Source organism: Lissotriton helveticus, chromosome 6, assembly GCF_964261635.1.
Source record: "Lissotriton helveticus chromosome 6, aLisHel1.1, whole genome shotgun sequence".
NCBI classification, from domain to species: domain Eukaryota; kingdom Metazoa; phylum Chordata; class Amphibia; order Caudata; family Salamandridae; genus Lissotriton; species Lissotriton helveticus.
This window is the reverse complement of record NC_136067.1, coordinates 960293303-960365391: the sequence shown is the minus strand read 5'-3', so window position 1 is coordinate 960365391 and position 72089 is coordinate 960293303.

The window sequence follows — 72089 nt, the reverse complement described above, 5'->3', positions numbered from 1 at the left end:
CTCTCTCTTTTTCTGAGCACCAATATGTACCAATGTTGATTAATCTCATATTCTTATGGTCTGATTAACTCCATTTCGGTGATGCAAATGAAATCACAAGAAATCATCTGTTTTTGCAGTGACATCTGAATTATTTAATATATTTGAATTTAGTTCCACATACGTGAATTTGTAATCATTTTTCCACTGTGACCTTCATTTTGTACCATTGTTCACCTAGGTCCAGTGGTCCTATGGGTTGACCCATTTATAATACTCTCCTCCTGCCCTCTGGCACATTTGGACCCGAGCAGGTGGGAAAAATAGGTGTAGCAAACACAAGGAGATGATGGTCGGAGCACGGAAACTTTTCAGACACTCACCCTCAGTCACCGATCTGGGTACAGGCCAACCCAAGCTGCCAAGCCAGGTCTTCCCTGGACCGGAAACAAGCATCCTAGGACCGGTTTTGGGGTTTCGCCCCTCATCAGCTAGGCTAGTTTGAATCTAGTGGCAAAGTGAGCAAGGGACCCACGTCAGGGTATACCCTGACAACTTAGGGCAAACAAAGCAAGCACAAGGAGATGATGAACGGAGTGCAGAAACTTTTCAGACACTCAGCCCACTCACAGATCTGGGTTTAATCCATCATCGTTCTTTCGCTCACTTCTCCATTCCAGTTAAGACCCAGACGTATGCAATCAGTCTTAACCCTGACTGGGAGTGGAGGCTGAAACATTTCAGCACTCCATCCATCATCATGTTGTGTTTGCTATGTTCACCCTAAGAGGCCAAGGGTATGCACAGAAGTGGGTCCCTTGCTCGCTGTACCACTGAATTCAAGCTCGCCTGGCTGATGAGGGGTAAGTAACACCTTGATGCTTGTTTCCAGTCCAGGGAGGACTTGGCCTGGCAGTTCAGGCTGGATAATTCCCATGAGGAACAGGGTCAAGACTGATTTGCTTATGGCTGGGTCCAAACTGGGATGGCATTGTGAGCAAAAGAACGATGGATTAAACCCAGATTTGTTACTAGGGGTGAGTGGTTGAAAAGTTTCAGCACTCCGACCATCATCTTGCTGTGTTTGGGAAAATTTGGCATTCAGGAGTTGTGCACCCCAGAAGGCTAGCCTCACCCATAGGGTGGGCTACCTGGTCTGTACAGCTAAAAAAAGGTTTCTGCCATTTTTTTTAGAAGCGGTATAATTGAGAGTTCTAGCTAGAAAAGGTGATAAACGACACTGGGATGTGGTCACCTCAAGGGCAGATTAGCTGCTGGGACTAGTAACCCATTTGTCACTTGCACCCACACTCATAACATCCCAAATCTAGGATTTAAGTGCTATCTCTAAAACCAGAACCTCAGTTCTGATCTGACGTGCAACAAAGGAAAAACCAGAGACCTGTATCTACGACAATAAGATCCCCAGAAAGTCAAGGCACAACTGTGACTCATCCCGGACCAAGAACCGGTTCTCCCAGACATAGTCAAAGGCAAGATCAGACTCCCCTGGACTAGTGGTGCTAGTCTCCTGCACACAGCAGGTAAAAGTAACGTACAGGGAAATAAACAATCCCTGGCCATCTGGCCCTATGAGGCCCAAAGTAGATGGTACAGTGTATTGTGGGAACTGGAGTCCTGAACTCCAGCAAGTTTCAAGTGGCTACTATTTTGGCCTAGACCTCTGGACGTCAAAAAAATCTTTCTTCTGAGCTTACAGCTTCCAAGGCTTGTTGATGGCCCTTCCAGCAACCATTACCTTTACTCAACACTGCATCTCAAAGGAACCCCCACAAAACCTTCATCCAACGTCAGCAGTGGCTTTGTTGTCAAAGTTTTACACCAGTTTCCTCACCAGCACAGGGTAAGTGATAAAACTAGCTTCCCCACAGCACCAGCTTCAGCACCAAGGGCAGCCAGGACAACTGTGCGCTCAGGCTTCTCAAACCAGTTCAAATTGAACTGATTGACGTGGCTTTGTCCCGGGACCCGCATGACCTTTACACTCCTTAGGTTCCACGCAACTCAACCAGCAAGTGACCGATGGTCACGAGTGCTTTTTCCCATTGACCCTACTGATAATGGTTTGCAGCACTGTTTTGCACTGATTGATATTTGCTTCTAAAGTGAATAACTTTGATTATACTCATCCGATAGTCTTCATTTAGGTGTATACATTTATATGCAAATTTGCTTTATTGTTAGAAATTGGTGTCAGATTTTTTGAAATTGTGTCAATTACTTGTTGGCCATGATGGCACTCTGAAATGGGTAACACATGTTTCTCTAGTGAAGCCTGACTGCTAGTTGCCACTCTACCAGGACTGAGCTAAGGATTTATGATTGTGAATCCAAGGACCATCTTTGGAGCATATTAGAGTATTGCATAGGGAAGCCTAACCAGCATCACTACATACTTTCCTACACTCAAAAAGATTGAATTCTATCAAATTGTTGGTCTACTCAATGTGGTTCGTTCGTTAAATTGCACTGATGTGGTCATCCTCTCTCAAAGCTCAGGCACATACGCATCAAAATAGGAAGAAGTACAGCCTAATCAATGGGTAGACTCTGTTCTCTTAACTATCTTCGCTAACTCTTGTACTTATTTTCACATTCTAAGGGAAGAGGCTGGCCCGAAAATAGAAATAGCAATTTCTGAATCGGACTGGGTCAGGCACTTCTCGAGAGTATATGAGGGTGAGGGACAAGTAGGATTTGTGACGCCTGTTTTTGACTACTCCCCCTCTAGAAATTTGCATTTCACTCTCGAGGAGGTTTAAAAATCTCTGTAAAAGCCAGTGTGGCAAGGCACCTGGCCCCCATGGTGTTCCCATAGATATATTTAAAACCATCTCTTCTCTGTGGGCGCCCCTTCTGGTCCAGGTGCTTAACGCCAGTTGTGTTACAGATTTCTTGCCCACTTGGGTGGAATCTGTAATAGTTCTTATTTACAAAAAGGGGAATAGACACGATCCGGGCTGCTACAGGCCCATTTCCCTTTTGGATTCTTTTACAAAAATAGCAGGCAGAGTAATTTTGGATCGGCTTTTAGAGTGGGCAGAGGAAAACTCTGTTCTCTCTGACCTTCAGTATGGCTTCCATCCTGGTCTGGGGACAGTGGAACAGGGATTGAATCTTTTAATGCTGGTCGGGAAATACACGAGGGCAAAACAGGGTAACTTGTTTTTGGCCTTCGTTGATCTCTCGGCCGCTTTTGATTGTGTGGTCCATTCTAAGCTGTGGATACTATTAGAACAACTTGGGGTTGAAGATAACATTATTTATTATCTTAAACGTTTTTACTGCGGCTTCAGCCCGCGTTCGCTTTGGCCTAAAGGGAGAACGCACTGAAAAAATTCCAATTAGGAGTGGGGTCAGGCAGGGCTGTGTCCTGGCCCCCTTCCTTTTTAATTTGTATATAAATGGATTGGAAGAAGTTATGTGCAAAGATAGTTTGAATCCTCCATATGTAGGTGGCCGCCCAATCCCAGCGCTTTTGTACGCGGACGACGCTGTTCTTATGTCGCGTACTCAAGTGGGTTTACAGCGTGTGGTTGACAGCTTTTCCCGCTTTATGAATGAGCTGGGCCTAAAAGTTAATACATCAAAAAAATTTACTATGTATTGTGGTAGGCAATGTAAACCTAAGAGGCTCATATTTATAGCAGGACAGAAGCTTGAATTCGCCAAGCAGTTTTCTTACCTTGGGATACTCTTCGCACAGAATGAGATGTGGTCGCAAGCTGTGTCTGCAAAAAAACTTGAACTGATCCGATCGACTGCTGCTCTCAAAATCTTTTCAAATAAATTAGGGACTAGACCAACTGTAGAACTAATTAAAAACTATCAAGCTAAGTGTGTGGCTGGTGCTACATATGGTAGTGGGGTTTGGGGCTTTGCAAACCCCGCTCCCATCCAGATGGCTGAAAATTAATTTTTAAAGTATATCCTGGCGCTCCCTAAAAGCTCTCCTAATTATAACTGCCATGCAGAACTGGGTCTTGCTTACATATCCGACTTAATTAAACTAGAGCCTGTGCTACTATGGCACAGGCTCTGGAGGCAAGAAGCAACACACCTAAATAGAGATGTTCTGACAGACATTTTAAAATTAGAGGGAGCCATAAGGATACCATGGGTGAACTATGTTCATAACTTTTTAAAGGATATTGGGAGAGAGGATTATTTTTTGAATCCTACGAATGTTTCAGCTATCTCACGGAAAGATTTGAAGAGGCAGGGCCTAGCTTTTCTGGACTCTCAAAAAATTGCAATGGAGGTCCTAAAACCTTCTGTTCTGCAGCACCAAATGGTTTTAACGACTTTTAACATTCAGCCCTATCTAATTTATGTATCCAATAATTATGAGCGCTTTTTACTTTCACGCTTTAGATTTGGTATTTTTCACAGATTAGTTTGTTTTCCTATGGTTAATAATTGGATGCATGATTTACCTCCCTGCCCCTGTGATAATATTTCACCCCAGAGTACTATCCATGTCTTTCTTTTTTGTAAATTCTATGATGTTTTATTACCATTTTTAAGAGAATTAGGACACCGTCAATGCCGCGTGGCTATGATCAATATCCAATGTCTTGACAATCATCTATGAGTAGCAACAACAACACTGTATTTAAAAAATGTGATGCGCAGTAGGAAAGCATGATTATCTAAAAGCACTCTAAATCTACATTTTTCGAGTTTGAATCGCTTGAAATTGATGAATTCCTGTATTGTAAATGTGTATCTTTTAATATTGTAATGAAATGTGCTTCTTTTTATTTGTACTTTTAAGATTGCTTCTAACAATCGAATAAAGATATTTTGATTGATTGATATTTTCACATCTCCACCAATGATAGTGCAAATAGCAGCATCTCACAAGTGATGGAGAGGGTACATCAAATTCGGGCATGGTTTTCTGATGAGTTCAGTGCATGTGAAGTATGAGCAGGAGACGCTCAACATGACAAAGGAAACAGTCATTCCCTATGCTGCACAGGCATCTTCACCATGATTGCTGACCCCAGTGACATATCCAAATACATCATGTTCTATCAGCATTAATAATCCACCTCTATCCTCTCCATGGTAGCAGTCTCCAAGCGCAGGGAAGCTTCTGGGCAGCTTTGCGCTCTACAAATCACTTAAATAAAAATAAAGTTAAAATAAATCGGGGTATAACCAGCTACAGAATTAAACACAAAACAGCTTTGAAAGTGCCTTATTACAAACCATAAGAGTGATGGGCACATGTGATGCTTAACTGTGAATAGATAAAGTTCATTGTTGTCATTTGCTGCATGCTCCACAACATTGCCTTGAACTTTTTGGTTGCATGCTAAGATAACATGATGCTGAGTAGCAGAGTTAAGATGATAAAGAAACAACACATCACAGGTATCTAGGAGAGGTGTGTTATTCACAGAGGAGTGAAATAATTCACAACTACTTTTAGGGACCTATTCACAAAATTAAGTTTACACGTGCATATTCACTCATGTGTAAATGTACTCTTCTACCTAGGATGACATTTACACTTTCTAGCTATTCATCATTTCCAGTGTATATATACATCTAAGTGCCTGGTTATAAGTAGCTTGGTTAATTGTGATAGGCATGGTAAATTATGTTATGACACATATCTAAATTATGAGTTCATTAGAAAACACTGAGGCCAGTAATTTCTACAAGGTTAATATTGACAAGTTGTACCTGCTGACTTTACTGGGAAAGGCACAGAAATACTAGGACACTGTGCAGTAAGCAACAAAATCTGCATGATAAGCCCCATTTCCCGGGATTGGTGTCAGTACAACGCGTTGTATTACAACGCATTCCGTTACAACGCAGATTTTACAACGCGGGATCCATTACAACGGATGTCATTACAATGCATGGCATTACATCGCAGATGCTATTACAACGCATGGCATTACATCGTAAGTATAGGTAAGTTGAATTTTTTGTTAAAAATGTTATTTAGTTTATTGTAAATAATTTTTTTTAAATAATTTAATTAAAAGACATTTAAAAATTGTCATTAATTTAATTTAATAAAATAATATCTATTTAATAAATGTAAATATAATAAAAATTGTAATTAATTTAATTTAATTAAAAAAAGTAATTAGTTTAATGTACATATTTTTTATAATGAAATTAAATTAAATTAATAATATTAATTTATTTAATTTAATTAATTTAATAAAAAATGTTATTAATGTAAAATAATTAATTTAATTTATTAAATATATTTCAATTAATTTTAAAATGGTAAATATAATTTAATTATCCCTAAACCCAAACCCTGCCCTAAAACCTAAAAACACCCCTGTACCCCAAAACCCAAACCCTGCCCTAAAACCTAAAAACACCCCTGTACCCCAAAACCCAAACCCTGCCCTAAGACCTAAAAACACCCCTGTACCCCAAAACCCAAACCCTGCCCTAAAACCTAAAAACACCCCTGTACCCCAAAACCCAAACCCTGCCCTAAAACCTAAAAACACCCCTGTACCCCAAAACCCAAACCCTGCCCTAAAACCTAAAAACACCCCTGTACCCCAAAACCCAAACCCTACCCTAAAACCTAAAAACACCCCTGTACCCCAAAACCCAAACCCTGCCCTAAAACCTAAAAACACCCCTGTACCCCAAAACCCAAACCCTGCCCTAAAACCTAAAAACACCCCTGTACCCCAAAACCCAAACCTGCCCTAAAACCTAAAAACATCCCTGTACCCCAAAACCCAAACCCTACCCTAAAACCTAAAAACACCCCTGTACCCCAAAACCCAAACCCTGCCCTAAAACCTAAAAACACCCCTGTACCCCAAAACCCAAACCCTACCCTAAAACCTAAAAACACCCCTGTACCCCAAAACCCAAACCCTGCCCTAAAACCTAAAAACACCCCTGTACCCCAAAACCCAAACCCTGCCCTAAAACCTAAAAACACCCCTGTACCCCAAAACCCAAACCCTACCCTAAAACCTAAAAACATCCCTGTACCCCAAAACCCAAACCCTGCCCTAAAACCTAAAAACACCCCTGTACCCCAAAACCCAAACCCTACCCTAAAACCTAAAAACACCCCTGTACCCCAAAACCCAAACCCTGCCCTAAAACCTAAAAACACCCCTGTACCCCAAAACCCAAACCCTGCCCTAAAACCTAAAAACACCCCTGTACCCCAAAACCCAAACCCTGCCCTAAAACCTAAAAACACCCCTGTACCCCAAAACCCAAACCCTGCCCTAAAACCTAAAAACACCCCTGTACCCCAAAACCCAAACCCTACCCTAAAACCTAAAAACACCCCTGTACCCCAAAACCCAAACCCTACCCTAAAACCTAAAAACACCCCTGTACCCCAAAACCCAAACCCTGCCCTAAAACCTATAAATACCCAAACACCCCAAAACATATACCTCAGTACCCCAAAACATATACTCCTATACTCATACTTATTTAAAAAATCACTTAAATTAATATATTTAATTTATAATATTTAAAAACAAAAATAAATATTTTTTTTATAATTAATAATATTTAAATCAATTAAATAATATTAAATGAAATTTAAAAAAAATTAAATACTTACCAATACTTACGATGTAATAGTATGCGTTGTAATAGCATCTGCGATGTAATGCCATGCATTGTAATGACATCCGATGTAATGGATCCCGCGTTGTAAAATCTGCGTTGTAACGGAATGCTACGTAAAAGTTGCGTTGTAGGTGTAACATACCATTTCCCGTGATGGCAAAGTGTAATTGGAGTGTTTATAGCATCCGATAAATATTGATCTCTCACGGTATAGTTATCTATCGAATGCTATAAAGATCCAATATCAGGTCCATGTATAGAGAAAAATAATAAACGTTAATCTCTCTGTAAAAAAATATATACATATATATTGATGTAAAATAAAAATGCAAATGAAATTAAAATCATTATTATTAAACTAGAATTAATAAAATAAAATATTGCAGCACATTACCATGTCAAATTAAATGAGCCTTAAATAACTTCATAATTAAAAAATATTAATTTAATTCGTACATATTATTTTTAAACAAAATGAATAAAACATTTAAAAACCTGCTCTCATTAGCATTTCATTGTTTAATTATTATGTAGTAAATTTGAGTACATGCATGTTCTACTTAATGTAAAAGAATTATACATATTTATTAGTTTAAATGATTATTTAAAACAATAAGCTAATTATTATTTTATTAATTTCGCTTTACATGTAATATAAATTTTTTTTTCTTCAGAACAATATTTTATTTGGTTTTGGTAGTTGACAAAATACACAATATAGAACACCACTCCCTAAGGATCAGGGCGGCAGTGTGCTTATAACAGTATCATTTGAAAACAGTCAGTCAACAATTCCCCAGGGTCCCACCCTCCACTAACCCACCCGGTTCCCTCCCTCCACCCCACACGGTGTCTACATTGTCCAACAAGAGGAGCCTAGCAATCACAATTACTGCGTGTGAACCCATTCACCCATAGTCAGTAAGGGCGCAATCCGCGTCGGAGGCCCGGGGTGCCGGGGGGTCCAGCAGGAGGCCCCTGTAGTCCGCCCATTTCTTCCATACTTTAAAATGTTTTGTGGGACACCCCCTGGCCTCAAATATCGGACGTTCGAGTCCCATGTTATAGTCCAAGCCCCGTTTCCAAACCTCCAGCAATGGGGCCCTAGGAGCCTTCCAATCCCGGGCAATATCTCTTTTGGCCACTATGAGGCCCAATAGAAGCAAATGTCGTTTATATACATTCCCCCCCACTTGTTCCATAACATGGAGGAGGCCCAACTTCGGCGAGCGGGGAAGTTCCCAGCCCAGTACCTCCTCCAGGCAGTCCCACACTCCGGTCCAGAATCTCCGCAGTCGTACACACTCCCACACTGTATGAATAAAGGAGCCTATTGCACTGCCACACCTCAGGCACTCCGGGGAGGCAATCAGTCCCGCCCTCCACAGTCGTTCCCTCGTGTAATACGCCCTATGCAGATACTTAAATTGAATAAAGCGCAAGCGCACCGCAATCGCTGCTCCCCTAGGGGCCTCCAGGGCTTCCCTCCAATCCTCCTCTTCCAAACTCCCCAACTCTCCCTCCCAGACCAAACGCAATTTATCGAGGGAAGGGGAACAATGGGTGACCAACGTCTGGTATATGCTAGATATTTTTTTGGTTTCTAGGTCCCCCATGAATAGCTTAGCCTCCAGGGGGCTGAACTCCGGTAGAGTAGTCAAGTCCGCTATGCTGAGGGTCAGGGCGTGCCGGAGCTGCAGGTAACGACAAAATTGAGATTGGGGCATATCGTATTCATTCCGCAGAGCCTGAAAAGACTTGAGGACCGAGCCCTTCATGACGTGGCCCAGCGCCGAAACACCAATAGCGTCCCAGCCATCGAAGCCTCGCAAGGAAGCCAGGGCCGGCAATCTCCCATTGTGCCACAGCAGGGTCTCCCCCGTCAGCCTGTTCCACCATCCCATACGTCGGAGTGCATCACGCCACACCCGGAAAACTGTCTGAGTAACCGCCGGGAGTCTTTTCAGGAGGGCCGCCGAGTACAAGATTGTGTGGAGCGTGTGCGGGTCCATCAGGTATCTCTCCAATGCATAGGTCGGGTCGCCACGATCCCCGTACCACCATTCATTAAGGATCAGCAAATGCGACGCTTGGTAGTAAGACTGGACATCGGACGAGGCCAGCCCCCCACAATAGGTCGAGAGGAAGCAGGTGCGGAATGCCACCCTCACCGCACCCCCGGTCCACAAGAACCGACCCAAAGCCGAGTTCACCTGTCTGAACCATTGCGGTGAAATAGGGTAAGGATGATTTTGAAGTTGGTACAGGATACGGGGTAGTGCGACCATCTTAAAGATGGCCGAGCGTCCGTAAACATTCAGGGGCATCCTGGACCATATTTGCATATCAGACCGTATTCTATCCCACACGGGCAGCACATTGCGGGCCCACGAGACTCCCAGCACATCAGTTAAAAAGACTCCAAGATATTTAAGGCCTCCTGCCGCCTCCTGGAGGGCCGAAGCCCAAGTACCTAGGATTCCCCCGTCTCCCAAGACCCATAATTTCGATTTCTGTACATTAAGCGTGAGACCGGACACATCGCCAAAGATACGCATTATATCCAGGACCCTGGGACCGGATCTGTTCAGGTCCGTAAGAAAGAAAAGAACATCATTGGCATACAGCACGATTCTGTCTGACGGGCCCCCTACCCATTCCACTCCACGCAACTGTGCATCCATCCTCACCCAAGCCACCAGTACCGTTGGGTAACAATAAACATCTGTTATTCAGCGCCAAGATACCTCTGGGTGAACGTGCGCTTTACAAATACGCATGTTATGTCTAAGTTAAATCGTATTCTCGGCTTCATATGTTTTAAAAAGAGCTTCAAATGTGCTGGGTACCAAGCCTGCAAAAGTGCTATTGTGCATTGTGATGTCTCTAAGGCTGCTTTGAAGTTCCTATTGAAAGTATGCAGTGCAGATTCTTCCCTGAAAGTCTCTGCTTTTAATATATGTTTTAGAGCTGAGATCCGCATGTAAAGGATTAAAAGCGCACCTTATAATATTAGAGCTGTCTCTAGCATATGTGCTTGTTAAAGAGAGCTTGAGGCGTATGGCTTGTGCTGAGACAGATGGGGAGACTTCCACTAGTTTCCTTAAAATAATCCCTTCTTCCACTTTTATTGGTTACCAAGTTTTAATCTGTATATATTCCAGAGCATAAAATAGAATAGGTGGGATTTTCTCGCTGTAAACCTCTAACAGGGATTTAAAATGTCTCTTCCTGGTCGAGGAATATTCAAAGTCAAAGTCAAGTTTGTTCAAATGATCAGTCTTTTAAAACCATTACACCGTATAATTTCATTTACATTATTTAAAGCATCCTATATGTAAAAAAATAACAATTATTAAAAAGAATAACAATATTTGTTCATTGTTCTACACTTCATAAAATCAAGACCTGATTATATTGTCCATGGAGAGCTGCAACCCTAACATCGTCCTCATCTTTAAGACCATAAACATCTTAACCCCTTGTGTGCACATGATGGCCGTGAGCCATCACGCGTCACGTGGGCGTGTAAGGAGGACGGGCCCCGGCCGTCCGAACCCCACCCACTCATTATTTCCCCAGCACCGCTGCGGAATTTGCACCGCGGTCAAGAAGTTAAAACTGTATATTAATTATTTGATTTTCTTCTGCAATTCTTCCTAATTCCTTTGGGTACACATTTATGAATTTCCCCTCCTGCAGACCAGCGAAATCGAAGACCCACCTAACCAGGTGGTTACAGCTTCCCTGCATGTTCCTATGTTCAACTTAATGAATATTTCTTTTAAAAGTATCTTTCTTTCTTTTAATAACTTCGGGCATGCATGGAGAATATGTGCTAGGGATTCATGCTTGTAGTTGCACAATCTGCAGTCTTGATTTGATGCTGGTCTTTTCAGGAAGGGATCAAATCCTTTGTTTCGCACATGCCAAAATGTAAATTCATGAATTGGTTCTTTAAAATTGTTTAGTAATGTGCTGATAAATAAACCTGAGATTTCCTGGTGCCATATGAATTTATCACTGTCCAGGCATGACGTCTTTGTAATAAGCTGTTTTCATCTGTTATGTTAGACAGGATTTTTGTTGACAGATTTAATGCTTTGTTAAGGGCATGTTTCCCCATACCTGTGTTCCATATTTCTTGAGCGCAAAGATCCTCAATAACCTGTGCATAGTAACAGCCCAGGGAACCTTGTATTTTCTTCTCTCTTTGATCTTCTATTTCTTTCCAGCACAAATTCTCAATCGTGTCGGTTGTGGCTGCTCTAAGCCTTCCGCATAGTTTAATAAAAGCACTTTTACTCTAGTATATTTGATTGGTCAAACCAAACTCTAATCAGACTTGAGCTGGTGGTGCTGCTTGCTGAATGAGGAATACATTTTTATAAACCTTCGTATGGATGCTGTTTAGGATTGGGATTTCGCGATCCCTCATAATTTCACTATCATATGTGACAGAAGACATTAACTGTGCCAACATATAATAGATGGCTGTAAAATGGACAGCTTAGTTTCTTTTTTAGTAATTTGAAGCTGTGTATGAGATTTTGGGCTTTACCCCTCATTGCTAGAAACTGATGCTTATAGCCCAGCTTTCTCTCGATTTTAAACCCAGATATTTGTATGAGTCTAGGAATAAAATCTCTTCAAAGCCCCAACATGGGAGCCGGCCTTTCGTCCCAGGTGTTGAAAATGAGAAGCATTTTTAAAATTATATGAGAATATTTGGGCAAAGTAAATGTACTCTTTCACTTCCTCAATTGGTTTACCTCCCAATAACCAAGTAAAAGGAGAACATTTACTTCTTTCTCTAAAAGGTAAAATTTTAGTTATGAGATAATGGGGACCAAGAAATGTTATTTTGCATATCCATTTAATTTAGTTAAGTTACTTTGTAATCCAATTGGGTTGGGATAAAAAATAATGATATAAACTGCATAAATTAGGCTATAGATGTCACTTTGTGCTAGTTTTGGGGAGAAATTATTAATTTAGGAAAAGTATCCCGGTAGGTCACTTATATAAATGGAGAATAACAAGGGGGCGAGGAGGCATCCTTATTTCAAACCATTCATCGTGGGGATTGGTCTGGTTCAGCCCCTATCTCCCCCCATTTTTAATTCCACACCATGTTGCTGTATGCAAAGATATGATTATTTTGAGTAAATCATGTAGGATCCTTAAACTCTTTAGCTTTTCCCATAGCCTTGGCCTGTCCACGCTATCAAAAGCAGTTGAAAAATCAATAAAGGTGCAATAAACTATTTGTGATTTTTGCACTACTTACTTATCGAGAACAGTCTGTAGGATAGCAATGTTGTTCGTAATTTAATGTTTTTGGTCGGAAACCAGCATGTGTCATAGGGATCACGTTGTTCGACAATGTCCAGTCTTTTAGATGCTCAATACTTTGTTCTCCCCTTTTCTTCATTGCAAAGTCTAGCCCTTTTGAATTTGATCAACATATGTATAAATATCTGACCATCTCTAAAATCAACATAATTCTGTTGGTTTCCTAAACAAGCAATAATTTGTCCTCCTCCTCTCTCTACAACGACGTTAAGTACTCCTCTCTCCTTGCATGCTTCAATCTCCTACCTTCTGAAATTGATCAGCATCTGAATTTCTAACCATTCTTTCGCAACCCAGCTTGTTGGACACTATTCTCTACAAAAGTGCTGCACATGCCTAATGTCTCTTGACACTCGTTGAACTATTAGCCTTTTAGAGATGGTGCCTGGTCTTGATTTAAACTCATACACTTTAGATGAGTCGGACCACTTAGCACTTATTCTGATTCCTGTTGTTACCTGTAGTGAGCCACTCGGGCTTTCCTCTACAATGTTACCATTTTCTCATGCATGCCTACACCCTCAGGGCGGGCCCGCCCTGAAGGGATAAATAAACCTGGGAGAGACCGCTCGGGGTCTTCCCGCCTCAGTAACATAACTGACTCTTGTGTCCTTATTTGAGTAGCGTGTCTGGGGCCTCGTCGGGACACGCCCGACTTCTACACTGGCAACGAGGCCGGTACGACACCACGCGTGCCTGCCCTCAACGGAGAGCGCGGTGCCCACCCGCGACTGACCTGCTCCGGTGACGCTACGTCCATCCTAAAAGGAAAGGAAGTGTTGCGGTGCCCACCCGCCGTGTCCTGCCTGCCGCCTGCGTCGTCATTTGCAGGCCTGCCGGTCCGAGCCTGTCCACACGCCTCCCTCCTGCTGGAGCGCGTTCAGCTGGCGGAGTTCCCGGCGAGGCCCAATGCCAGGGTAAGCGCGACGCGCACGTCCCCCCGCGCTGCCAAACATCCCTCCCCCCCGGTGCCTGCCTGCACGCCTGGCACCTCCCGTGGCATCCAACGCCACGCGGCAGCTGCGAGGAGCCCAGGGGAGCCTGATACCTACTCGAAGGCCCCGAAGCACGGCTGTCCGCTGCGGCGCCTGTCTGTTTCCCTGACGGCCCCTGGAGGAAGGTCACGCACGTGCAGGGAAGTGAAAGAAGGCGGGCCGGCAAGGTGGCTGCACCTCCACCTAATAAGGAACAAGCTTGGGCCATATCAAGCATTGGCAAATCAAAAAAAAAAAAACACTTTCTGAAAAATGCTGGACAATAACAGTAACTGAAGGACAATTAATCAAGCACTGATAAATGCAAGCGTTGGCACAGTCAGGCACAGATCAGCTTCGCACCCCTCCAGTTGGGAGTCCTACAGAAGCATCAGAGGGAACAGAGACCCTACACGCCCACAGTAGGCACGTGGCAGAGCAACAGAGCTACGTGCAGATATCCCATCAGCACGATCAAGCCACAGACACAAGCAAAGCCAGGGCGACACCTGAGCAAATCACAACGCCGCGATGAGCAACCCCGCCCCTGGAGCAGCGGCGGCGGCGCAGCAGGGAGCAGGAGACGACCGTAATCCCGCGCCAAGACCCCCGCCCCCGGCAAGCGCTCACACAGCCGTGGCACCACCGCCTCCATTCAGTGAATCCACCGATCAGGCAACAGCGGCCCCCAGATGGAAAGCCTGCATCGGGAGGCTCAACCACTACTTCAAAGGGACCCGTGAAACCGACGGAACGGTCAAGAGGTCACTCCTCATCTACTACGGGGGAGAAGAAATCTACGATCTATTTGAGACACTCCCGAACACAGGAGAAGAGGACGACTATGATGCGGCAGTCGCTGCGCTCAACGCGCATTTTGACCCACAGCTCAACAATGACTTTGAAAAGTTCAAGTTCAAAAGAGCGTGGCAAACTGAATCAGAATCCGTCGACATGTTCTATGCACGGCTCCGCCGGCTGGCGAGCACGTGTCCCTTCACTGAGCCAAGGGAAGAGATCAGAGACCAGATCATCGTGGGATGCCGCTTCAAGCTACTGAGGAAACTGATTATCAGGCAACCCGCAATCTCCCTCGACGAGATCCTGGTCCTGGCCCGATCCCACGAACTGTCAGACGCCCGAGCGGAAGTGATGGAAGCGGCCCTACACACCCCGGTAGCCACGCCGTCGTCAGCAAGGCTACTACCGATCAAAGAAGAAAAGGTGGAAGCCATCCAAAGAAGGCCCACGACGACGCGCCCAGCACCAAAGTCCACGCCAAAGAACCAGTGTGGATACTGCGGGGAAAATCACCCGGCCGAGGCCACCTGCGGGGCAAAAGGGAAGACATGCTCCCGCTGCGGAAGGCCAAACCACTACGCAAGGGTGTGCCGTGGAGGACGTTTTCGAACGACGACGCCCAGATCCAGAGGCCTGCCACAGCGCGTCCGCCAGATATCACTAGACGAACTGGCGCCACCGCCCGACGATCAGGCACAGGGAAGACGTCCAATGTACGAGGACGAGGATGACGAGGAAGTATTTGTCATCTTATATGTCAGCCGGGCCGGAACCAAGCAACGGCCACCGCCCATGTGCTCAGTCACCATAGAAGGCACCGACGTTCAGGCTCTAATAGACACTGGGTCGTCAGTAAATGTGATGGACTCAGAACAGTATGAAAAACTATCCCAAAGACCACCCCTCGCGCCCTCGAGTGCAAGAATTTACACATATGGAGGAACTGACCCCATGCCGTTGCGAGGCGTAATTCAAACTACCATCGTGAGCGGGAAACATCCACAGAGGCGAGGTTCCATGTGACAGAAGGCAATAAAGGAACCTTGCTCAGCTGCCACACCGCCGAAGATCTGGAGCTCGTCTTCTTCGCAAACCAGGTGCACGAGTCACACGCTGAGGCTCTACTCGGAGAATTTCCAGAGCTCTTCCAAGGTCTAGGCAAGCTCAAAGGAAAGAAATTCAGACTCCACATCGACACATCAGTACGACCTGTAGCCCTCCGGGCCCGGCGCGTGCCTTTCAACCTCCGACCGCAAGTGGAAGAAGAACTCAGGAAGCTGGAGGAACTCGGAGTAATAGAGAAGGTGTCCGGGCCCACCCCCTGGGTATCTCCCCTGGTCGTGGCACCTAAGCCCAAGCAACCCGGAGCGATTTGACTGTGTGTCGACATGAGGCTACCCAACATGGCGTTGAAGCGGGAACGACCATGGATGACATCGTGGCTGACCTAAACGGGGCGAAGTGGTTTTCCAAGCTCGATCTGAACGCAGGCTATCATCAGCTAGAATTGGAGCCGGAAAGTCGATACATAACCACCTTCTCGACACACGTGGGACTACGCCGCTACCGACGACTCAGCTTCGAGGTGTTCTTTGCCGCCGAGGTTTTCCAGAACGCTATTCGTGAGGTGCTGTCGGGGATGTGTGGCGTTATAAACCTCAGCGATGACATTCTGGTGTATTCGGACACGCTTGAGGAGCATCATGCACACCTGAGGGCGACCCTACAACGGCTGGTGGAGTGCGGTTTGACCCTGCACAAATCAAAATGCTCATTCTATCAAGAAAGCATCGACTTCTTCGGATACACGTTCACCCGAGAAGGACTCAAGTTAGACCCGAAGAAAGAGGAGGCTATCCGGGCAGCAAGCACTCCTCGGAACCCCACCGAAGTGAGGAGTTTTCTGGGCATGGCCACCTACTGCGGCCGGTTCATCCCTAATCTGGCGGCAATGTCGGAGCCCCTGCGGGCACTCACGCGCCAAGGCCGGAAGTGGGAGTGGTCGGTGGCGGCAAATAAGGCCTTCCAAGACATCAAGACCAACCTGCTCGACAAGACGGTGATGGCCTACTTCCAACCACAGCGCAAAACAGAACTCGTCGTTGACGCGAGTCCGGTTGGACTCGGAGCGGTGTTACTGCAGGATCATGGCTCTGAGGTGTGGAAACCCGTCGCCTACGCCAGCAAGGCACTGACTGACACAGAGACGCGCTATGCGCAGATCGAACGTGAAGCATTAGCCATCAAATGGGCGTGTCAGCATTTTCATCTGTAACTGTGTGGACAAGAGTTTGCCGTGGTCACCGACCACAAGCCAGTGCTGCCATTATTTGCCGGCTCAACCCGACTAGCTCTCCCGCGCATCGAGCGATGGGCGGTACAGCTGCAAGGCTACAACTTCAAGGTCGTTTTCCGTCCAGCGGCACACAATCCAGCAGACTATCTGTCCCGGCACCCTGGGACCGACGTGTCGGCCCGCTCGCCGGATGTCGTTCACAATGTGGAGGCCTTCGTCAACATGATCACGCAGTCCGCCTCTCCCAAAGCAATGACGCTGACGGAAATAGGTCAGGCCACCCAGGAAGACGCCATCCTGTCCAGGGTCAGAGAAGCGCTAGAAGGCAACAGCTGGGCTCACTTCATGGATGGAGCCCGAACACTCCGGCTGGAAGTCAGTCACGCTCGACAACAGTTATGGCAGGTGAGGCATGAGCTCAGCATGGGGGAAGAAGAAGTCATCTGGAGGGGTCACCTGATCATGGTACCCGAAAGCCTCCAGAAGAGGATTCTTGCACTGGCCCACGTGGGACACCAAGGAATGGCTAAGACCAAAGCGCGGTTGAGGAACAAAGTCTGGTTTCCAGCCATGGATGCGATGGTGGACGAGATGGTGAGGTCATGTCATGCCTGCACGATCACCGGAGGAGACCCTGCGTCAGCACCGGTGATCACGGAGGAACCGTGCAATACCCCGTGGACACACCTGAGCGTGGATTTTAGCAGCTTCCCTGACGGCCGTCACATGATGGTAATCGTCGATTCATTCTCAAAATTCCCAATTGTGGAAGTCATCGCATCGACAGCATTCACGCAGGTGAAAACAGTTCTGTACCGGGTCTTTGCACTAATGGGCCTGCCGGCGGAAGTCAAGTCAGACAACGGACCCTCTTTTCAAGGGGGGGAGTTTCAAGAGTACCTGGACAACCTTGCCATACGCCACAGAAAGATCACCCCGCTGTGGCCCCAAGCCAACGGGGAGGTGGAGAGGCTAATGAGAACCCTTAACCGGGTGCTGCTCATCGCCATAGACAACGGAGAAAACACGGAGACGGCTCTTGATCAGTTTCTAGGGGCGTATCGCCAAACTCCTCACAGCACCACGAAATGTGCTCCCGCCCACCTGCTATTCAAAAGGGCCCCTCGAGACAGCATACCAGCGGGGCCAGCGTGGACTCCTACACCAAGGAACGATGAGGTAATCCAAGCAAGGAGAGAGACAACCAATCGGAAGGCGAGTGATGCCCGTCGTGCGCAGAGCTCAACGATTGCAGTAGGGGACTCGGTGGGGATCAAAGACCGACACCCCGGGTGGAAGTTTCGAACACCCTATGAACCGGAAGTTTGGACTGTGGAAAGAGTCAAGGGGACGATGGTGACGGCACGGAGAGGAAGTCAACTGGTCACCCGCAACGTCTTCAGCTTCAAAAGAGCCCAAGAAACGGAAGCTGATCCTGGAGCTGGGGCATCTCAAGATCTGACGCCAAGGGCAGACTCCTTGGAATCGTCGCCGGTGTGGAGCCCGGCGGCCGAAGGACATCCACCGTTGAGTCCCGGAGTGTGGGCGAGCCCAAGCACAACCTGTCCAAACCGGGACGGCGAGGAGGCGCCCGAAAATCCAACTGGGTGTGAGTCATCTCCAAGCCGCCGTAACCAACGCTACTGCCTCCGGCCCAACCCTGGCCCCAGCCAGAGACTCCGAGACTTTGCATGTGCATCCCCGTGAAGACTGCCAAGGTGTCGGACTAAAATGAAGGAGGGATGTAGAGAGCCACTCGGGCTCTCCTCTACAATGTTACAATTTTCTCATGCATGCCTACACCCTCAGGGCGGGCCCGCCCGGAAGGGATAAATAAACCTGCGGGAGACCGCTCGGGGTCTTCCCGCCTAAGTAACATAACTGACTCCTGTGTCCTTATTTGAGTAGCGCGTCTGGGGCCTAGTCGGGACATGCCCGACTTCTACATTACCATAGGTAAATGAGTCATCATCAGCTAGGGGATCCCCACGGTCAGATTACTAATTTTTTGAGCCACACGCATTACGTTTTTTCACACACTTCATACATATTATTAATCTCCGTCATGACCAACATGCTCAAATTTATCTCATTGCCCCATGCCCCTGGATACGATATCTTCCGTGCAGTATTTCTCTGACCTACATGAAAGAGTAGCCAGAAGTGCTGCTTGCTAGCACGTTTGGCATAGAGTGAACTGTCTAGTTTCCCTTTAACAGGAAGTGACACGCACACTACTGTGAGCGACGTTCACCTGGGACAACGGCCGACATATAGGAGCAGCAATACTTGGACATAGACGACCGTACGCACAAGTAAGTTACATGATGCTGGGTGTACTAGTTAACCATTAGGTAGTTTGCATTCATATAATGGCGGACACGTTAAGGCTCTACCTTGTAGGGACACACGTGTGCTTTTATCGGCATGTGTGTTACTGCTAATTTAACTGGGTATACCTAAGCTTGTTATGGGACGCAGGGGTAACGTTTGGTGTTTTTCGTCTACAGAATTGCAGACACGATAAAGTCATACCTCATGGGGCACACTTAAGTTCTGGACAGCATGCACTTTACTGCAATAGAGCACGGGTAAAACATAAGCTTATTATGTCACTTCTTTTATGGTCTGTGGTCATTCCGAGCACGAGTAGAGGCATGGCAATACGCGTTTTTACCTCTAATGCTAGAATAGGGATGTCTCATAGACTTCGTGTTACATGAACCATTAACATGTTTGACTAGCAATTGGGCTTTTCAAGTCCTGTCTTCGTTTCTTTCAAACTTGGCTTTTTGACATTTCATACTTGTTTACATGATAGGCATGACTTCTCCTCTTGAATACCTCCACGCCAGATTAGCAGAGTGATACGCTATATCCTGCTTTCCATTTACTCAGAATAGCTCTCATCAGCTTTTCTTGAAACCACAAGTTCACATCTATTTCTCCTTTATTCATATGTACTTTTACTGAATACACTGGAGGCTTACTAGGGCCCCAGGAATTACTTCTTCGCCCTTTGGAGGCATTATATTTTTACATTAAACTAAGGATATAAGGGTACAGACTACTAGCTCAAGGTATGCTCTCCTTAGTTCTTTCCAGCAATAACATTTGTGACAGGGTGATGGTAGAGCACTTCTCTCAACCTTTATCACGTTATGCTTGATCTTATTGCTGAGCAGCCTTGCTCACCTCACCTTTCATCCTTCCGCACAGCCTGGACCACATTTTCTAACCGAGCTCAGTGTGTGTGGCAGTGAGTTTATACATAGCCTATACCATCTTTATTTGCATACATGCCTTCTTTTCTGGAGAAAACGTTTACCAAGAGAGACGTTTTACAAGCATACCTACAGCTGGATACTTGACATTAACATGTAAATCTTTGTTTCCTTATTTTTGGTAAGCATTTGGCTTGGAGTATCTTGAATACAATATTGCTCTATAGGTGTTTATTCTATTTTGGGGCTCCGCTCTTTTGGTGTTCTTTAGGCTTTTTTTGTCTTGATTTTATGACCAATGGATTATGAATAATGATTTTATCTAGCTGAACTGCTTTAACAACACTCCTCTCTGACCTTTCAGAAAATAATACGTGACAGGGATGGTTCCTCCTCTGCAGTAACTTCCACTTCATGCTTCTCTTTCGGACTCTGACTGTCCAAATTCACTCTTTTCTTCACTCTAATGCTCTTGTCTTTGTGAATAAGAATTTTAAGTTTTCTAATTTGTGGTTTCTAAACAAGTTTCATGTTGTATGAAATTACAGCCCTGAAGAAGCCCTTGTGAAGGGTGAAACACGTTGGCTGTTTCCACATGTTTACAAAGGATTTCTTGAAAAATAAAGACTTGCAACAGAAACCTACAAAGCCTGCTAAATGTACTTTCCTTTAAGTGTACTGTATTTTTGCTGAACCTGTGTATTGCCTCTCATCAGCTTTCTCTTCAGTCTTTTAGTTGGTCCAATATGCATGCTGCGAAGATCTTGCCAGTGGCGTTCAAAGGGCGATTTGTCTATAATTAATAGGATTTGATCTGGAGCCTTTTTTTAAGAGGGGGATCACAATGCTCCCTTGCCAGGATTTTGGTATATGCCCAGTCTCGAACGAGTACTGAAAAAGATTAATTAAGAATTTACACCAGTCTTCCGGGTTTGATTGAAGAACTTTGATCGGAATATTATCTGAGCCCATTGCTGCGGATGATGTGGCGGATTATAATAAAAGCGTCAATCTGTGTAGCTGAAATAGTTAATGTGCCCAGTTCAGATTTACCCTTTTGATCGGGGCACTGGCTAGAAGAGGCTTGTATTTGATTGTTAGGTTTATATAGATTTAGAATATGTTCCTCCCATTTAGATGGTGGAACTGGCAACACTTGAGTTGAATTTCTTATCCCCATTTGAGCAGATACTATGTTTCAGTATGTCTTAATGTTTCCACTTTTTACTGCAATATGAATATCTACCAAGTTTTTGTCTTTTTGGGTATTCTTTTCTTTTGCTTTACTTTGTTGACAAACTATTTTTAACTTTCCTATTTATTTTTGTCTTATGACACAGAAAGATAGGAATTGCATTCTGGTCAGTTTATTTAAGTGTACTGACTGGTGATCTTTTAGCTTTCCATTGTGGAGAGTTTTGCCTTTATCTTTACTAATTGTATTTGCCTGAAGGTTGGCAACTATTAAATGCACTGTATTTTCATATCTGGTTATGGGGTCACATTTTTCACTTATTGAGTTTGACATGAAGGAAGAAATTGCAATGTTCATTTTATTGATTGCTTTTGAGTTCCAGTGAATCCTGCCTGATTTTTGGTTTGTGTGTGCCCAACCATTTAGGAATTTAAGAGGCCATGGAGAGGAAGAGTGTGTTAGAATTTCGATTCCCAAAGTAAAATGTACATGATCGCTTATGTATGTGTGCTGTATAATTAGAGTCAGAACTTTCATGAACAGCTCTGTCCTGCAGATTACATAGTCTAAAATAGATGAACTGCAATTACCTGTTCTAGTGAATGCTGCCAGGATATCTCCTTCTACTATTCCATTGAGGACAATGCCATTAATTCCTGCGATGTGGGATAGTAGCTGTTTACCCCGTTTATCTGCTCTTATCTTGGCTGGGACTATGGGCATTGGAACTGAATATGCTTCCTCTTGTTCTGACATCCCTCCGTTGTTCAACAGTGCATTTGAGATTGTTGCATTGAAGTCCCCGGTGATAATCATAGGAGGAAAGCCCAACTCCAAAGTTTGGTCAACTTGCGCGAAATACTTTTCCTAAAGGGAGTCATTTGAAGAGCCGGGAGGAGTGTATATATTGAAGAGTAACAGATCTGAAGCAGACTCTGTGCTTTTGTTTCCATTCTTTATGTTAACGCACTGCACGTTCAACAGGGAGAGCTCTATTTCTTCATGGTCCCAATCAAATTCTTCATTTAGCAGGATTGCAAGTCCGCCTCTTGTGTGGCCCCTTCTTGAGGCCTCTGCTGCGTTGAAAAGCACTAAATAATCTTTTTTAGAGAAAGGAGCCATGGACCATGTTTCTTGCAGCAGCACTATAGGTGGAGTGCTTTCCAAGATGAAGGCCAACGTTTTCTGTGGTTGTTGCGGCTATGTTCCATGATACTATTGGTAGGGTACTGCTAAAAGGGAAGTTTTCGGTCTTTGCCTGGTTTGTTGCATTTAAGGCGCCTGCCACCCATGCCCAAGTGTTCTCGTCAGGTTGAGGGGTCTTTTTAGTATTGGAACAATTCCAGATTTGGCTCACTCATCTTTAAATGAGATCATTAGGGGGCCATTTGCTGTGTTCCTATTGGTTGCATTGCCTTTGAGTTGCTGGTGTAGTGTTCGTGGAGGTCGTCGAAATCTTTAATTTCAGATATATCGAAGCCATTTTTGCGGAGAATGCCTCGCTTTAAAAAATATTATAGATGGTATTATGTTGGACTAGAACTCGACAATTGCTACTGAAGTAGAGTGTTTGTTTGGGAAGGAGACTAGTTTTATTTTTTGCAGTGGTAAGTGAATGAAGAGAACAGATTTTACGTAACAATTCAACTATTCTCCCATGATTTAGTTGTTGCAAGGAAATTAATCTGTTAGTTCCAGAGCCGTTGATACTGATTGTTCTCCGTAGTCTTGTGATTCCTGATATGCTCAGTGTTTTACAATATCCTAAAATACAGGTTTTATAGGGTTCATTGTAAAACCTGATGCAAGAGTTTTCAAAACGGTGTGGTCTTGTATTTCAGAAGGAGCAGGCCTCTGAGTTATGTATTGGGTTGCGTTAGAGTCTTTAGAGTCACAGCTGGTATTTTCTTCTTCCTTCTCTTTAAAGCATGATTGTGGAAACGCCACTTTTCTCTATATTCTTTGCTTAACCCGTTTCTTCTTATTGGTTTTTGCGTGCGCTTTTTTCCCTTTTATTTGTCTGCAATTTTGTAGATACTATTTGTTTTCTTTGAGTTAAAAAATATACCCCCTCTAGGGCTTTTAATCCTTTTGCGGAGGGGGGTTGGGGGCCACCTTTTTGGGCCTTTTGTACAAGAGTTTATTCTATTTGATTTGCTTGAATTAAAGAAGATACTCCCTCTGAGACTTTTTTTTTTTAGGGCGGGTTGAAGCTTCCTTTTTTAATCTTTTGTGCGAAAATTGGAAACATCCAAGTAGACTTGTTAGATTTCTGTTTGATGAAAAAACCCTCCATTTAAGTTGCTTTCTGCTTTTTGTGAGTAGAAGAAGTACTAGGCGTTGGAGAAATATAGTGGAACTTATCTTTTCTGCCCTGAGGGCTCTCAGAGCTGGCTGGTAGAATTTGAGCATCTTGAAGAAGTTGTTTTTTCCTTTTTTGTAACCACAAGGTGTTGTAATATCCCTGTTTGTGTTTCTAATATCTGGTCCGTATTGTCCATATGCTTTTCTAAAAATAATAGTATAGATTCCATTATTCTCCGCAGTGATAGGATGGTACTTGAGATGAGATCTTGCCTATTTGGTTATTGTCGCATAATGAATGATGGGAATTCAGACGATTGTGAAAGACTTTGTGCCAGATCAGTAAGATTGATTGGTGTACTAGAGAGCAAGTGCAATGATTTTTTTAGAGGTTCACCATGGTCAGAATAATGAGATGGGAGATGATCAATGTCCGGGAGAGTGAAATCTGTGGCTAACATTTGTGGGGCCGATATTTGTAGAGGATAGTCCGGTTGTTCTATTGCGATGATCTTGGAGGGATGCTCTCGGATCAGCATAGGATCTGTGGTCTCCTCTGGGACCGTCGGCTCTATGCCTTTTCGATGTTCTATAGTCTGCTTACTTTTAGGCCCCATTTCCTTTTCTGGGTCAGTGAAGGCCTTTCGATATCTACATGCCAATGTCTGACTTATCAGTGCTTTTAGTCAACTCTCGGTTGCCTCCCTGCACAGTTGAGGCAGATGAATCCCTGGTTTTCAGCGTTGTAAAAAAGCTTGTAATTGGAGGTTCCCCTACTGTAGCTCCTATGAGTGTTGCCCTGTGGATGCTTTTTATTGATACTTGCGTTGTACCCAGTTTTTTCATATATACAGTTCGAGACCATACATTTTTGTAAACCATGCCATTTTGGCATTTAGCTGGCACTTAATTGGGTAAGTAAATACCTAATTATGTTCTATTTTTGACTTTCTTTTAGTGAGCTTTCCTTCTGTAACTTAATGTAGAATTTTATTTTGTGTGACCGTAAGACCACTTTGATAACAATATATAATGCTTTGTTGAGGAGAAGGCGAACTGTGGCTTAGTGAGCCGTGGCACTGATTGCCCTATGCTTTTAACAGGAGTTGTTCTAGTCCTACTACAGTGGTTAATAAGGGTGACAATGACGATGATGTAGGATAGGTAATTACTTCATCTGGTAGCTCTGTTAATTGTTGACCTTTACTTTTTGTTGCGTGTCGACAAAGTCCTCGATTTCACAGTAGTGCAAGTGGGATCCCCCAGGCAGACCGCAAACTGCACCTGGACCTTGTCAGGCCGCCTTCGGGATCTCTCTTAGCAGGAGCTGGATACAATTTCCGCACTTGTGGGACTTAGAAATAGTCCTGGAGTGTCCTGAAGTATGTCTGAAGCAGAAAGGCCTTGGGGGAAGGACCAATAAGAGGGACTTCAGAAGGAAATGTGGCCCCCCGCCAAGCCGTCAGCTGTCAGGGCACTGGAGTCACTGGAGGTAATCTCGGAGAATGGTTTGCTGGTTGGGTAGTGAGATGCCGTAAGAAAGGCTCAATACTAAGGAGGTCGAGATGCATGCTCACCCACCGATGTTAGCTTCAGGGAAATGGTGACCAGTAACCAACTTCCCTGCGCCCTTCAGTGCCCGCTCTGCGCCACCGCTACCTCTTCTATCACCCGTGGACAGCTCAGAAAGCCACCCCCACTCCGTAGGTCGCTGACAAAGCCGCTACAGCTAGAACCAACTAGTTGGGGGTGGAGCAAAGGCGGGGGGTGAGGCGGAGGGGCAATAGGTAAATGTTAAAAGCTATTAAAATGTGTTAAGAGGTGGGCCATTGAGAATAACAGGATCCTACCAGTCTAAGCGTAGAACGTAGAACCGCTTCGAACATAGACTTCAATGTCAATCAAGTGCCTCTGGAAACCTCCACGAGCTGAATTAGATGACCGCTGGAACCCTCCTCAGGCTAAGTCTAAAGACCCCCTGACCCCTGGGTCAAGTGAGGGGGAGGGGAGCTCCAGGCACAGGGGGGAGGATTGACAAGCTGCTGCAATGTGACCTGAGCAGCACCCACCTCACCGGTTGCACCAGTCTAAAACTGGCCGCCTGCGCGAGTTTGGGCGGGTTCGAGATGGATACAAATATGGATGGCTGTCTCGGCTGGCTGGTTTCTGCGTGAAGGGGGCGGTGTGAGGTATGAGACCTCGCTGGACTGTTACAACCCCTCTGGAGAGGTGAGGACAAAGGCTTTCCACCCGCTTCGCCTCGCACAGCATCTTGCTCGTCTCACTCGGCTCTCAGCTCACAGCTCTATCCTCAATCATCAGGTGCAGCGGTTTCCATGTTGGGGGTTCATTCATCCATAGTGTTTTTGTCACAATCATCTTGTAGTCAAACCAATAAAGCAAAGCCCTCCAGTACAATGTGAAACACTTTTTTTTTTTTTTTTTTTTTTTTTTTTTGGGGTTCAAAACTGCTTTATTGGAGAAAACAGAGTATTGTACACAGCTCGATCCGCCTACAACCCGGAGGCCAGCAGCAAAAAATCATGAACAGTACACAGCCCAGAAGCCGGCATCCCGGGGGCCCGGCGGCGTATAGGAAAACATACAAGACGCTGGTTCTGCAGCCTGGGGCGTAGGACAAGCAAGGATGAGCAGCAGTTGAACAGGGCGTTGTAGCAGAGAGATGAAGTCCCTCTCCTTTTTTTGTTTTTTGTCGTCAAACAGGAACCAAAACTTCCCAACTTAGGTAACAACTATGAGGCTGTAGAAGACTGTGCGAAAGTTCCAATGAAGGGTGGTGTAGCAAGGCGGGTCAGGCAGGCCGCAGCCCATGGGGGAGCTAATGTCCAGGACTGCAACCCAGTGAAGCAGAGGTCTGTAAAAGGGCATCCTATAGAAGCATGAATTATAACGGGGTGTCACTCAGCAGTAGTGTGAGGCGTGCTGTGGAAGCAGAAAAAAAAAAAGGGATATGCATGTACAATCATGAGGGGGGTGTGGGTCAGGCCAAGAGAGAGCGGCCCAGGTCATTCAGGACGCTGCAGGGGCATGAGAGTGCATGGGGACAAGGAAAGTCAGACGAAGCAGGAGGTATTGACAGGTTGCGTTCCAAGAAGGACGTCAGCGCATTGAGGAGGGGGAGGCAGATCATCCGATCGTGCATCGTCATCCGAGCGCGCGAGCAGGTAGTGCATCAGAGGTTCCCAAATATCCTTGGGCCTACAAGAAGGGGGTATCAATTCAGCAAAAGTAGTGTGCTGGTCTTGGCAATAAGTCAAGTCTGTAAGCCAATCCTTAAATTTGGGCGCCCTTCCTCTGCCCCAGCGACAAGCCACCCGTCTCTTGGCTAAGAGCAAGGCGGTGTCAACAAATTTCCTGCATCCTCTAGGCAAGTGCACTGTGTATCCGAGGATAGCGATCAAGGGGTCAGCGGGCATCGTCTCACCCACCATCTCCGCGATAGCCTCCACAACCAGCTGCCAGTAATGAGCAACCTGGGGACAGTCCCATGCCAGGTGTAGGAAATCAGCATGGTCGGCATGGCAGCGTTCACATCTGTCGCTGTCAGCCAGCCCAAACCTATACTTCCGAGCCGGAGTATAGTATAGCCGCTGAAGGAATTTGTAGTGAATAATTTTCAATCTGCTGCTAGCGGAGACGCGAGCGGTGAGCGTGCAACAGTAGTTCCACTGCTCATCGGTGATATCGAGGGCAAGTTCAGCAGCCCATCGCAGCCGAGCATTGGAGACCGGTTCCGGAGCCGCGCTTCGGATTTGGCGGTAAAGACCAGAGACCAAGTGGGTCCCGTCTTGTGATCCCAACAGGAAATGCAGTGGCGCTAGGGTCTCAGGTTCATTGGGATAGTCAGGTAAGATGTCCCGCATCCCCGCACGCAGCCGAATATAGTAAAAGAGTTCAAGGGTGGTGTGTTCCTGTGCCCTAAAGAACAGTTCCTTAGTCTTGAAACTACTCTCATGGAACAGGTCGCCCCAGCGGGCGATGAGTAACCTATCACATAATTGACGGAAACCTCGTTCCGACAAGAGAGATAATTGCGGGTGATAAGTAAGCGGTAATTTGGGAGAGTAGGGCATCGGACACGACAGGTGTCTAGCGATGCGACGCCACGCATCTAATGTGCAGGAAACTGAGGTATGCGCAGTGGTGATGGATGTCTCAGGACAGTGTAGCAGTCCGTTGAGTGGTATGGGGTGCACAATCCAGTCCTCCACCGCTATGTGTGGCATGAAAGGAGTTGGAGCCATCCAATGGTAGGCAAAGTGTGCCTGTGCACATTGGTAGTAAGTTTCAAAATTAGGGATGTCAAAACCTCCTCTATCGTAGGGAAGGGTCAACGTCGACCATTTTAAGCGGGGGGACTTGCCGCCCCAGAAAAGTCTGCGCAGCTCCGCACGGAGCGTCCTGAAGAAAAAGGCACCAGGGTAGTAGGGGATATTGAGGAATAGATATAGGAAGCGGGGCAATACCACCATTTTTATAAGTGAGGCTCTTCCCGCCATGGAGAGTGGTAGCGTGATCCACCTGTCCACCGAAGCCGTTAATTTGGTCACGGCTACTCCATAATTGGCACGGAGCGTCTCATCTTTATCGCGAGATATGCGAATTCCCAAATACCTAAGATCATCACTACACCACTCCAGTGGGTAATCGAGAGGGAAGGCATGCACCGCATCCGTGAGGGGGAAAAACTGCGATTTAGCCCAATTGATGTGGACACCCGACACCCCTCCGAACAATATGAATTCTCGAAGCAGGGGATTGAGATGCGTCTCGGGATGTTTAACATAGAGCGTGATATCATCAGCATAAAGTGAGACATCTATTTGCCGCTGCAGGCAGTGTACTGCCCCCGCTCGGTGTAACTGCCGTATACGACAGGCGAGTGGTTCGACCGCGATGGCAAATAGCAGGGGAGAGAGCGGGCATCCCTGACGGGTGCCTCTGGTGAGTGCAATTGGTTGTGACAGGCGGCCATTGATTAGTACCCTCGCCGTCGGGTCCGTATACAAAAGTCGAACCCAAGAGAGAAATAATTTGGGGAAACCCATGCTGGCTAAAACCGAAAACAGGTATGGCCACTCGATCGAGTCGAATGCCTTAGTGGCATCTAGGAACACGGCAGCGATAGGGGTGTCGGGGTGGACCGTGCGAAGCAAGGTAAAAAGGGTGCGAAGATTGTGGGACGTAGATCTCCCTGCCACGAAGCCAGACTGATCAGGCAGGACAATCCGGGTCATGAGCAGCGACAACCGGGTAGCTAAGACTTTGGCCAGTATCTTAACATCGCAGTTCAGAAGGGACAGTGGACGGTACGAGTCGCAAGCGGCAGGGTTTTTATCCGGTTTCAGAAGGGAGGTGATCGCCACTTCACGCATAGAGCAGGGAAGTATCCCATCGGCCAGTGATTCCGTGAAGACCTCACTGAGCACCGGTGCCATTATGTCAACATAGGTTTTATAAAATTCGGCCGGTAAGCCATCGAGCCCCGGCGCCTTGCCATTCTGAAGGGACATGATGGCCTCACGGATCTCATCCAGCTCGAAGGGAGCCGCAAGAAACTCCCTGTCCCCATCGCTAAGCCAGCACAGCGCCACATCATTAAGGTAGGTAGCATATGAAGTGTGTACCTGTGCCGTAGAAGTATAAAGTGAAGAGTAGTGTGCTGTGAAAGTGGATAGTATCTCTGCCGGGTCCCTGACAGCCGTGCCGGTGTCATCAATAAGCTCCAGTATAGTGTTGTGCACCCGTGGTGGTCGTGTGAGTGCAGCAAGCACTTTTCCGGGCCTATCCCCCTCACAATATCTCCGGGCCACCCAGTGTTTGCCCCGGTACTTCACCTCCCTGGCCGCCTCTTCTTCAAATTTTGACAGTGTCTCTCTAAAGGTGGCGTGTAAGTGAGGGTCAGAATCTGTGATCATGCGGTGTTCCAGAGTCCGCAGTTCGCGTTCCAGTGTAGAAATGGACTGAAGGATATCACGCAGCACCCCATGACTTTTGGAGATGCAAAAACCCCTGATGGTGACCTTAAAAGCTTCCCAGATGTGCTCAACTGACTCTACCGAACCCTTATTTCTAGGGAAGAAATCTGCTATCTCCTCCCCCAGTTCAGTGCAGAAAACATTGTCCAAGAGTATATCAGGACGCAGTCTCCACTGAGGTGGTGGATTGTCCCATCCGGGAATGTTGAATTGCATAGACACAGGACAGTGATCGGAAAAGGTTCTAGGAAGGTGCTCTACTCTCAGCAACTCTGCAGCAGCTTCTCTGTTAACTAGGAAGTAGTCAAGTCGCGCCCATGTCCCTGTGTGAGAGGTAAAGTGTGTCCCTTCCCGCCCCTGAGAATGCAGATGTCTCCAGGCATCCAAGAGACCACCCTCTTCCATGATTCCCTCTAGCGTCTCCCTGGACCTGGGCTTGTAGGAGCTGACACCATCCGCCCTATCCACGGGGGGCACCAGTGCGAGGTTGAAATCACCACCCCATATAACATGTCTTGCCCCAACAGCTACAATCGTCCCCCACAATGTGGAAAAAAAGGCAGGAGTATCAACATTCGGTGCATACATAGATACAAATACATAGACATCGCGGCCAACCCTTCCCCATAGTAAAGCATACCGCCCCTCCCCGTCCATTGCCTCTCCGAGATGATGAAAAGGCACTCCGCGGGCAATAAGCACCGCAACCCCTCTGGCATAGGTCGAGTACGAGGAAAAAACACGGGTGCTAGCCCATTTTGTCGCAAAAGCGGCAGTGCCCTGAGCAGGCAGATGCGTCTCCTGCAACATAACAACTTGTACATGATGTCTGTTCAGATAGGCAATGACATTTCTGCATTTTTTAGCATTGTTCAGCCCCCTGACATTCCACGATAAGCACGTCAACCTAGTATTCGCATTCGATACCGCCATGGGTGCAGAAAGTCTATATGTGAAAGTGACCTAGCAGGCCTAATGACAGTGCCCCGGCCGCCCCGCCCCCACCCAAAGAAACACCAGTCCAGCAAATAAAAATACAGTCCAAGCAACAGAAGCCTCGTAAAATCCAACCTCCCCCCACCCACCCCAGCATCCCAAACATGCCAGAAGCCATGGATCCCACCCTCGCAATCCCGCCCCCACCCCCCTTTCAACCGCAAAAACAACTCCAAAAAACACAACCAAGTAATGGGGAACACCCAGTAGGGGTAGAGCATAGAGTGCGCACTGCCACTACCTGGTCCTTAGCTCCAGTACTGTACCACCCTCGGTGGAGACTAAGGCCAAGGGAGTGGTCCTTGGCATACATTACCACAGGGGTGCAGTGTCCATGCAGGTCCATCATTCTCACAGCACTCCAGTCACAAAAGTTCTATGCGCTGATGAAGGGCCATCCGTTGTGGCCGGCACTGTGCATTTACCACGCAAATATAGTTAATTATCTTGTTGTCCAGGGGGTAAATCAGCATTCTCCAGGTCCTCTGCAGGCACATTTTCGCCTCTGCGCGTTGGTCGGACCGATTTCAAAAAATCCTCGGCCTTCTGCGGGTTGGTGAAGAAACGCTGTTTACCCTGATGGGTAATTCGTAGTTTCGCCGGATAGAGAAGGGCGTAGTCAATTTGGGCTTCCCGTAGCTTTTTCTTTACGGGCAGAAACTTGCGCCGTTCGTCCTGGACCATCGGCGTAAAATCAGGATAAATTGAGAACGTAAGCCCATTATACTGCAGTGATTTCTGAGTTCGGGCTGCCCTGAGGGCCGTGTCGCGATCACGATAGTTCAAAAGCCGCGCTATTATAGGCCTAGGAGGTAAGCCAGGCTGGGGCACTGGTGCCAGTGATCGGTGGGCCCTCTCCACTATAAACTGAGGAGAAAAAGCGTCCTCTCCTATGGACCCTTTAAGCAACTTTTCCACGTAGAGCTCCATTCTGCCCGTGGCCGTGGATTCCGGCACGTTCGTGATGCGCACGTTGTTGCGGCGGCTTCGTGCCTCCAAATCTTCGTTCTTTGCCGCTATGACATGTAGCAGGTTGTCCATCCTGGCCAATTGTGACGTATGGGTCGCGGTGGTATCTGTAGTGTCGGAGATCCGTTGCTCCGCAGCCGTAATGCGTTCCTCATGGCGGTCAACCTTGTGCACAAGGGCATCCAATCGGGCCGTGACCCCATCCACCTTCTCCACGACAGTGGCGAAACCCTGCCGCATCTCTTGGATCAGGCTTGTAAGATCCACCGCCGGTGCCGGGGGCGGGGGGTTGGATTGTGGAGAAGATGTGCTCGGCCCTGGGTTCATCTGCGTCGACCTAGCGCCCTTGCGCGCGTTATCAAAGCTCAGTTTAGGCTGGCGATTCTCAGGTCGCCCCATGGCAACTCCTAGCGACGGATCACAAATCCGGACGGGCAGTAGCAGGGCAGTCCGATAGGAGTACAGGCCTCGTAATGAGTGGGCGGTCGGGGGTGGGCAGGCGGGTCCAAACGCAGCACGATCTGAAAGAGCAGAGCAGGAGAAACGTCGCTGGGCCCCTCCGGTGTGCACTCCCCCAGGTCCTAGGGAAGCGCCCGTGAGCGTCCGAGCAGGGATATGCAAGCCTCGTTGAGGCCCCTATCTGTGTTGGGCCTATGGAGAACAAGTCCCAGGTATTAGGGCCTATAGCAGCCCAGGGCAACAGGATCCAGGTCAGCAGGATGGGCAGCGTCGGTCAATGGCAAGATAGCGTGCCTCACGGGAAGCGCCTCGCAGGGGGGGTATCACAGGGCCTCCACGCAGGGCAGAGATACAGCAATTCTTCAGCCAGACAGGGCCATCCGGCGCGGAGACGGCGCAGCGGTCCGCAGGCAAGGAGCACGCTCCAGCGGTAAGTGCCAGCGCGGCGGGGCAGTCCCCAATCCCCGCAGGTCCGCCAAGCCGCGCCGCGCAAGCCGGCACCGCCAGCGAAGCGGGGAGTAGTCCGGGCAGGTCAGAGCTCCGTCCGGCAGGTGAAGAGCAGCCCCCCTCCTAGCACCAGCAGTGAGGGTCTAGCGGTGGTTGGAGTAGGGGGGGGGGGGCGATCCAGCCCGAGGCAGGGCTCACAGCCGTCTCCTACCTGCGCAGCGACCGCCGCACTCCTTCGCAGTGGGTCCGCAGGCCGTGGCGACGAAGAGCGGCCTGCAGCCTCGTGGCGATCCCCAGGGTCGCGTGGAGATGGCAGCCGTGCCAGCGCTCGCCTCAGTTCCAGTGGCAGAGTCGGTAACGCTGCAGCTGCCCGTATCTTCGGCTCCGATGCACGCAGATCTGCCAAATTTGGACCGGGTGTGGAGAAAGATGCCAGGACTCAGGATATGAACTTTTGGGGCGATGCAGCACCCCGTGGCGCAGGATCAGTGGAGGATCTTGTACCAAGGAACGGGAGCTGCGCGTCTAGGCAGCCATTCCGTAAGCGCGCCCTCTAGCGCCCCCCACAATGTGAAACACTTTTAATAATTAGATAATACAATGTGGAAATTGTACAATTTGAAAATATTTCCAGTTTCATGTTCATTTCAATTTTATTTCATTGTATTTTGAATTTCAATTTGAAAATATAATTGGAAATTGTACAATGTAAAATAGTACAATGTGGCAGTACACTCTCGCATCCGAACATGAGGATTACAAAGTTCTGTGCTAGGAGACACACCTTTTGAGTTATACTGCTGAAGAGTGTCTGTAAATATTTTAGTCCTAACCAACACGTGGCATCTTCCTCCCCAGGGTAGGAAGCAGACCTGCCAATTAGCACGCATTTGGGGTAAGATTAACGCATTTTAGTGTGGTGGTCTGCATCATCGCACTAAAACGCAAAGTCATGCATGCACTTGGTGAAGCTGAGAAGCCGGAGACGGGGTGCGGCTATAATTAGCAGTCATTGATAATAAAGCAACGGGGAGTTCGCACTATTCTGACAGCCCAGAGTGTGTGACAGACTGCACACTGTACAGTGCACTGCTGCCCTGGTGTGGAATATGTTGAGAAAAGTTTACACGAATGCATACAATCTGCCAGATGGGTATGGTCTCGCAGGCCAGGCCTGGGGCTAGCTCAGCTGCGCTCGCTTTCTCCAGCATTCACCGCAGCATTCACATGTCCATCACAGAGAATGCATTAATGTCCATTTGCATAGACAAGACATTAGGCGGGCACCCGCGACATGAGTGGGTGCCAGTTATGCTTCTTAGTTAAGTTTGGCAGCCCAATCTGCTCGCACCACTGCCTTTGACACTAGTATTTGATGCCTCTCATCATGCTTCCTCGTGATCGGGCCAGCCCGCGGCTGCCGCAGACTCCTCGCGGCCGTGGCTCTCTATCCCGTTAACTCTAAGGTCTGTAACCCTTGAACATATATTTTGTATACAGCTTCACCGCCTGAGTCAGTTATACCTTACTACTATCCTCAGGCTGCGCTGGAGTGATACAGCGAAGGGTGGGCAGTCATAATATCGAGTCTTTTATTTCGACTGGACAGAATATCGAGTAAAAAATATAGAATGGACATAATATCGACTAGACATAATATAGACAACAAAAATATCGACTAGAGAAAATTAATATCGAATAGAATGGACATAATATCGAATCAAAAATATAGAATGGACATAATATCGACTAGACATAATATAGCCAACAAAAATATCGAATTTAAGGTAAGTTAATATTAATTTTTATTTTTTGTGTAATATAAGTCTGTAGCGGGTTGTGGGTTTATAGGGGAATAGGGTGGGAAGTAATTTAATTATAATTAATTAAATATGTTAATTTATTTATTGATATTTATTTAGAATTAATTGTTAATTAATTATTAATTGGTAATTAATTAAAATATAATTGGTAATTAATTATAATTGATTAATTGATAAATATTTTAATTTTAGTAATTTATTTTCTGTAGCGGGTTGTGGGTTTATATGGGAATAGGGTGGGAAGTAATTTAATTATAATTAATTAAATATGTTAATTTATTTATTGATATTTATTTAGAATTAATTGTTAATTAATTATTAATTGGTAATTAATTAAAATATAATTGGTAATTAATTATAATTGATTAATTGATAAATATTTTAATTTTAGTAATTTATTTTCTGTAGCGGGTTGTGGGTTTATAGGGGAATAGGGTGGGAAGTAATTTAATTATAATTAATTACATTTTTTAAATTATTTATTGATATTTATTTATAATTAATTGTTAATTATGTATTAATTGGTAATTAATTAAAATATAATTGGTAATTAATTATAATTGATTAATTGATAAATATGTTAATTTTATTAAATTATTTTCTGTAGCGGGTTGTGGGTTTATAGGGGAATAGGGTGGGAAGTAATTTAATTATAATTAATTAAATATGTTAATTTATTTATTCTTAATTATTTGGAATACATTGTTAATTAAATAATAATTGGTAATTAATAATAATATGATTGGTAAATAATTTTAATTGATTAATTGATAAATATGTTAATTTCATACATTTATTTTCTGTAGCGGGTTGTGGGTTTATAGGGGAATAGGGTGGGAAATAATTTAATTCTCATTAATTAAATATGTCATTTAAATTATTGGTATTTATTTTGAATTAATTGTTAATTATTTTTTAATAGGTAATTAATTAAAATATAATTAGTAATTAAAATTAATTTATTCATTTTGAAATTGTAAATTAATTTATTGTTAATAGGTAATTAATTAGTATGAGTAGGCAATTTTTATAATTAAATAATTTTATTTTGTATTTATAAATAAATATGTAATATTTTTTATACACAAGTACAATATTTTATTTATTTGTAATTGGTATTACTATTTATGTTATTTATATCTATTTGTGAAGTATTTACTTTCCCTATTATTGCACTCTCTGAAGTTGGAATAGTAATTTTAACCCCTACGCTATACAACACTTTCCCTAATGTTGCACCCACTGGAGTGGGTATGCAACGTTTACAACGCAACTTTTACTATGCACTACCATTACAATGAAACTTTTACAACGCAAAAACTTTTACAACGCATACATTTACAAAGCATGTTTTTACAACGCAGATACCTTTACAACGCATACCATTACAACGTAAGTATTGCTAAGTATATAATTATTTTTAATATGTTATATGTTTGGGTTTTTGGGTAAAGGGGTATTTTTAGGGTTCAGGGTCAGTTTTCAGTATTTGGGTAAAGGGGTATTTTTAGGGTTCAGGGTCAGTTTTCAGTTTTTGGGTAAAGGGGTATTTTTAGAGTTCATGGTCAGTTTTCAGTTTTTGGGTAAAGGGGTATTTTTAGTGTTCAGGGTCAGTTTTCAGTTTCTGGGGTAAAGGGGTATTTTTAGGGTTCAGGGTCAGTTTTCAGTTTTTGGGTAAAGGGGTATTTGTAGGGTTCAGGGTCAGTTTTCAGTTTTTGGGTTAAGGGGTATTTTTAGGGTTCAGGGTCAGTTTTCAGCTCCTGGGGTTGTCGTGTATTTCTATAGGTTCTGAATCGATCCCCCCATTCCTGACCCTATTCTGGTTAAGCTACCTAGCTAGTTAACTAACAGTCAGCCCATGAGGCAAGAAATTCCCCATGATGCAGATACCGTTATCTGACGCAGTCACACTACAGCACAGGAACGTGTTATCTGATTAGGTCATAACGCTTGAGATCTAATTAGACAAGCGATATTCCTCCAGCCCCTGATAAGGCATACGACGTTCTCATAACAAATCAAACCTATGACAACCTGGATAATCCGTGCGGCCATTGTTTTGATTTCACAGAGAACTTTAGTAAAGAATGTGCTAACGAGCAAGTCGTATGACATCTTTATTGACGTACCTATGTCCATCCTTACGTCAATCCCGGCACCTTTAAGGTATAAATATTGCCGACCTTGCCCTATGCAAACACACGCGTGGTGACAAGACGGAGCAGCCATACTTGCCGAAGCCGAGAGCAGAAGCAGACCCCGCAGGCAGCAGCCCCGCCTTCCTGACGCGCTGAGAGACGCGCTGCTATCTCAAGCCGAGAGACCCAGCACCGGCGCTTCTGGGCAGCCCTCGCAGGCAGCCTGGAATATCGAGAGCAGAGAAAGAGATACCATTCCTCATTCATCCTAAATTCCAGGTACAGAACTGAATAACCCCTCCTAGAGAATTCTTTAGTTATTCACTTGGCAAAAACAAACTTAAACTAAACTGTAACTTTCTATTCCCGCCCACGCATTAGACTTAGGTCAGGTACACGGGGTAGGCGTATTTAGAAACACCAGTTGAGTACGTTTAGTCAAATGTATATGTATATGTAAATATATTTTATTCATTTTAAACATCATATGGCTCAGAAACCATATCAATGTTTTTACAGTATTATTTTATACTATTGCTTCTAATGTATGCACTTTACTTAACTATAAGTATTGCAATAATATCGATCCATTTCTCTTGTACGAGAAAAGAGACTGATCAATAAATAACATCTTTTATTGAACACGCCCGTCTCTTCCTTTTCTCTACATTCTGATGAGACTAAGAATGCACGTACTGACTGAGTAAAATAATTGCCTTGTGCTCACACGACTCTTGAGATTGACTCTTGATTAGGGGAGAGCAAAGTTGTCATGTTCTATGGTTGTCAGAAACTAAATCCCTTCTTGTCTAATCAGGGGAGTTAATCCTTCCTTGAACATTCGAGAAAGTTTCTAGCGAACTCTGAGCTTAGCTGGCAAACCCAAAAATTAAGTCTAGTATCGACAGTAGTAGACCTAGTTAACGTCTGGCCTAGGCCTTTACTGCTGTAGGCACTATTCCAATGCGCAGAGCCTATTGGGAAAATAGGAGCTACACTACATGGCGCCCAACGCGTTTGGAAAGGGCGATAAAACTAACGTAAGACATTTAGAGTAACTCAGTCGTGCTTTCTCACTCAGACCCCTTTTCCCAAATACTCCAAAGACGTCTGGAGTGGGTGAAAGGTTATTATATCCTCCAAAACCTCGCAGGAGGGAACTCCTATGTATGGTTCTTGGTCTAGTCAACGTTGAAGGATAAAACAGTTCCAAAATATTGTGCATCTAATCTTTGTTCCATAAAGAAACCTGATCTGCAAACAAAAGACATAAGCTTCCTGTCGGTAAAATGACAGAGAGTGATGAAGAAAGAGAGGCAATTAGATTAGCTACTGAAATAGCAGCAGCTGATACTACAGCACTCGATGCAGACCCGGATATAATACTCATCCAGGTCGCCAAAAGGAGAGCTATAACTCTAAAACTTATAGAAAATGGACTGACACCTAGAGGTGGCACAGTCATATTCGTAATCGAGGCACACGAATATCGGCAGACAGAGGTATACTATACATGGATAAATTTTCCAGCAGCAAATGCTGTAACAAAGTACTTCCACTATTACAAAGTAGAGGAACCTCCTAATGAGTACACTCCTTTCGAGGAGGTGGAAGTACCACTCAAATTCCAAGAGCATTTGCTCTTATTTGATGGCGCCCTAATACATAACAATCACATTACAAGGCTCGGTCCTTTAGGAAGACCAGGAGCAACGTGGCCGGTCCTAGCCGGATACACACCACATCCAGACATCGAAAGAATGCCTGCAGCAGAGCTATTAATACAGCTAAAACAACTACTAAAAATTCATAGACAATTAGTTCAGTATGTAATGCGGACTTCAACAATTCAGCCAGCGATTAAACTTCCACAGCTGACCCCTCACCAGGGGAACACAAATAAAATTACACCACAGAACATCCAATCCTGCCTAGGTAAAGTTCCAGCTAAACGGGAACAAATACCATTCTGGTTGGCACAGAAAATTACCCAAATAGAGGCGGTGTTTCCTGACACCACCCCATTAGAAAAACACAGGATTCTGACTATATGTCTCCCAATGGGAATCGCACCACACATTGAGGACTGTGACACTTGGGGTACAGTCTTTGCTTCCATCTACACAAAAACGCACGGTGTCCCATCCATTTCGGTGATACCAGATGTGCTAAAACAAATTCAAGATGAATACGGTCCAGAACCTGCTTTAACTCTTGGTATGAAATTACTGAAAGACTTCAAGCAGGTCTCGGCTATATTACTAGCCAACATAAAGGGTGAAGCAGCAAACGTGGCGATCCGCCAGAGGTTAAAAGAGACAGATATAGCAGACCAACCAGCTGAAATTGCCAGAATCATAGAAAAATCCTATGAAGAACTAGGAAGAGATAGTCTAGGTGGAATACCAGTAAAACCGCAACTGACTACAAGTCCAGAAAAAATATTTTTTAATAATAATTCACCAAAAAAGAACTGGGATGGAAATAAACAATCCAATCCTAAAGAAAAGAAATTCCAGTCCAGAGGAAGGTCTCCTAGGCGAAGAGAGAAATCTCCAAACCCGAGACAAAGGTCACCTCAGAGTGAACCCTCTGGGAATAGATATAACCTTAGAAATAGGGATAATATTAAAAAACCTGATAGATATCAAGACATTGATACACGTCCCTCTCAATCTTTTCAGAATTCCTCGCAGAAATCGGAAAGAAGAGGACGATCAGAAGAGCACGCCAAGTCCAAAGACAAGGAACCTGCTCAACTGAAAAAGAAATCACAATTTCCAAAAAAGAAGGTAGCCAGTATCAAGGTAGTTAACAATGCCGAGAATACTGAGGACACAACTGAAAAACGGAGAGTGGGCTCAGACAATGCTAGACAGCGCAGCAGAGGTGAGCATAGCTCGCAAAGTCCTTATGAATCATCTGGAGACAGTGGACACGAATGAATACCTTCAAGTGGAAACTGCAGATACCAGAGTTAGCAAGCCCCACAAAATATACGAGATAACATTACGTATAGAGGGAGATAAGACTAGGAAAATAAGGGGACTATTTTGGGATAACCTATCCAAAGGCTATGACATCCTTCTAGCTGAAAAAGACTGGCCACCAGAGTTTGTCTGGGAGTGCCCTCATGGCGAAGAAGTAATTATGCCTGCCTTCTCGAATCAAATACCGATTCATAAAAAATACACACTTGCTAGAAAGTGGGCAGTGGCCTTAGCACCTGCTTTATATAAAAATCATGTAGGATGGGATGAGGATTCTCCTCCTCACAAAGTCCAGTTAAAATCACAACCTACTGCACAAAGGCAGTACCCAATTAAGCAAGAAGCTAAAAAACAAGTAAATGAAATACTAGATCAGCTAGAATACCAAGGGGTGATTGAAACTTGCACCTCACAAATGAACAATCCTTTGTTTCCGGTCTCCAAACCAGACAATTCGTACCGTCTAGTTTTGGATTACCGACACCTTAACACATGTTGCAAAACTTTTGCAGTGCAAAACTCACACAGTGCTGCACTAATGAATAACATAGTGCGCAAAAAATACAAAACAACCTTGGACATCTCCAACGGATTCTTTTGTCAAAACATAGCACCAGAGAGCAGATATTTAACTGCATTTTCAGTAAATGGCACTCAAAAACAATTCTGTCGGTTAGCCCAGGGGTACAAGAACAGCCCGGGGGTATTCTCAGCAAGAGTAACAGAATTACTACAACTATATGATGATGAAGCATTATCTTATGTCGATGACATTTACTTAACAGATGATGACTTGGAAACTCACTTGAAAAGAGTGAACACCATAATACTTGGTTTCGCTGCAGAGGGTTACAAATTCAACTTCAAAAAGTCCAGAATTGCCCATCTGAAAATCCAGTACGGAGGATATGAATTATCAAGTATTGCCTGGTTAACAGTCTTTTAAGAACTAGATGAATTTAAAAATCTAAAATATGAAAAAACGTATCCTCTGCCAATCGACATTCTGCCTCTACGACATTACGCCTGTGTAATCTATACAGACGGACATGCTCAACCCTCCGTTTGGGGAGAATATGCATACAATCCCACATGTGAGATTACAAAAGAAGTGTGGCACGGAGGTAAACTAAGACCTCTATTAACAAAATCACACTCAGTAGAAACTAATTCAGAACTACAAACTGAAATATTAGCTTTGAAAATGGCGCTAGATAATGCGGATCGCGAATTCCCGACACTTATAGTGTCAGATTCATATTTCTGCGTCAAAGCATATAACAAGGATTTGCAGACCTGGATTCAGAACGATTACAAAGATGACACGGATGCACCAATAAAGCAGAGACTTCTCTGGGAACAAGTAGCTCTTTTGAAAAAAGAACTACCAAAGACTCACGTGACACACTCACTGAGTCACCAGCGTGATGGCGTTCACGTTGTAGGGAATTCATTGGCTGAAACAGCCGCAGCGGCAGCCAGTAAACCGGCTCCCGTAGATCGAAAAAAGCGTACATTAAAATACATTGACGGCGAAACATTGCTGGCAGTGAAAACGTCATCAAAAGGCGACTGCTCAGCGTTACCGATCAATTATCCACTCAATTATACATACATAATCGATGCAAACTCCGTCCCTTTTGCTCGAATCCCTGGAGTGGGGGATAGAGTGATTCCAAACAAGGACAGGAGAAACTTGTTAATCGCAGACGCACACAAGGGCGAGGGTCTCAGACACCTTAAATTAAAAGATTCTCTGGAAGAATTACAATCACGGTACTGGTGGCCAGGCATGAGCCTGCACTACACCATGTTTGTAAAAAACTGCCCAAACTGCAACAGAGATCGCAGTGGGGAGAGAAGCAGTTTAATACCTCGTCGTATCAAGGCAGATAATATTACCAACAAAAAGAATGGCTTGCGATTAACATATACAGGCTAGTTCCCACTTATAATGTAGATCCACAGCACTCGGCTGACGTCCGGACTGTTATACAAGATTTGCGAGTCTAAATGGCATATACGCTAAGAGCATGCTACGTTCGACCATTTTTTTCTTTTTCTCAGGCAATCCAGCCTGGGGGGGAAAGAATGGCCAAATGAGCACAGCCCAGCGGGAATCTTCTCACTTCCTTCCTGAGGGTATGGGATGGTGTAAAGAAAAAACCAAGGCAGAAAGCAATCTATAATGGAAAGGATATTAGGTTCGGGAGCTGGGTGGGTCAAACATCTAATAAGTGTCCAACGTAGTCTAAATAACTTGCCAAGAAATTCTCTGAAGGGATTCAGTCCGTACGAATTATTATTCGGAACTAGGATGTTGATCTCTGACCTTGATAGTCAGACTTCAGTGGTAACAGAAAAAAGCTTTGATGTCAAAGACCGTTTGGCTATTTTGCAGGACTTAAACAAAACAAGAAAAGACCTGAGCAACATACAGTTGAAAGAACAGCCAACGACCACTGAAGAATCACCACCTGTCCCAGCAAGACCTGTCTGGATTCCAAAAGTCGGGGATCTAGTCAGGGAGAAGATCGCGGTAAAGAAGGAATTTGGGCCTTCTTACAGAAAAGCAGTTCCTGTATTGTCTGTCAACGGGACAAGATCAGTTGTACTACCGCCACTTGCTGGAAAAAAGGAGAACCGAGTTGTATCCATCGACCTGGTAAAACCACAACATGTGGCCGATAACAAACAGTAGGCCAAGTGGACTCCCAATAAGTAGCAGAACACCAAGGTTTGCTACCAGTACAGAGGTCCTATCAAAGAGGCTCATCACATTCGAAACGCCTACGGAAGAACAACAAGGACTATGCAACAATGCAATAGAACTTAGACCTCTGAAAACCCAAATAAAGACATTTAGCAGAGACACACCAACCTATACAGAAGTACCAAGTGAAAATGCGAGAAACAAAAATCCTGAACCAATTGGAACAATTGACAGAACTGCATCCGGTTACTTCATCAACTTCGATGATTCCTCTGAAGGCTTCAGCGAACAAAAGACACAGCCATCATCAAAATCCTTTAAAGACAAAGCTAAGGAACTTTTGAAACAACTAAAAGAAACATATCTGGTTTCTCCATGGATTGAATTTTGGGTGGGTTTTGGTGCATTTATCCTCATACTTTGGCTCATCATGGTATTTACCTTGGGACGCTTCATTGAGGGAAAATATGCTAAAATGGACACAGCAAGTCAGAACATCAACTTGGTCCTCAAACCACACACATCTTCACACGTCGAGAAAAGAGAACTTTCTTCAGAACTTTCTTCAGCCAACTTCACAGCAATTCCAATATCTGGTGGGGTAGCCTGGGACAACACTGACTATGAAATTTATGGTCCGGTCGAGATCCTGAAATATCCACACCAAATCAAGATCTCCTTGAGTGACTTTGCAAAACCAAACTCATTTGCTGATGATTGGGGCTTTGAAAGTATAAACAATATGATGTCTGACTTAGTAATGTCTGCTAAATTTACAAAACATGATTATTTGCAGGGTTCTACAAATTATGACAGCATGTACTGCTATAACCATTATGGTAACCATTTCTTGCATAAATCTGCACAACCTAGAAATGTTTTAAATTTTAATCAATGGGAACATTGTGCTACACCTCCAAAAGGGAGCTCTAGAACCGTGTATGGCAAATATTCATATTTTTCAGGTTTTAACATAACTAATGCTGAAACATTTTATTACAAATTGTCAAACAAGACAGGGATGAAAACCATGATAACCAACACAAAATTGATATATTCAGATTCTTTCTTTGAAAAAATGAATACTTTTGGATTTGATTATTGGGACAAACATGTTGATTTGAAAAGTGTTTGGGGCACAAAAGAATGGCAAGTACAGGGTTTAGAAGCTTTGTTTAGAGCCTGCATGATCCCAGAACAAATGATATTTTTAAATGACACCGTTCAACAAACCACCTGTCTTGGCTTAGCCAAAATCAAAGATTTAAATAACCTGTCTATTCCAAAGCCAACAATGTTTAGCAATAACTCTGAAACAGATGAAGAAATAGACATGAACCATATACTTAACCAAAACAGAACACATCCTGATTGGAAACAATGGTTGATCTGGCCCACAGATACAAATAACTGTCAAGATAGATTCCTGAATAAAACACAGGGTTTCAAAATGAACAGGCCAGACCCTAGATATCCCCAAAGACATCACCCAGGGATAATAACAACCTACAGTGTGGGCAAATTATGCCTTCAATGGCTACAAACTTCCACACTGCCTGAAATTAAGCAACACCTAACTTTACTTACTGATGGTGCTGACTTGCGTGATTTCATACTGGGACCACGCAAACAGCGTCATAAGCGTTTCATAGCAGCCTCTGTATATGCAGCATACAATGAGGCCTGGAAGGTTACTCAAATTGAGACAGCAGAAAGAATACGGGAAATTGACCGTATTAATTTGGAAAAATCACTTTCTGTAGTGGACAATGGGTTAATGACTCTGTCCTCCAGAATTTTTTCATTGGACAGCATTGTGTCTTCAGCAATCGATATATTATCGCAAGACTTACTGTTATTACAACATGGTCAGTCACAATTGCGTTCTATTGTACAGCTTGGCTGGACGTTACAAAATCTGCGTTCAGGCTATGTGCCTTGGCGTTTAATCAACACAACGTCACTATTCCAAATCTTTAACCTTACTGATAGACAGATCGGTATGGCGCAGAAGGGTGCTGATTATACAATCTTGAGCATTGAAAAACTAGAAAGATTACCGTTGACAATGTCAGAACGACCTGTCAGTGAATGGATAATCCACGGAATCATAAATATTCCAATCTCAACCTTCAGGTTTCAATACTGCCAAAAATATATACAGGCTGGCATGTACGAGAAATTGGGAAAGGGGTACCTTAAAACAACATGGAACCTGCCCTATTCACATGCATGTGTCAGTAACAAAGGACAGAAAGTGTTTCTTAGTGGCAACAATTGTGCTATGTCACTAAGCGGCACGCTTCTGTGTAACGGTATTAGTTTGCACGGAGCCTGTGAAGGGAATTCATACAACCTTTCATGTCACCAGCAAGGCGCACCTGCAACTGAAATAGAACCATTCTTTCAAAGACTCTATAATGGGAGTTACGAAGGCGAAGGTCAAGTGCTGTGGACGTTCTTTGTTTCCCAGCTCCTTTCCAGACAGGGAGGCAAGGGTATGGCCCGGTCTGAAAATTACTTCTATTCGAATAGACACTTTAAGCAGAATGAAAACAGTGCTTCTTCAGACGCCTACAAGGCTCACGTCCTCTAAAGAAACGTATGATCTACAAGTCGCAAGGACGACTGCAGAGATACATACATTATTATCAACCAATTCCCCCGTACATTTCGCGGAAATCCTGAGCGAAATCTTAAATATTTCTGATACCACTGGGGTCTCAAAGGTATTTAAGACAGTATTTTCGATGGCATTAACACCATTCAAAGCCATACTGGGTATTTTTCCAGACTTCGTCCATTCGATTTTTGGCGGACTTCCCCTGATCCTAGGACTAATTGCAGGAATCCTATTCCTAGTCCTTATTTTTCGTTATGGCAACCCATGTCACAGATCAAACTCTCGCGACAATGGAAGATACGATCCTAGCCATTGGATACCGGGACCGGATATCAAAAATCCTGGGACTATCCCGGCTTAGAGACCTAAACATGACTTGGTTTCTATCATTTCGACCAATGTGGCAAAGGTGTGTTTTACCTGTACTAAGGTGTCTGCTATGCGGAGAAGAATGCGTGTTAGACACCTGTCTGACGCTACAATCGGATGCGCCGGTGGATGCAGATACACTGTTGGTTCCTACCAAGGTTCACGCACTGTGCTGCCCTCAAAGGCTGCCAATTCTGATGACGGCATTCCTGGAATCTTCACCACTGCGATTGAAGAGTAGTGAAGTTCAAGATGAAAGCAGCATCGAACAGGTACGACCTTCTGTCAGCAATGCAAATCAGAATGTCAATGCAGACAATCATGCGCATGAATGCATGGTTACACCTATTTCCGACTTAGAGGAACTTTCCCATGAAGCTGTTGACAGTTTTTTCGAAAGCCTGAATGATATGATGTTCTCTCCGAAACAGAAATAGAGACTTTTGAGTAAACTCGCACACGGCGTTCCCTGAATTCGGCCTTCAACTTTAAAAATAAAGTCACATGAACAATTACAATCCAGTTCACGGACAGCAACTTTTTTCAGCAAGCCCCTCAAATATTTTTCTATATATTTTTTCCCGGGACACTGATTTTCTGCTTAAAGTAAGAGACTATTCCTAGAGAACTAAGATTTCTATTTTAGATACTTTATAGACTTTATAGACTTTAGCTGCCCGCTGGTATGTTCGCAATAGATTTTATGTGATGAAATGGTTTCGACTTTTTTCTGTATAGCCATATTAAGAGCCATTTCATGTGTATTTCTCATATACCAACAAGCAATAATGCATAACAATGCGTGTTTACTTTTGCATTTAATTCATAGCTTAAGTGCATACAACATATATGACTGCAATTTTTCAGTATATTTGAAAATTTCGAAATGCATTTATGTATTTTGGGGTGGTAAGGTATACACTATACTCTATAGTATGTTGTACTATGTTATACTATGCATAGATTAGTAGATATGACCATAGTTAGCGTGGAGTGGGTGTCGTGTATTTCTATAGGTTCTGAATCGATCCCCCTATTCCTGACCCTATTCTGGTTAAGCTACCTAGCTAGTTAACTAACAGTCAGCCCATGAGGCAAGAAATTCCCCATGATGCAGATACCGTTATCTGACGCAGTCACACTACGGCACAGGAACGTGTTATCTGATTAGGTCATAACGCTTGAGATCTAATTAGACAAGCGATATTCCTCCAGCCCCTGATAAGGCATACGACGTTCTCATAACAAATCAAACCTATGACAACCTGGATAATCCGTGCGGCCATTGTTTTGATTTCACAGAGAACTTTAGTAAAGAATGTGCTAACGAGCAAGTCGTATGACATCTTTATTGACGTACCTATGTCCATCCTTACGTCAATCCCGGCACCTTTAAGGTATAAATATTGCCGACCTTGCCCTATGCAAACACACGCGTGGTGACAAGACGGAGCAGCCATACTTGCCGAAGCCGAGAGCAGAAGCAGACCCCGCAGGCAGCAGCCCCGCCTTCCTGACGCGCTGAGAGACGCGCTGCTATCTCAAGCCGAGAGACCCAGCACCGGCGCTTCTGGGCAGCCCTCGCAGGCAGCCTGGAATATCGAGAGCAGAGAAAGAGATACCATTCCTCATTCATCCTAAATTCCAGGTACAGAACTGAATAACCCCTCCTAGAGAATTCTTTAGTTATTCACTTGGCAAAAACAAACTTAAACTAAACTGTAACTTTCTATTCCCGCCCACGCATTAGACTTAGGTCAGGTACACGGGGTAGGCGTATTTAGAAACACCAGTTGAGTACGTTTAGTCAAATGTATATGTATATGTAAATATATTTTATTCATTTTAAACATCATATGGCTCAGAAACCATATCAATGTTTTTACAGTAATATTTTATACTATTGCTTCTAATGTATGCACTTTACTTAACTATAAGTATTGCAATAATATCGATCCATTTCTCTTGTACGAGAAAAGAGACTGATCAATAAATAACATCTTTTATTGAACACGCCCGTCTCTTCCTTTTCTCTACATTCTGATGAGACTAAGAATGCACGTACTGACTGAGTAAAATAATTGCCTTGTGCTCACACGACTCTTGAGATTGACTCTTGATTAGGGGAGAGCAAAGTTGTCATGTTCTATGGTTGTCAGAAACTAAATCCCTTCTTGTCTAATCAGGGGAGTTAATCCTTCCTTGAACATTCGAGAAAGTTTCTAGCGAACTCTGAGCTTAGCTGGCAAACCCAAAAATTAAGTCTAGTATCGACAGTAGTAGACCTAGTTAACGTCTGGCCTAGGCCTTTACTGCTGTAGGCACTATTCCAATGCGCAGAGCCTATTGGGAAAATAGGAGCTACACTACAGGGTAAAGGGGTATTTTTAGGGTTCAGGGTCAGTTTTCAGTTTTTGGGTAAAGGGGTATTTGTAGGGTTCAGGGTCAGTTTTCAGTTTTTGGGTAAAGGGGTATTTTTAGGGTTCAGGGTCAGTTTTCAGTTTTTGGGGTAAAGGGGTATATTTAGGGTTCAGGGTCAGTTTTCAGTTTTTGGGTAAAGGGGTATTTTTAGGGTTCAGGGTCAGTTTTCAGTTTCTGGGGTAAAGGGGTATTTTTAGGGTTCAGGGTCAGTTTTCAGTTTTTGGGTAAAGGGGTATTTTTAGGGTTCAGGGTCAGTTTTCAGTTTTTGGGGTAAAGGGGTATTTTTAGGGTTCAGGGTCAGTTTTCAGTTTTTGGGTAAAGGGGTATTTGTAGGGTTCAGGGTCAGTTTTCAGTTTTTGGGTAAAGGGGTATTTTTAGGGTTCAGGGTCAGTTTAGGGTTTTTGGGGTACAGGGGTACTTTGTAAAAATAAAGTAAAATTACATTTAAATTACATTAATTAAATAAAATTAAATAAAATTAAATTATATTATAATATTTTAAATTAATTTATATTAAAAAAAATATTATATACTTACCAATACTTACGTTGTAATGGTATGCGTTGTAAAGGTATATGCGTTGTAAAATCTTGCGTTGTAAATGTATGAGTTGTAAAAGTTTTTGTGTTGTAAAAGTTTTGATGTAATGGTAGGTGTTGTAAAAGTATGCGTTGTAACGTCATACATCCCTGGAGTGGGAATAGTAATTTTAACCCCTACGCTATCCAGCGCTGTCCCTACTGTTGCACCCACTGGAGTGGGAATAGTAAATTTTACCTCTACGCTATCCAACACTTTTGCTAATGTTGAACTCACTATAGTTGTTACAATACACTTTAACCATTTTCTATGCTACGCTAAAAATTTGATATATGTTTATTTAATAATATGTTTATATATATATATATATATATATATATATATATATATATATATATATATATTATTTTTGGTGATATAATTTTTTTAATTATAGAAATTATTTATTAAAATTAAAATTTTAAAATAATTATTTCTAAGTTTATATTAAATATATTTATTACTATATTAGTTTTAACTTAATTTTAAGACATTTAAAAAAATCGATATTTTGACAGTCTATATTTTTGTAAGTCCATATTTTGGAGTCGATATTTTGGTACTTACCTGTTTGTAGATAGGGAGTCGATATTTTGCCACTCGATATTTTTCACTCGATATTTGTGTATCTCGATATTTGTGACATCGATATTATGTCAGTGATCCACAGCGAAGGCCTGGGCAGCACTCCTCCCAGCTGATCCAGATCTTATTTAGTGATATTCCATTGGAATATTACTGTACTATAGCAGTCACATCCTATAATTTATTTGATAATTCTGGTAAGGGTCATCTTTCAATCCAACTTTTCAGTGCATTCTTGGAACTCATAGCTTTGATTTAAAGGGTAAGTTTGCTCTCAAAAACCCCAGCATTGCACAGGGAGGTGGCTAAAATCTCTGAGCTGACCAGCCGCCGTTGGTAGTGGGAGTACCTGCAGGGCGGTGAGGTGGGGAGGGGGAGGGGCATGGTGGGGGGTAGTAATGTATGGATTACGGAGCTTTTCAGGTAAGTAAACATTTAAATAAATAAAACGAATTTCGTTGCGCGCACTGCATCGCATTTGGGGATGCAGTGCACTCATTTATTTACTCCTGCCCCTCCCCGAGTCATCGCCCTGCAGGTACTCCCACTACTGACCGCAGCTGGAGCTGACAGTGGCTCACAGTCACTCTCCGGTCTGTAATATCCACAAAAATCACTTCAACTAGATGCCTAATTAATAGCTCTGCCCATGCTTTCACTTTAGATCTCCTTTGGAGTGAAAATGAAAGTAACTGAAATCAGGTTTTATAGATGGTCCATTGACAACTGGGAGGTAAGGACCGAACACGTGGACACCTCACTTCTCATTGGGGAGAGCTAAAGTGTTTGTGTGAATGGAAACTGACAACAGCCATAGTGAAAAAGCCTCAGGCAGCCCGAATGAATGGAAGCTTTATTTCCCAGTACTGTGAGCCCTTAGTAAGTCAAAGATCAGGCTGGTGTTTAATGTTCATGCTGGAGAGAGGTTAGAGTTTTGTCTACTGGCAATTTTGACTCTCACCATAAAGTAGCATAGAGGGTTAATATGCCTGTTGCAAAGAACGTCTACCAGGATATTACAGGACTGTATTTTATGTGCTACTTTTGTCAAAGAGATCCCTTTGTTACTTGTGGTTCAGCCACACCTTGAGCTGAGGTTGGAGGGTGCTGATTATTTAGAAATAGTAGGTTTAAAAGCGCCTGCTGCAGAGTTTGAGTTTCTTTTTGCTCAAATGGCTGTCATTTCTGATATTTGTCTGTTTCTATGCACTACAGTGCATGATTTTGGTTGCAAGAAAGCGTCAATCTAAGTGTCACACATTTAGTTGTTGAATGCCACTCATAGGTACATTGAAAATATGAAAATGTCACACATAAGCAATCTGAAATCTTTGCAGCTATGAATAAGTGCTGCTGCCTACTAGTACGATTTAATTTACAGACCCTGTTACCCAAGGTACCATATACTAGGGACTAACAAGTAAAGTTAAATGTACCAATCAGGTGGAAGCCAATTTTACCATGTTTGAAAGAGAGAACACAAGCACTTTAGTACTGCTTGGCAGTAGAAAAGTGCACAGAGTACTAAGTTCAACAAAATCGAGTTCAACAAAAATCAGGAACTGAAGGCACAAGTTTGGGGAATGAACCTGGAAAAAGAGGCCAGGTCCAACAGAGCTAATCTGCTTTCTTGGTCAGAAAGTCGGTTTCCACCATGCCCAGACAGGCCTTTTATTCCACTTGGAATTTCCCTGGTAGCCTGGAATCCAGTGAGGCAGTTTTTTAGGGCAGGTGAGACACTTCTGGTGCCTATGTGACACCACCCCTGATCGTTCTGCATAGGTGATTCTGGGCTTATTTAAAAGCCTCTTGTGCCACCGGTACATCACTTTTAATATGGAAAAAAGTGCCATAGAGGTGGTGCAAGGGGCTTGTAAATCATCTTTAATGGGGATGTTTTTTCTCTATACAGATTATCAGACATAGTATTCACCTTTGTCACATTGGCAGTGGCGGGGGGTTGTAAATGCGGCAGGGAGTAAGAAAAAAAGAAAATATCACTTACCTTGCTGCCGCTGCTTCCTGCGTATGTGCTCCTACCTTCGACTTCAGGAACAGGAAGCAGACAGTCAGGCTCCCTCCCCAAAGCCAATCACAATGCTGCAATGCAGCATTGTGATTGGTCTGAGCGCCATGACAAGGTGCACAGCCAAGGGCTGGAGTGGTGGGCATGTTCCCCACGCAGGCTTTAATGCAGCCTTCAAGGAGAAGTGGGAAAGTGCGCATGACTGGTTTTGCCAGCCCAAGACGGCCAATCAAGCAGTCATTGTGAACTTAAGAGTGGCCAAACCACTCCTCCACTGCCCTGCTCGCAGAGCAGCCCCACCCAACCACTGGCCCGCAAAGCAGCACAAACATAAAATGATAATAGCTGAAAGTTATTATAATTTTATGTTTTTGCTTCTGCACTGTTTGAAAGCAGTGGGGCGATGCTCCTCCGCCATAGCTGAGGAGCCGCCACTGCACATTGATAACTATGTTTCGTTTCGCTACTCTACTGTATTTATGACAACTTCTTCTCCTAAATGGCATGATTTAACTCTGATGATTTTGATGGAGCAGATTTCATCTGCAGTCATGCATTGTTTATTTTTTTTGTGCTTCAGACAGGCTGCATTTAAATTGCCACGCACATTTTGGTGCAGGTTAAAAACATGGCACATGAAAAACATGAAAGTGAGGCCTGAAAATGCCTTTGCTGAATTAACATGTGTTTTTTTTTTGCAATGTAGAGAAAAAGTGGCCTTTTTACCTTTGAAGATAAATAGAATGTGTTTCTCTCTTCCCAGCCCATCCCATGCAATCTAAAATTCAATATTTCTGTCTTAAAAGGCTTTGACTTGTTGCATATTTTGATAAACATTTTCAGTTAATAACACCTCTTTTTATAATGTGTGTGTGAATTAATAATGCACTTGGGAAACATAATGGACTGATTTACATGAAATTAATATTATCTTTGTGTTTGTTTTATTTTTGGGGCCTACACAAAACATGGCTGCCTGTGAATCCATCAAGGCTATGGCTTGCAATTTAATGAGAAGGGAGCATGCGCAGACTGTGGCAGCTTTCCTTATGACAAGAAGTCAAGGACAGCGTGAACTGCACATTCTTGTCATTCTGCCAATGTACCAGTTAGTTAAAAGTGTCCATCTACTGCGCTGAGAAGGAAGGAAGGATGAATTAGATTGAAACATTTTTCCTAGTAAATGTTGCAAATGTTTATAAATGTAGTTATTCATGTATGCTTCTTTTGTTAAGACTAGTGAAGTCAGGTTTTTAGAATGAGTCAGGGAAGTGTGACCTCATGCATCATGACTGACCAATCACGTAAAGGTTTTACTGAAAAATGTTACATCTTTGTGTACTCTGCCAATAATTATGGTATAAATACTGTCCTCTCTGGATGGGGGCTGGCACTTCTTCTTTTTCTCAGCTCAGCTGGCTTCTATGGGTTAGGTACGAGAAACGTCCCGGGAGATTGCTGAAGGGCGGGCTTGCGTCCGAGGAGTGTCAGGGGGAGGTTTCTTGCTTCCACGTCATATCTTGGCACTTCATGCCATATTCCTTTGAGGCCTGTGAAGGGCGGGCTGCTTTCCTCTTTAGACACAGACAGACAGAGAGTGCAGTGGATCAGGATAGGATTAGATGCTAAACTTTAAGTTTATGTTTTGACTAATTAATTAGGTCTGAAAAGATTTATTTGATTTATGCATTTATTTCTCTTAATAGCATATTTTTGCAAACTATTTAAGTACTGATTAGCTTTGCAAGACTATTTTTCTTAGAAACTCTTTAAGACTTTTGCGCCACATTTTTCATAACTACATGTAATGCTTATATGCAGACTGTAATGTGTTCTGTATTATTGATATTGTTCCTGTTTTCCAAATTCTGTAACCTGATTGATATTTTACTAATGAATAAAGGGTCAGAGAAAAATTAACTTTTGACTAGAAAATAAAACCCTTTAAAATAATCAACAACTCTCTTTATTGGCTTGAATAATAAAATTGCATTTTTGACTGTTCAGGTTTATTTAAAGTCTCCTGAAGGTAATACATGGTGTGAAGGGCCCAACACCTTTTGAGCGGTAAATTAGAGGTAGCATGGAGGTTTTACATTGAGAAACTACCAGAAGAAATTACCGCTCTCCATCAGTTTTTGGTAAGCAGAGGATGGTTATTATTGATTAGTTTGGTGATTAGTAATTATTGATTTCACCATCAACTACTCAACTAATGGATCATTGACCTTAAGAGTGGAAATAAAATAATTGCCCAAGTTAGATAAATGTCCAAGTCCTGATTCCTGACTCCAATGCTCAGAACCTGAAGACTGGCAAAGCAGTACTGTCAGGTGATGCAAGAAGTGGTGTGAGTATCAATAGGGTTGTGAAATGTTGTTAATATGCTAGCATGTATTTTTGAAGTTTGAAAATATTAAGGGTTTTTTACTGTTGGTGAAATTTTGCTCATTTTGCATTGATGGTGTTATTGATTATAGTGGTAATTTCATAGGACATATTTTTTTGGTTATTGATTACATGTTTTAACTCTTCATGTTAAGTTAGTGTCTTGTTCTGTGTTGTCTGGAACACGCAGGTATGCACACCTGTGGAATCCCGGGAAGGAATAGCGGGTGGTAAATGGAAGCCACACTGCACTGAGGTTACTCGCCTGTTGGAATAACACTGAGAAGCTAGGTAGGGCTGGCAGTGTTAAATTAGGGACTATTTTCTGTGTGAAAGATTGATAGCAAAGAGTTCGCTGGTGAAACTTTGGTCTGATATCACCTAGAAAGGGTCACACCAAAGGAGTAGCAGGTTCTTCTGAGCTTGATTGACAGCAAAAGGGTTCGCTGGTGAAACTTTGGACTAAGATATATCCTGAAGGATAAGTCCAAAGGAGTAGCAGGTTCTTCTGAGCTTGAGTGAAAGGTAAGCGGAAGGGATTTACCTGTAGTGTATGAAGAGTAAACGGAAAGTCTTACTTTGTGAAGGGTAAGCGGAATGTGTTACTCGCAGTGAATATAAATCTATCCTTTATTTAGCACAACAGACAGAGTAGCGAATGTATTTATGTTGTTACTAATAGAGTTATTGATTAAGAAATATTGCAGTAAGATTTTGTGGAGGGTCAGTGGTAGGAGTAAAACTGACTAAAATTGAGACTGACAGCTTTGGAAAAAAGAAATTGCATTGAACTATTGCAAAAATGAAAATGTTTGAAGGTTTAAAGAAGCTGTTAGGAGGTAAAGTGAAAAATTCGTTTTTTATTGGTGATGCTCCTGAAGGAACACCTGTGCATTTTATGTCTACCAGTTTGGGACAAAATACATGTATGTGGGTTCACCAATGGTGCAAGATTACTGAAAAAGAGGGTGCTTTGAGGTTTCCAAAAGATGGTACTTTTGAATTGCAAATTATTGACAAATTAAGGGAAGTGTTATGTGAAATAAAGACGCCATCTAAAGCTGCACAATTTGAGGCCTTAAGCCTGTGGGAAAAGACAGCAAGAGAGAAAGCAAGTGAGGATAAAAAGGTAAAGCACCAGATACAGGAGAAGGGAATTAATGCTGATAAAGAGCTTCAAATAAATAATGATTCAGGTGATGAAATAATGGATGAATTGTTAACTGAGTGTCCACCACTTTATGTGGTTCCCATGAAAAAGACTGAAAATAATGAACCAGTAAATACTACAGGGGCTACTGCTTCTGTTGAACAGAGAGAAATACAGACTGAGAGAACTGTGCAGACATTTCAGATTGAACCATTACCTGTTGATTCAGAACTGACAGTGATACCTCCAGGTGTTACTGCTTCAAATGTGCCTGATTCAGTCCAAGAATTGCTAACTGCAGATGCACAGATAATGCCTAGAAAAATTATGACTGTCCCAATTAATATGGTCCCTACTGAAAAAGTTCAAAGAGCTGCAGAATCAGTGATTTTGCCAGGGTTTATTTCAGAAACACAGAATACACAGATTAGTGAACAGAAATTACCCCAAGCACTGAAAGGTGAGGGAAAAATTATATTTACAACATCTACAGCTCAGGATAAAATGAATGTAATTGAAAATGGGATTTTTCAAACCTGCTTAGAGGAAGCAGCAGTGATTAAAAATATAGAGAACATGGGAGAACATATTAACACAGGCCCTGAAAAAGAGAAACAGCTTAGTGTTTTAAATTCAACATGTGAACATGAAGAAACTAACTGTCCCACCTGTTTAAATCATGAAAATGTGAACAAGTGTCAGGAAAAAGAATTCATTTCCCTGAGTATGGAAACAGCTGTATGTGCATTAACTACACATAATGGACTGACAGATTTGGCTCAAAAATATAAAACTGATGTTTCAGGAAGTTTTCCATTTCAGAAAAGTTTTAGGGTACACATGGATGATGAAGCAAATGAGAAAATGTGTTCTTCAGGAATGCATTTGCACATTGCAGAAATAAAATATGGTTTTAAATGCAATGAGCTTGAAAAATTAGGAGACAAGTGGGCAAGAAAACATGAGAAGAAAAAGAAACCACCAGAAATAGCAAGGAAAATGGATAAGGAAAAGAAGCCACCAGATTTAGTTGAGAAAAATAATAAGCAGAATGAGGGAGAAGCTTTTGCTTACTCATTGAGAGAAAAGGTGGGAGAAATGTATGTTCCTATGCTACAGAATAAAAGTGAACTTGCAGCATTTCTGAACACATTCCCACAACTGAGGGACAGAATTGTGCTGAGGTACCCACAAGTTGATGGATTTGATGACTTTTTAAAAGAGTTGTGCATTAATTTGGAAATGTTCTTTTATATTGCCATGCTGACTAAATCGTGCTTTGAATCTGAAGTTGTTGTTCAAGGGCCAAGTGAAGAGACAATGAAAAGGGTTTGCATGAATGCACCATCATTTTCTGTTGTTATGGAGAAAAACATAGCAGTGATTATTTTCCTGAAGGGCCAAGTGCCAGCAAAGGATGTTGATTGGGTACAGATTAAAAGAGCACAGGATGGAAGTAAAGGTATTTTGGTTAGTGCAAATTCAGGTATGGATGTTGTACTGCTGGAAAATGTGTCCTTTTGCCATCTTTATAACAGATTTGAGCATTGGAAGAAGAAATATAAATTTAAACATGATGCACAAAAACATGGAGAAATGCAGGTGCAAATTATGCCAGCTAAGCAAATGCAAATGTCAGTTCAGAAACAGGTACCTATGGCAGTAATTTTTCAAGCACAGATGGTCCCACAAAATATGGAAAATGCCAACATGAATTTAAATAAGTTGTCCAGAGCCAATGTGAATTATTTCCAGAGACAAAATCAGAACCCAGTTCAACAGGTTACTGTGTTTGCAAATGAGAGTTTTAACACTCACAATTTAGAATTTACCAAGTCCATTGTGAAGGCAGTGGAAAGTCCAGATTTAGTTGCAGGAGTTTTAAAGAAAGAAATTACAAACCCAGTTTTAGAAAAATGTGCACCAAAAATAGGCCCATTTGAGGAAAACTGCAAAACTGTTGTCTGTGACTCAGGCCTAGCAGGAAAACAATTATTTTTCAAATTAAGCAGTACAGATTACTGTACACCACATAATGTTATTTTTCAGATTCCTGATGAGGATGTACATTTTAAAATGGCCCAACAAGAGACAGTTGTAGCATTGTTTGCAGAAAAGACAGTTGAAAAATTACCTTCTGCTTTGGAAAAAATAATAAACACAGAAATAAGAGAGTTCACAGAGAAGGATTCCAGGTTAATAAAATGTGCAGAATATGTCTTATTAAAATTTGAACCAGATGACATGTATTCAGGAATACCATCAGTTGCAGGAATTTTACCAATAAAAGGATTTTTGATGGAATTGATTAGAAGTTTGTGTAACTTTCTGATCACGGGTTCACAGAAAATAAATGAAAAGAACAGAATAGTGCAGGAGATTAAAAGCATATTTTTTCCATGTTGTCCTGTGGTACCGAATCCAGCCAATATATTTTTTCACATTCCATGTGGTGAAGAATGGCTTATTTTTATTGATTTTTGCAAAGTTCATGTCACAGTGCCATTGCATGAGAATAGTCAGGAGTACTGTCAAAAAGAAGATGAATGTCTGGGACACAAAATTGGAAAGGGAGGTAGAAAGGTGTCACCAGAGAGGGTGGAAATAATTTCCAAGATGACTCCACCTCAAATTCAGAAAGAAGTCAGGACATTTTTGGGAATGGTTAGCTACCATAGAGAGTGGTTACTAAACCTTTCCCTAGTGGCTAAGCCTTTACTGAGGCTGACACACTCAGGTGTGTCTGATCCGCTTCCATTGGACAACAACTGCACAAAAGCATTCCTAGAGTTGAAAGAGAAAAAATGGCGCACCCCAGCACTAGGAATGAAAGTTTATTTGAAAGAAAATACACTAATTTGCAGTGAGAGGGAGGGCTGTGCTCTCTCTCATTGCTTATTCAAAAAGATGAATGTTTTCAAGGGTCTGTGATGTATTGCCCAATGACCTTTGACCCTAACTTCACAGAAATGGCAGCAAATGGATTGGGTTGTGATGAAACTGAATATGAGTGTCTAAATATCATGAAAATATGCATAAAGCCAAATTCAGACTTGAAGGATGAACACCTGAGTCAGCCCAACAATGTCCATTTTGTAGATGGCCCATGTTTGAAAGGTGACACATTAAAAGCAGCACATGCTGTGCTCCTTATACATGATGTTGTCAAAGCTTCATGGCTTTTAGTAATTACCCCAGCCCAAAATTCGAAATTGATTGCCCTTACCATAACATGCAGTATATCTGCTCAATTGGGAGTCACTGTAGTCATGGGAGAGAGAAATGCTAATTCAGTTGGACAAATTTGTGTTCTGTTAGCATGTACATTCTATGGAATCTTCACAGTTAAATTTAAAGAGGCTCAAGAAAATGTTTTTGAAGCAGCACAACAGGGTTGTATCAGAACTGTTTTTGAGAAAAATGACAACTGCAAAGTGGCAAATGTGTTATTGCAAAGACTGATGCCCAGGTATAGATTGCCAGTTTCTCTGAAATCAGATCATAATGTGGTCTCAAAGATAATGAGTGCAGAACAACAGATTGGACAAAGAGTGGATTGTAGCTATCTGCCTGAAGTGTCAAGCATAATAAAGCAACACAATGGCAGCACAGAGTTACCTTTTGCAAAAGACTGTGTTTCAGCAACACTAAAGTGGCTTGAAAATACATATGCAAATGCACTTGTGGAAAACACTGAGGAGAACACTAGCCATTGCTGTGTAGGTCTGGTTGATGTACAGTGTGCAGTTTCTCACCAGATTGCAGCTGCTACACAAGATCTGCATAATGGATGGTGCAACGGTTTTGATCTGAGAGATGCTTTGGTGAAACATCTGAATCTGATCAAAGTGAAAATAAGAGTGAAAGGCCTTGGTTGAAAAAGTGCAAAGGATTGATGGTGCTCTATCAGAGTTTCTCAGCACCTAAGTAGTCCAATTTGCATTAAAAGTATGAGCTATTCTGATGGCAAGCTGATGACAATGAGCAAAGAAATGCTGAAACTGTCCTGTTGAATTCCTTTTTTATTGTTTTAGTTACTTATTTTAAAGAAGACTAACTGTTCCAAGAAGCTACTTACAGATCTCTGCACTAAAACATTTGAGCTTGGCTATATATGATCTGATTACAGACCAAACTTGTGTTTGCCTTAGAAATAGAAGTAACATTCTTATATGCTCAGCTTTTGCAATTAAAAAAAAAAATAATAATAATAATAATACTGTCACTGGTGAAATTAAATATGTGTGATGTATTATAAATCATTTTATTATGATTTGAATTATCAGAAGGGTGGATTTGATGGAGCAGATTTCATCTGCAGTCATGCATTGTTTATTTTTTTTGTGCTTCAGACAGGCTGCATTTAAATTGCCACGCACATTTTGGTGCAGGTTAAAAACATGGCACATGAAAAACATGAAAGTGAGGCCTGAAAATGCCTTTGCTGAATTAACATGTGGTTTTTTTTGCAATGTAGAGAAAAAGTGGCCTTTTTACCTTTGAAGATAAATAGAATGTGTTTCTCTCTTCCCAGCCCATCCCATGCAATCTAAAATTCAATATTTCTGTCTTAAAAGGCTTTGACTTGTTGCATATTTTGATAAACATTTTCAGTTAATAACACCTCTTTTTATAATGTGTGTGTGAATCAATAATGCACTTGGGAAACATAATGGACTGATTTACATGAAATTAATATTATCTTTGTGTTTGTTTTATTTTTGGGGCCTACACAAAACATGGCTGCCTGTGAATCCATCAAGGCTATGGCTTGCAATTTAATGAGAAGGGAGCATGCGCAGACTGTGGCAGCTTTCCTTATGACAAGAAGTCAAGGACAGCGTGAACTGCACATTCTTGTCATTCTGCCAATGTACCAGTTAGTTAAAAGTGTCCATCTACTGCGCTGAGAAGGAAGGAAGGATGAATTAGATTGAAACATTTTTCCTAGTAAATGTTGCAAATGTTTATAAATGTAGTTATTCATGTATGCTTCTTTTGTTAAGACTAGTGAAGTCAGGTTTTCAGAATGAGTCAGGGAAGTGTGACCTCATGCATCATGACTGACCAATCACGTAAAGGTTTTACTGAAAAATGTTACATCTTTGTGTACTCTGCCAATAATTATGGTATAAATACTGTCCTCTCTGGATGGGGGCTGGCACTTCTTCTTTTTCTCAGCTCAGCTGGCTTCTATGGGTTAGGTACGAGAAACGTCCCGGGAGATTGCTGAAGGGCGGGCGCTGAGAAGGAAGGAAGGATGAATTAGATTGAAACATTTTTCCTAGTAAATGTTGCAAATGTTTATAAATGTAGTTATTCATGTATGCTTCTTTTGTTAAGACTAGTGAAGTCAGGTTTTTAGAATGAGTCAGGGAAGTGTGACCTCATGCATCATGACTGACCAATCACGTAAAGGTTTTACTGAAAAATGTTACATCTTTGTGTACTCTGCCAATAATTATGGTATAAATACTGTCCTCTCTGGATGGGGGCTGGCACTTCTTCTTTTTCTCAGCTCAGCTGGCTTCTATGGGTTAGGTACGAGAAACGTCCCGGGAGATTGCTGAAGGGCGGGCTTGCGTCCGAGGAGTGTCAGGGGGAGGTTTCTTGCTTCCACGTCATATCTTGGCACTTCATGCCACATTCCTTTGAGGCCTGTGAAGGGCGGGCTGCTTTCCTCTTTAGACACAGACAGACAGAGAGTGCAGTGGATCAGGATAGGATTAGATGCTAAACTTTAAGTTTATGTTTTGACTAATTAATTAGGTCTGAAAAGATTTATTTGATTTATGCATTTATTTCTCTTAATAGCATATTTTTGCAAACTATTTAAGTACTGATTAGCTTTGCAAGACTATTTTTCTTAGAAACTCTTTAAGACTTTTGCGCCACATTTTTCATAACTACATGTAATGCTTATATGCAGACTGTAATGTGTTCTGTATTATTGATATTTTTCCTGTTTTCCAAATTCTGTAACCTGATTGATATTTTACTAATGAATAAAGGGTCAGAGAAAAATTAACTTTTGACTAGAAAATAAAACCCTTTAAAATAATCAACAACTCTCTTTATTGGCTTGAATAATAAAATTGCATTTTTGACTGTTCAGGTTTATTTAAAGTCTCCTGAAGGTAATACATGGTGTGAAGGGCCCAACACCTTTTGAGCGGTAAATTAGAGGTAGCATGGAGGTTTTACATTGAGAAACTACCAGAAGAAATTACCGCTCTCCATCAATTTCATCCGTCAACACTTCACTATAAGTAAACATCACGCCCCTTTCGCTCCCATTCATGGCATTGTTCTTGCTTGGTGCCAGATCCTTGCAAATGAGAAACAATGATACACAGTAGACACCTCGCTTGAATAGAGTTCTGGCCAGCACAGATGTGCCTGTGCTGTTATTCATGTTCTGGAGAGCATACTTTGTTTTAGCAGTGCTCTTCCACTCATTACAATCCTTAAGTATTCTCGTGGAAGGGTAACCAGAGGCCTGTGTTGTAGTGCATTGAGGCACAATGGTTCAAGTAGGCTAACAAAAGACTTGGTCATAGTATGTTTGCTGCTTCCCGGGTAATTTACTAGAGGTAGAATATGTGTTACCTCTCAAGTGCTTTCCATCATTGTCATTTTTCGCGCCAACTGAATTAAATATTGATTCACTTATGGTGCGTTATATGTTGTGGTTCCAATGTGTGGTGGAGTACATCCTTACACTGACCTGTTCTCTGCTTGACCTTTTTTGAAGTGGTGCTGCTCCATTAGGTGGGTGGTTAAACATCAGGCACTTTGCAGGTTTGCTTGAAGTCAGGACTCCTGTCCTCCTGTTGCCTGCAGAGAAGCACTTCTGACATATATTGTCCTAATTTTTATTCCCTGTCACTTAACCTCCTCAAGAAACGTTACTCTGACTCATTCAGCCCTTTATGATTTGTGAAAGAGGTACCTATTGGTGGATGGGAAAGGGAGCTGCAGCACAGGAGTGATGCTGAAAAACGCTGCTCATGACCACGTTCGTCTATTAACATTGAAACCCAGTACTTTGCCTACGAGCAGCCCTGAACAACATGCTGGGATTCGTGCAGGGAGTATGCCACTGATGTTTATTTCTACCATTAAGCCTGTTTCAAAGCGCTGGCAAATTGTCAGCTCAGAGGACAGAGGGTCATGGAAAGTATGATCCGCCCAGGGTTAACCAGTTAATAATAGACTCGAGAATGCAGCACACTGTTGCTGCAAAGGGTATGGTTTTACTAGCATTTTGCATTTTGGTGAATATACCATGAGACTGGGTAATTTTTCCATCACCAGGTACTATACAGTCCATTTTATTAACCCATGTGTGTACTAGTAGCTTTTACATTTATGCTAAATACTCCCAATCTTACCAAAAAGGGAGAAGAGGAAAAATGTTCAAAGCATGTTTGTACAAGAACATACATTTTGGCCAACTAGGCAGCTGGTATTAAAAAAGCGTGTCTGCTAGTTCTATGTTGCCATCTAGTCCAATAGACCGCAATGATTCGGATGGCAAGGCCAATGGGCTGCCCTTCCCTGGAAATATCACTGTGCTGTGGGCCCTGCTCAGCGTTAAAAATCAGGGCCCGAATCACAAAAGTAATCTGAGACAAAATCCTAACTTTACTACTCCTAAACTGAGAAAAATCCAAACTTTATGACTTTCGATATTCACAAAGGGCATTTAGGAGTTCTAAAGTTAGGATTTCTAACTTTACTACTACCAAACTGAAAAAAATCCTAACTTTACAACTTTCGGTATTCACAAAAGGCATTTAGGAGTACTAAAGTGAGGATTCCTAACTTTAGTACTCCTAAATGTCTTCAGTGAATTCCAAAAGTCGTAAAGTTCGGATTTTCTCTCAGATTACTTTTGTGAATCGGGCCCACGGTGTTTATTTCAGCATTTTTAGGTGAAATGGTAAAGCTGAGGTTAGATGTCAGCAAACTAGAAAAATGGAAAAGGAGGAATAGATATCTAAATAATTAAATATTAGGGGACTGTTAATTCTCCTATATTAGGGACACTAGTCCACTTGTCCGCTATATTGTAGATAAAGATACCATCACAACTATTTGAAGACGTGATTACATTTTTTATTTATCGTAATCAAAAGGAATCATTATCCATTAATTTCTGTAGATTTCAAATGTACATTATACACAAATATACATACATATGTACACAGATATATACAACAAAGAAAAACAAAATACACCAAATTTGTACAAGAAACACGTAATCACAAAAGAATTCCTTCTTCACCCATAAAAAATTATTAAAGTAAAAGCTAAGTGTCCTCCTATTCTAGGAAGTACACTCCATGGTAGTCAGACACAATCGGTTCAAAAAAGGAGATATAGAACCTAAATGTAAGGAATGTGTCAATGGATATAATTTCACTTTGCTTTCAAGATTAGATCCTCTTTATGGAAAGTGCCAACGTGGTCGCGTTTCGGCCTTCCAACATATCTTGGCCTCCTCAGGACAGGGTGATAATAGAACCTATAAAAATACATATAACAAAATGTATACCTTCTTACAACAATCTGTCATACTCTGTGCTCCCATCAACCAAATTCCACCGCCGTCACCAGCAAGAAAAGACAGAAGCTCAAGTAGCCAATAAAAAACAAATAGGAAACAAACTGATGACCTAAAGGGGGAAAAGAGTGTAGATACCACAATGTACTACAACTAAAACAGAGGTGCACCTCAATAACCAAAATCACGCACTGTAACCAGGGCATCCAGTGATCACCAAAAAGCAAAATAAAATAAAATGGAAAAGGAATAACACCGGCCTCAAACGAGCTAACTAGCATGCGGTGTGGATAAGGCAGACTCACAAAAGACAACTTACTAATGATGATCCAATCAGGCAGAACCCTTCGTGAGATCTCAAAAGATGGAGAAATTCTACGGTGGAGAAAATATAAAGGAGGGCTATAGACACCTGTTATGTATAAGACAAACTGATCACAAACCAGGGGTAAACCACATCTCCGTGGTATCCTACATTCTAAATGGCAAAATAACACCAGTATGGAGCACTCTCACAGGTCGCTCAGTTTGGGTAACAAATATCCCAGGATCGAAACTGTAAGGGGGAACAACAAAGAAAGACAGGCGTCAGCTACGACCTAGGGATCACTACGAGGCTGATCAACTCCCCCTTCACACAGACCCACAAGAAGGACCAGAGGGAAAAGCACCTCTAAATCACCTCCTCACCTTCACAGCAATATGCCACGGGTTGCCCAGTCACTCCCCGGGGTCTCCGATCGACACTGCGGTTCACCAGCACACGAACGCTGTAAGCCTCCTCTCTAAGAAGCAGTGTAGCGCGTCCCACGAGACGTAGATGTGCAAGCGTCCGGTTCTAACCATAGAAAGCGGACTTCCACATCAAAAAGGCAGGTCGACTTTCTCTACTCAGAGAAGCACCACAGAATTATAGTGGATCACTTCATATTATCCCCAGTCTTGTTACCAAAAAGGGGTATCAGTATCTCACTACATAAACACATTCCCTATTCTATAATCAGCCATAATTAATACAAAGGTGCACATAAAAGCACAAAAAAGGGACGAAAAAACTAGGAAATAATCAATTTAAACAAGACCCCTAGACGAAAAACTAAAAAGAAGAGGAAATAAAAGAGGTCCGGTAACTAGGGGGAAAACAACCTGGGATCCTCAGTTGTATCACCCTGAAACAGAAAATTCTATCACTACCAGATAAACAAAAGACGCATATACTTAACTCTGGTGACAAAAAGGATCCGGAGGACCAGGTGAGCACAGAGGTAGACTTACAATCTAAGAACATAGATGGCAGTGTACATAAGCCTCAGTCCTCAAGGTAAATTTGAGAGGACCAAGGCCAAACAATAGATGTATACGAATATATACAAAAATATACAGAAATGTACAAAAAAGATTACAAAGTCAGAAATACAATAATATATTCATAAAAACATACAACAATATTGCAAAGGAAAGACAGAGTAAGTCCAGCTGAAAAGACAAAGTCGTACATGTATACGAAACAGTTTGAGATGACCAAAATGAAAAGGGCAAGTGAGAGCTTTTCACTAATTACGATCTAATAAGCACCCATATTTCATCACGATCGTTCAGACCCACCCTAGCAGTTTGGTATTTTTCAATCATCCGTGCCTCTAGTTTGTTTAGTGTCATTTGTAGAGTCACTTTACTCTGGGCTCTCACCACCAGTAGCACAGACCACCTGATGTCATTTTCATTGTGGTCAAGTTCAGAGTAATGTTGCACCAACGGGGCTCCCTGGGTTTTGCACTTGTTTCTCGACTGATTTTGAATAATTCGCATCTTCACATTCTGAGATGTTTGTCCCATATACGTCTTATCGCAAGGACACGTAATGCAATACACCTCATTTTTGGTGTTACAGTTCGAGAAACTTGTTTGAGTGTGTTTCTTGCCATTTAGCATCACAAATTTGGGATTAGTTGTATGAGTACACACTAAACACCCATTGCATTTAAAATGTCCTACTAGAGGTGGAAGACTTAACATGCTTCTAAGGTTTCCTTTCTCCGGGGGTATCCGAGTGGCTTTCACCAGATGTTGTCGAATGTTTTTGCCTTTGCGAAACGCAAATAGGGGCTTGGGAATATCGAACTGTTGTATCAGTCTTCAGTTCCTTAGGATAATCTGTTTGATTTCATTTGCCTTAGGATTATACGTTAGGAAACAAGTCATCCTATCCGTATCCTGTTTTTCCTTCGGGGTGAATAGTGTTTCGCGTGGTGTGAACCACGCTCCCTTGAGGGCTGTACTCACCAATTTTCTTGAGTATCCTCTATTGCATAGCTTAATTTGTAATTTCTCAGCGTGTTCAAAGTAATCAGTTTTGTTGGTGCAATTACGTTGGATCCTTAAGAACTGCCCATATGGCAAGTTTTCTTTAAGGGTCCTAGGTTGTCCACTGGTAAAATGTAATACGGTGTTGCGATCTGTGGGCTTAGTGTAAAGGCACACCTCTAGTCTCCCCTCCCTATGTGAAACACAAAGGTCCAAAACATTAATTCTTGAGTTACTATGGGAAATGGGAAATTTGAAATCAGCTGAACGAGCATTGAGCCAATTATGGAAGACCAAAAGTTGTTCTACTGTGGTAAATAAATAAATAATACCCTATTTTTGACTAGACATATATCATAACAGATAGCTCAATAAATAAGAGTCAAGATTCGAGGTAGTAGGAGTTTTTGCAGGTTTAATACAGCATAAGGACAGGAACAGGACAACCTGCATAGAAATAGGATGACAGGGCCCAGCAGCTGCTGGGGCTGGGTCTGGGATGAGCGCGCTGCCTTTTAATAACAATACATGAGCATATATACATAACGCAAACACATAGCATTACATTGCAGTAGGCGTAGCAGTGGGTGGAGCAGAAGGCGTGACGCGTAGCAGTCGCGAAAGATAAGAGTAAAAAGAAGGTGTAACTCAGACATGTGATACAAACGTAACAGAATATGTCATGAATGGGCGGAAACATAGGAGGGGGCTACCTAAGGAGCCGGGGCCTCTAACCTGGTGGTGCGCGCAAACTGGCAATGACGTGTTACGAGGAGAAGCTGGGGGCTATGAACTCTGTGCTAGGAGCAGAGACTAAAGTCTGGAGGGTTGGAGCGACATGTACCTAAACCCTATCTAGTATCTGATGTTTAGGGAACATGTTGATATAAACTAGAAGTCATGAGGGGAAAAGCTAACTGACTCTAAGACTGGAGCATGCATTTATTCTACATATAGTGCGTGATGAAGAATATTAAATGACCATTAAATACAGTATTTCTCTTAACATGGAGCCGCATAGGCTAGACAATGACGGAAACTATTGATGTAGTTCAGTAGCTTAGGAATGCAGAGAAGGAGGACTAAACTGATAACTGGAATCATAACATAGTCTTGGCAGACTCAGAGGCAGAGCCAAGCTGCACCGGGCACTGCGAGGCAGGAAGTAAGTGGAAGGTCGAGGATACAGGTGGGGGCTGGATCGCTCCTCAGCGAGGCTTCAGGAGACAGGAGCTGAATCTGGTGTCCAGGCCCTTTTGAGGCCTAGAAACGGGGACTTTATAATAAAATAACGTGCACACTGAGAAACGTGGCAACGTAGCTTTACATAGGCCTGATATTCGTAGTATTCACGAGGACTGGAAACTGGCATACTAGAGGAGGACACAACTGTAATTGCGTCTTGAATCGGACATGGGGAATAACATATGCATATTGGTCATGCACACATAACATATGATGGATGACACGTAGGGACACAGAACATGGCAAAATTTACTTTTCCACACTACGGTCGCTGACCATATCATAAAGATATTGTCGATAAATCGACTCCATCGAATGATATGAGATTTAAAAGGTGTCTCAAGAAAAATATAGTTCCCCTCAAATGTATCCATGACTAAATTAGCAATCTCTGGAGCAAAGCAACAGCCCATGGCTACGCCTTTTACTTGTATGAACAACTCGTCTTTAAATGAAAAAAAGTTAGTTTTTAGAGAAATTTTAGCCAAGGCTAAAACAAAATATGTGGGTACTGCGTGTGGTCTGGGTCTCCCATCTAGCACTGTGTCTAATACGAGTAAAGCCTCCTCTTGTGGTATGCTTGTGTATAAACTTTCAATATCGAAAGTGACCAACAACTGCTGGTCACATTCGAATATTGAATCTTCAATTTTGGCGATAAAGTCCATGGAGTCCCTAATGTAAGCTTCTGTTAATGGAACAAATGGTTTTAAGAACACATCTATGTGTTTGGCCAGTGGTTCCAATATGGACCCACATGCTGCAATGATGGGACGACGATTAGGGGTGGCTTGTGTCCTTGTGGACTTTAGGCAAAACATAAATATTAGGAATTTTTTGTGTAGTCATATTCAGGTATTCCTTCTTGCAGATACACCCTTCAATCAAAGCTTGTGTAGTAAGATGCAAGATTTGGTCCTTCAATCGTGGTATAGGGTTTTCACTAGTAGGGCGGTACTGTTCTCTATTGTGAAGTTGGTTCATTATTAAAGTATCATACTCCTCTGAGTCCCATAAAACAATTCCTCCCCCTTTATCCGCAGGTTTAATTACAGTAAGAGGGTTGCTGGACAGATCTTTTAATGCTGCCATCTCTTGTTTGGAGAAATTAGGGGGCATATTACCAACAACTAGCGATAATTATCGCTATGTTGGCTTAGCGGCAATAATTTTATCGCCGTGTTGCGGCGATTTTTATCGCTTAGGAGCCTTGCTATTATCAAGGTTTATCTCCTAAGCGATAAAAATCGGCCGAAATGCATGAATATCGCTGTAAAGTCAGCGATATTCATGCATTACCGAGCTAATGCTCTTAGCCATGTTATCCACCTCCCATTGGATAACATGGCTAAGAACTGCTCAGGGCAGGTTTTAGCTTTTGGAGATATTCGCGCTTAGCGCGAATATCTCCAAAAGTTGGCAATAGGAGATAGCGATGTTAGCGACTGTTTCCAGTCGCTAACTTCTTGGCACGCCTACTTTGCATGTCATTAGTGATAAATATCTCTGACATGCAAAGCGGGGCCCAAGATGGTCGCTATCTCCTACTAGCTGTCGCTAATTGGTGTTAGCGACAGCTAGGTAATAGGGAGATAATTTTATCTCCGCTTTATTGGCTTTTAAAGCCAAAAAAGCGGAGATAAATCTCTTGATCATATGCCCCTAGGTTTCAAGCATTCTTTTTCCATGTCTAAATGTGGCCATTGATCCTGTGACAGTAGGTGGTTACTGGGACTTATGCGTGGTTAATACTAGTAGTTACAATTGTTGTCTCTAAGTTCAAGACTATTTCATTTCACTTGTATACCAGTGCTGTTCATTCTCTGAACCTGTCCCTCACAATTTGCAATAGCACACATTAAACGCTTATTCCAGGAGGGATTAAAACTCAAAGATAATAGACACAATAATCACAATAGAAAGCTCAATCTCAGACTGAGTTATATTTTTTAACATGGCCTGCTTGAGCCTTGAGAAAAGGGGGATTTAGAGTGAAACCACAAATATGAGCTATGTTACTCACAACCTTCCACTCCCCCAAAAACATTTTCTGCATCCTTGCACGCAAAGTCCTTCTACTCATGAAAAGTTTCTCAGCGCACAATTTGTCCTGTGGAAAGTTGGTCACCCTAAGCGCCACAGTGCAGCACAACTTGAAATGCTTTGTTTCTGACAACACATAGTGCAAATGCTATATCTGCTGCAAGGGCTATCTTTGTTTTACCTGCAGGAATTTAAAGTAGGCCCTAACTGTTTTGTATGCAAAGTAAATATTGAGTGCAATGCTCGCTGATACATCCGATGTTTCATCTGTATGCATTTCAGTTCAAACACACCAGCAAATGTCCTACAGCTAGATTCATCAAGCTTAATTGCGCTCGCAAAGGGCCAGATTCTGAGAATCTGGCCCTTTGCGAGTGCAATTTTTGCATTTGGGATTCATCATCCCAAATGCAAAATTCGCTAATAAAGAATTTGCACATTTGCGAGGAATTGCATTTAAGGAATCTCTATTTGAGATTCCTTAAATGCAATTCATGAACCATTTTGAAATTGCGAAATCGCAATTTAGGACCGCTATTTACCACGAAGTCAAACCTCGTGGTAAATAGGTAAAACTTAGAAAAATGCATTTAAATGCATTTTAGTTGCATGGTACACACACACATGTCCTTTGGACATGTGTGTGCGCAACACATGTGTACATTTTCATTTCAGGGGTGCTACAGGGTGTCCTTTGGACACCCCTGCACCCTTGAAATCGCATCCTTATTTGCGATTAGCAAATTGCTAATCGCAAATAAGGAATAACTCCCCATTCATTCCTTTAGGCCCATAGGAATGAATGGGGAGTTATTCCTTATTTGCGATTTGCAATTTGCGAATCGCAAATAAGGAATGTGTAGGAATCGCAATTTATTTAGCAATTCCTACATGAATCCCGTTTTGCAAGTCCTTAATAGCGATTCCTTATGAATCGCTATTAAAGACTCGCAAAACGGCCCTTTCATGAATCTAGCTGCTAGGCCCTAAACAGTCTTGAAGCCCACCCTGGAAATTTGTTTGAGTCAATTTCTATAGCACATTTTATCTTAGGCTCGGCAATGTAGACACACCGATGGGAAGGGTACTTAGGGCTATATATACCAAGCATGTTTGCATTTACAAACAGTTCTTTTCGCATAATCAGCCATTCGTGATTGCAAAAATGCCTTTGGTAATGTATGAACTCCAAATTGCGATTCGGTAACTTGGTACTGGATCGCCGTTTGGACTTACGTATACAAACAGAATTGCTATTTGTAAGGGCTGTGTTCAAGGTGCCCCTTCCAATTAGGGAATCTGAATAGAATGCATTAATGTTTTGTGACTGAAATGCGATGGCAAAGCATTTGCACTGTATCACTAACTCAAAGTTGGTGGTAACCCACTCGCAAATGGAAAGGGGTCCCCAAGTGACCCCTTCTCCTTTGAGAATGTTTAAAATCATATTTTAAGAGAACTGCCTCCAAAAAATAAAAATAAAATGCTTAATTTTTTACATGCATCCGGTTTTTCTTTAAGGAAAACAGGCTGCAGTTGAAAAATAACTGCTTTATTAAAAAGCAATGACAGGTATAGAGGTCTGCCGACCTCAACAAGCCACCTCCCTGTGATGGCAGCAAATCCTAATGGGTCACATATTGAGACCTACCTCATAAACTACGAATCACTATTTAGGGAATAAGGACCAAATAACACTTGTGTATATCATGAATAGCAATAATAATAGTACCAAATAGCGAGTCACAAAAAATCACTATTAGGCAATTGCTATTACTACTGTGTGTGCATCCAGCCCTTACAATTTGCCCAGCAATGGATTCAAAGTGTGTAAACATAGCCTTAGGATGCTTGTTGCACGTTTGTGGTATTTCGTGTAGTTACCATCATCTGCTTAACAAAATTAATTTTATTTTATTGTTGCTATTTATGTGTGCCAGACTTTACTACAAGAGTACAAGAGCATTCATGTGTATAAATTGTATGTAAAACATTTTATCATGTAACTTAAGTTATTATGACAAATTACACTATTTAAAACATATGATGGTAGGTATTATTATGAGTATTATTATTAATGATGTATAAGACAGGAAGTCAAGAGCAACAGCCAAACAAGTTGTTTTTGTAGGCAAGCAGATTTGAGTCAGGGTTAGGACTCAAAAATGTTGGGGATCTCAACACACTTTCAAATTAATAGTCATCATTCCTTTGGGCATGTCAGTTTATCTTGCTGGATCTCACATAAATAAAGCATAATTTTCTGCAGCACTTACAAATTGAGGCTGCCAGCATGACACGCAATCCAAATCAGTTAATTGATTGGTTGATTGATTGATGGAAGGTTGTTGTGCAAAAGATTTATGCACCCAACTGTCTAGATTTTCCACATGTCTGAATTAGAAATGATTCTCAAGGTGAGATGGAAATAAAACAGAGTAATAAATAACAGAGGAAGAGTTGATGTAACTTTCTACAGTGACTTCTGCAGCATTGGGCACTTTTCTGACAAAAAATGTATGACCCCATTTGGGAGGCCACATTACAAACAACTACAGGGCCCCAACGGTGGTAGTTGAGGTCATTTGCCACTGGTGTTCAAAGTACTACAATGACTTTGAAAAAAAGGTCCAAGTACAAACCTTACTGCATTTGACACGAAGGCATGTAGTCAAGGGGTTCTCTACGAGGGAGAGTGGGAAGCAAAAGCTGCTCAGAACTCAACAGTCAATTAATAGACGTAGGGCCTGATTTAGACTTCGTCGGATGGGTTACTCCGTTACAAACATGACTGACGTCCCGTCCACCGTATTACAAGTGAGTTATAACCAATGGCTCTTGTAATACAACAAACAAGATATTTGGCATGTTTGTGGCAAAATAACCTGCCAGCTGAACTCTAAATACCATAACATGTTTTATGGAAAGAGAAAGTACTTTAGCCCCTCCCGTGCTCATGTCGGCCCCCGACCGTCATGAGTCACAGTGGGCGTGTGCGGGGGGCCGTCGGAACCCCGCCCACAAATGGAATGTCTAGCACTGCCACAGCCAAGGTGTTAATATCAGAATTGTATTAAATTATACACAATAAGATGTGTACAGTACATGTTTATACAGACCTACATTCTTACACCCTCTCACATTTGTTGGTAATTGTTTTCCCTCCCACAATAGTCAAGATCCTGCTATAACCATTCCCCAACCCGTTACAAGACCAGGCAAAGATTAGTCTTAGGTGCAAATGGATCAAAAATTTCTAATTATTTTAAGGAGTAGCTCAGTTTACCATCTTTATTGTTTCTTTTAGAAATAGTCTCAAGCAGGTGCATTGGCATTGCCCACATGCTTTACCCAGTAGTGTAGCAATGATGCCGGGCCCTGGTGCAAGCAAGGGAAATGGCCCCTTTGAGTGCTGTTGGGTTTGTAAAATACAGCAGCTGTCAGGGTTCTGGGCCACAGAATCACTGCACCTGCTGCACCAATAGTAGCTACACCCCTGGCCTTACTG